A 72,089-nucleotide genomic window follows, 5' to 3' on the forward strand; every position below is an offset into this window, starting at 1 on the left:
AATTACAAACTATTCAAATTGCAACATTTAACCCTGTGTGTTACAATTTAAAGATTATCCTTACTGCATTTTTATTGATAAATATGAAAGGAGGATGAATTTTTAAAAAAATTATAATTTAGGCCTACAGCACAGTAACAGGCCGTTTCGGCCCACGTGTTTGTGCGACGCAGTTAACCTACAACCCCTGGTACATTTCAGACGGTAGGAGGAAACTGGAGCCCCTGGGGAAAACCCACGCAGACACGGGAAGAACATTCAAATTCCTTAGAGACAGCACGGGATTCAAATCCTGACCCCGATCGCTGGCGCTGACTGCTACGCTAACTGTGCCACCACCAAATGATATTTAATTATCATGCATATAAAATTAAAAGATTTTTTTAATCAAATTCATTAAATAGGAACAACATAGTACAGGAAATTTTCCAAAATATTAGTTGTCAGAGCTAATAGGGGTACAGTATTACTTTTAAAAATCAATGCCTAAAAGTATAGGAAAAGGGAAATTGAGGTTGAAATACATTATGGAAGTATTATGTGCTCAGGAGTAGTCTACTTCCCTCCTGCAAGTTGAGTTATATTTGTGTTTGAAATAGAATCATTAGGAACTGAATCACTGAATTTTGAATTTAAACGCTCCACCAAGATTTCCATCTTGTTCAATTGGTCATTCTGAACAGGCCTTTACATCAGGACGAACTTAAGAGGTGAGTGTATTTTGCTCTTCCTTTGGAGAGAGGTACGATTGGAAGATTTAAAAGTAATGAAGGAAATTGACTCTCCTCACTTGAACTGGACATTTTGTTTTCTAAGTAGGTATGTTCATTGGGCAAAAACATTATTTTGGAACCAGGTGAAAATGATCGATGTTGGTGCCCCTATCATGCTCTCTCCTTGTCTAGTACTGCAAATATTAAAACGTATGTTTGGTGTCCTTTTTGAGTGGTAATTATCACTCTATTTGTGGCAGTTAGGTCATTTATGGTTAATGCTCAGTGTGAGCTTGTTCAGATTTGGGATGGGTGAGGTGGGAGGTGGTGGCAGGAAGGGGGAGGGTAATTTTCAGTATTTTGTAACAGTTCTCTGCAGCTGTTACAGACATTGAAGATTAAAGTTGGTTATGGGAAGATGCTCACAGGTTTATAGAACCATATTCGTTTAAAATTCATAATTAAGAAGGTTTTAATGCATCAAGAAGCAAATTATGAATTTCCTGTCATTAACTTTACTGGAATCGATTTTGGAGAGACAGTAGAATGCGCTGTCATACATTTCACACTGCTGATCAGGGCTGACTTTATGGCAGGACATCGGTCTCCATTTGCTAACATTACAGAAAAGGTTAACATCAATCAAAATGTCAACTTTTAAGAAATCAGTGTAATGAATGACTCGTACATTAATGTTCTTAGCAGCTCGCTTATTCTTCTTATTGCTTTCACTAATTTTATAAGGATACAATATTACTATCTGGTTAGGTTTATGTTTCATAATTCTCTCCAAAATGAAATGTCTAAAAGTGAAAGATGAAATGCAGCATTAAAGCAAACTTTTCTGATCCTCCGGTAGTATGCAAGTTAAAGTACTTGAAGTTTGATATTAATTTTAAACAATAAAAAAAGTTTTGTAGTGGTCTCACTGTAACTAAGGGTTGCGGGATATGAACAGACAACTATCAATTCAACTGAGTCACCTTCTTTGGTAACAATTCACCACATGATAGTCTCTTCTCTTTCTCTTTGGCTTGGCTTCGCGGACGAAGATTTATGGAGGGGGTAAATATCCACGTCAGCTGCAGGCCCGTTTGTGGCTGACAAGTCCGATGCGGGACAGGCAGACACGGTTGCAGCGGCTGCAGGGGAAAATTGGTGGGTTGGGGTTGGGTGTTGGGTTTTTCCTCCTTTGCCTTTTGTCAGTGAGGTGGTACATTGTTATTAAATAACTTGTCTTTAAACCAGGCAATATATTTAGTTGGAGTGTCAAATAATCTGAAATTTATAAGTCATCATTGCTCTTTCCTCCTCATAAGGATGGTAGAATTCAATATAAATTTATAATCTATTATTAAAAAGAAAAAAATCCTAATTTAGTCAATTTTTCAGTCAAGAAACAATTTCAGCATTTGAATGAGAATCGGATTTTATTGTCATGAACAAGACACAAAATTAATTTGTGAATGCGTTTGCTTTGTTTATGGATGTTAAGCAAGGAATGGCCAATTATATTACAGGTACTCCTCGACTTATGACCATAATTGACGTAAGTTGAGATTTTGCCCGCGTGCGTGGATTACCGAAGTCTTAAAGCAAACTTTTTAATCAAATGTTGTATTTACACAATATAACAAGGATATAGAAGCCAAAGTGTGCATATTTACCTTATTAGTCCATGCCCCAGGGTCTTTGCTTGGCACACGAGCAAGTCTTTGGTTGGTGTATGAGTGTGGGTTTGCCTATTGGAGTTTGACAATATTGAAGATGCACCCTTAACACTCATGCATGTGCCAACTGAACGCCGATACGTGAATCCATCATGCATGCATCAACTGAAGGCTCGCACATGCGCACAGGAATTAAGATGGACATGCTCGCCTAAGGACCCATGGACGGCAACTAACAAGGTAGGTACACACATTTTAGCTCTTACATGCCCTGTATCTCTGTTATAGTTTGTCAAACACAACATAAACCACGTAAATTTTATATTTTTTCTTACATCTATTTTTTGAAGATTCAGTTGTATGTGCAGATGGACGTAAGTCTCAGAGGTCACAAGTCAGGAGTACCTGTATTTAAATGTTGGAAATAAAACATTTTTGCAACTTATGAAGTGTTTTAGAAAGGAAGTTTAGCTGACCTCCATGATACAGTGGGTGGAGAGAGCATTATTTCTAGAAAAAGGTTCATATTAAATTTTCCGTGTCACCTGCCCGAGTCAAAATTATTTATTTAATTTTGCGTCTCAAATATTTTTGTTTGTGATTTGTGAATTCTGCAAGAGCAACTTTTTGTATGTGTGTTGCATTCCAAACATGCAATTTGTAATAAAGAGGGTTAAAGGGAGTAAAAGGGTTTAAGCAGTTTAAATAAAAAGATTCAGGATATATTTAACATAATCAGCACATATAAGAACGGTATATGAGCTTGCTAGACATACTATAAATACAATTTCTATATTTTTATCTTTATATACGTTAATTTGACATACTTTATGCTTTGCCAACACTTTGCTTTGTTGACAGTACAAACTTTTACACATGCAGTCAAGAAAAATGCAGTTAATTTCTTTGTTGAACTACTGGTGATTTTCATTCTGCAAATGGACCTATTGCTACTTGATCATATTACTCTTGGCACGGAGAGTGATCCTAACAAAAGACCCTATTCATTGTCAGTTTCAGAAATCTCTGCAATTTCATTGCACAACAATTGTTATAATATGGATAAATTATTTGGACCTAAATCTACTGTCGTGGAGAATCCCACATGGTTTGATCATTTTAATCTCACTGCTCAGCTCCAGTTGTTTGCCAGTTTCCAAACACATAGGAATGAAGTTGCAAACTGAACAAGTTAGATGGTGAAATGGTAAAGATGAAAGTTTTTTCTTTAACATGTTACTTGATGATAGGAATAGCTATCCAAGTTCTGCCATGGCAGCTTGAATATCAGCTCCTCCTCTCCGTTCATCCCCAGCAGCAGCACGACAGAGGACTCCGACTCCCAGGGATGCTCAAAGAATCAGACATTCAGAACTGCTGGAAGACCATCAACTTCAGGGAAAGACTGCTCTGCCCGAAACCGGTCGGTCTTTCAGCACATGGAGTTGTCAGTGCAGGAATTCTGCGGACTGCAGGAGCATGTGCTGAGGGCCGCAGTGAAGCTTGGTGCGAGGGTGCTGTGGGGAGGGACCACAGTCTAGAGTCCTTCTGTTACCAGGCATTGAGGAGCTGTGACTGAGGGGAAGTCCCTCAAACAACAGAGGGGGCAGTAACGACAAGATGCCACAGGGGTGGCAACGGCGTAAATCGAAATGAATGTATCAATGTGATGGAAATGTATGGCTAAGAAACAAGGGGTGGGAAGAGACTTTGAATAGTTTTTCTTTTTGTAAATAAAGTCTATTTTTGGTAAAATAAAGCTTGAATATCAGCATTACCATCATCGAAAACATGTAAATCTGGCATTTCTGCTCATGGAACATGCCTAAATAAGACTGCCTCTGACCACCGTGCATTCTCTTTCTAATTAGTGACATTCAAAAATCCGAGAAAATGGATCCTCCACAATGACATTGGACAGTGATCACCTGTTACTTGCAAATCCACATACGATAAGGATTTGATTTTAGAGTAGTGGCACTTGCCAATCTTCGTGTCCAGAAATTAATTCAGCATTGCCTTATTTCTGAACAAATTAATCTAATCAGTTAAAGCACTGGATTATGATCCAAGTCTACATGGGATATGCAGAACCGTTATAAAAAAGGGTGGGGCCAGTACTGCGCGCACTGCACTCCACCTAAAAGCTCCTTTGCGCAGGCCCGAGGACAGGTCCACGTCCTCCCCCTCCACGTCCTCCCCCTCCACGTCCTCCCCCTCCACGTCCTCCCCCTCAAAAGATGCTCACAAACTCAAGCTAGCATGCTGGAACACCAGAACCATGCTAGACAAGACTGACAGCCACCGACCTGAACGTCGGTCTGCCCTCATTGCACATGAACTCCTCAGACTTGACATCGACATAGCCGCTCTCAGTGAAGTCCGCCTGGCAGATGTAGGCAGCCTCCAAGAACGCGGCGCGGGCTACACACTCTACTGGTCTGGCAAGCCTTCGGATGAACGACGCCTATCTGGTGTAGGCTTCATGGTCAAGAGCTTCATTGCCTCCAAACTCGAAAACCTTCCGACAGGCCTCTCGGACCGAATCATGTCCATGCGACTCCCACTTCAAAACAAGCGTCACATCACCCTCATCAGTGTCTATGCTCCAACCCTCCAGGCAGAACCAGCAGAAAAGAACAAGTTCTACACCGACCTGCGCAACCTCATCCAACGTACCCCTACAGCCGACAAGGTTGTCATCCTGGGCGACTTCAACGCTCGTGTCGGCAAAGACTCAGAAACCTGGCCAGGAATCCTGGGCAAGCATGGCGTCGGCAAGTGCAACGACAATGGGCGCCTCCTGTTGGAGCTCTGCGCAGAACAGCGGCTTGTCATTACAAACACCCTTTTTCAGCAGAGGGACAGCCTTAAGACCACCTGGATGCATCCCCGATCCAAACACTGGCACCTCCTGGACTACATCCTGGTGCGAGAAAGTGACAAACAAGATGTGCTCCACACCAGGGTCATGCCTAGCGCGGAATGCCACACTGACCACCGGCTGGTTCGCTGCAAGCTCAACCTTCACTTCAAGCCAAAGCCCAGGAACAATAAAGCCCCCAGAAAGAGGTTCAATGTTGGAAAACTGCAGTCAGACGAAGCGAGAGGAAACTTCCAGGCAAACCTCAAAGCAAAGCTCGACGTTGCAACCCGCCTCACGGACCCGTCCCCTGAAACCCTCTGGGATCAGTTGAAGACTACCATACTGCAATCCACTGAAGAGGTACTGGGCTTCTCCTCCAGGAAAAACAAGGACTGGTTTGACGAAAACAGCCAGGAAATCCAGGAGCTGCTGGCAAAGAAGCGAGCTGCCCACCAGGCTCACCTTACAAAGCCGTCCTGTCCAGAGAAGAAACAAGCCTTCCGTCGCGCATGCAGCCATCTTCAGCGCAAACTCCGGGAGATCCAAAATGAGTGGTGGACTAGCCTCGCCAAACGAACACAGCTCAGCGCGGACATTGGCGACTTCAGGGGTTTCTACGAGGCTCTAAAGGCTGTGTACGGCCCCTCACCCCAAGTCCAAAGCCCGCTGCGCAGCTCAGACGGCAAAGTCCTCCTCAGCGACAAGATCTCCATCCTCAACCGATGGTCAGAACACTTCCAATCTCTTTTCAGTACCAACCGCTCAGTCCAAGATTCCGCCCTGCTCCAGCTCCCTCAACAGCCCCTAAGGCTAGAGCTGGATGAGGTTCCCACCCTGGATGAGACATATAAGGCAATCGAACAACTGAAAAGTGGCAAAGCAGCAGGTATGGATGGAATCCCCCCAGAAGTCTGGAAGGCTGGCGGCAAAACTCTGCATGCCAAACTGCATGAGTTTTTCAAGCTTTGTTGGGACCAAGGTAAACTGCCTCAGGATCTTCGTGATGCCACCATCATCACCCTGTACAAAAACAAAGGCGAGAAATCAGACTGCTCAAACTACAGGGGAATCACGTTGCTCTCCATTGCAGGCAAAATCTTCGCTAGGATTCTACTAAATAGAATAATACCTAGTGTCGCTGAGAATATTCTCCCAGAATCACAGTGCGGCTTTCGCGCAAACAGAGGAACCACTGACATGGTCTTTGCCCTCAGACAGCTCCAAGAAAAGTGCAGAGAACAAAACAAAGGACTCTACATCACCTTTGTTGACCTCACCAAAGCCTTCGACACCGTGAGCAGGAAAGGGCTTTGGCAAATACTAGAGCGCATCGGATGTCCCCCAAAGTTCCTCAACATGATTATCCAACTGCACGAAAACCAACAAGGTCGGGTCAGATACAGCAATGAGCTCTCTGAACCCTTCTCCATTAACAATGGCGTGAAGCAAGGCTGTGTTCTCGCACCAACCCTCTTTTCAATCTTCTTCAGCATGATGCTGAACCAAGCCATGAAAGACCCCAACAATGAAGACGCTGTTTACATCCGGTACCGCACGGATGGCAGTCTCTTCAATCTGAGGCGCCTGCAAGCTCACACCAAGACACAAGAGAAACTTGTCCGTGAACTACTCTTTGCAGATGATGCCGCTTTAGTTGCCCATTCAGAGCCAGCTCTTCAGCGCTTGACGTCCTGCTTTGCGGAAACTGCCAAAATGTTTGGCCTGGAAGTCAGCCTGAAGAAAACTGAGGTCCTCCATCAGCCAGCTCCCCACCATGACTACCAGCCCCCCCACATCTCCATCGGGCACACAAAACTCAAAACGGTCAACCAGTTTACCTATCTCGGCTGCACCATTTCATCAGATGCAAGGATCGACAATGAGATAGACAACAGACTCGCCAAGGCAAATAGCGCCTTTGGAAGACTACACAAAAGAGTCTGGAAAAACAACCAACTGAAAAACCTCACAAAGATAAGCGTATACAGAGCCGTTGTCATACCCACACTCCTGTTCGGCTCGGAATCATGGGTCCTCTACCGGCACCACCTACGGCTCCTAGAACGCTTCCACCAGCGTTGTCTCCGCTCCATCCTCAACATCCATTGGAGCGCTCACACCCCTAACGTCGAGGTACTCGAGATGGCAGAGGTCGACAGCATCGAGTCCACGCTGCTGAAGATCCAGCTGCGCTGGATGGGTCACGTCTCCAGAATGGAGGACCATCGCCTTCCCAAGATCGTATTATATGGCGAGCTCTCCACTGGCCACCGTGACAGAGGTGCACCAAAGAAAAGGTACAAGGACTGCCTAAAGAAATCTCTTGGTGCCTGCCACATTGACCACCGCCAGTGGGCTGATAACGCCTCAAACCGTGCATCTTGGCGCCTCACAGTTTGGCGGGCAGCAGCCTCCTTTGAAGAAGACCGCAGAGCCCACCTCTCTGACAAAAGGCAAAGGAGGAAAAACCCAACACCCAACCCCAACCCACCAATTTTCCCTTGCAACCGCTGCAATCGTGTCTGCCTGTCCCGCATCGGACTGGTCAGCCACAAACGAGCCTGCAGCTGACGTGGACTTTTTACCCCCTCCATAAATCTTCGTCCGCGAAGCCAAGCCAAAGAAAAAAAGAAGATAATTTAATCTGTAACTATATCCACATTTCTATCTCATTTCTATTGGAACAAAGCCTAGTGGAAACATCAATTACATGAGAATGACCAGGGTTGGATAATTATTTAATTGTGGTAATATAATTTATTTTTACAGCACAAATGCAGTGATTTGGTGATGTTCAGCAAGGTCAGTCCAGTCATCACGATCAGCAATTTGTGCCTTTTCTCTTTCTTGTCATTAAATTATGTTTTTACTTCACGCACTTGAAAGTTTGATTTGTCATTACCTTGCCAGCAAATTCAGAGACTTTATTTAATGACGAGTGTTTTACTGATGTGATTTACATGACTCGGTGAGAATAATGATGTAAATTTACAACACTTGAAATTATGGTGCAATCACAAAGCTAAGCTCCTGTTCACATTGCGTCTTTGAATGGCTCTTGTTGTACTGTCACAATGGCAACCTTAGCCCAGATGTTTATAATGGTGTTGTTTGTAGCCAACAGCATTATTGGAGCTAGTCCCTGCAAAACGTGAACAATCATGTTAAAAATGAACCAATTTACATCACATTAAATTGTTTATACTGAAGGATAAATCTGACCATCAATCATTTCTTTTGCATTAGAAGACCAAGTTCTTTGGTGGGCCGATGGTTGGGGGAGGAATGGGGATTGAGGGTGATGTGGTGAGATAAGGGAATGGGTAGCCTGGACGAAGGGAGGTGTGCATTGGCGTGGGCTATAAACAAAGATAGCAATACATTTGGTGGGGGATCTGAGTGGGGCCAGAATCTCCAAAGTCATCACAGATCATCATAGCTTAATTGTTCATTTAAATGAAAACATATAAATATTAAATATTGAAACATTGGCAAGGAAGTGAATGGAATTATTTTGGGGAAAAATGTTTAGCAGTACAGCTTAGCTTATCATTGATCCTGGGTTCCTGCTCATTTAAACATTTTAGTATCATGAAGAATGAACTTATCTCATAAGTGGAAATTACTGTAGGTTACTGCTCCATCTGGAAGAATATAATGGTATAATCCTGTCCCCCTCCCAGGAACCAGACCAGCAGCTCATGAATCTTGCATAATGATGACTCCCTTATCAGTAGGCTTTAACTCAAGCCATCCTTTCAGTGGTCTACCCTAACAGTACCATGGCTTCCCATGCTCAAGTGACTATATCCTTGCCTGGCTGGATAAAGAATGCATGCGGCCTACTGCAATGCTCAAGGCCCAAGTAACTGGAAGAGCTGGAAAATGCATTGATTTAATTTGACTTTCCTTTTCGCATGTTTAACAAGTGACAGTTTTGTTAGCTTTTTTTTGTCATTTAGTTTGATGACACTGGAAGTGTTCTCCTAATTGACCGTGTGGTGTAGATAGTATCCCTTGACAACACGTGTGCAGTGGGACAGGTTGGCACAAAGTGCTTGTTGAAAGGCCAATTTATCACTTTAATGGCACCATAATTGATAAGGAAAGAGACAATCTTTTAAATGTTTGTGCAGTTGAAAGGGGAATGCAATCACTTGTTAAATAGAGCAGGCTCAGAATATTTTTGGCAAAATATTTCATCTTTCGATTTAATTTTTGTGTATTTTTAGCACTAATTTTGAAGTGCAGCCACTGCACAAATTACTCCCACAATATTATTATTTGCATGTCCAGTTTAACTGCCAATCTGAAATCAGGAACTCATTTTATTCCTGCCACTGCAGGAAGAATCTGACTGAGTTGAATCACCTTTGCCTTGTCTGTACTTTATGAAAACAGAATAGAAGCTGGTTTCCAGCTTCCCACCTGCTCTTCCAATCAATTAATTCAGGGTTTATCTATTTTTTAATACCATTTCACTGTTATCCATTTCCCTTCAAATTTCTGAAAATTTTGGTTGGCCCAATTTTTGCATCAGGAGAATTCCACATTTTCCATTTTTAAATTGCGGAGAAGCAAATCTTCCATTGATGCAATTGACATCAATACTTAATCCTCTTACCAAAATAACCTTTGTAGTCCTTGAAAATTTTCGGTCTTAAATTTCGTCCATCTGCAGATAGATATTGAGAAGAATAAGAAACAAATCTGAGGTGATAATGAATAGCATTTTCTCAGTTTTCCTTGTCAAAATAGCTTGTTGCTTTCTTAATTGTTGCTTCAAAAGATCAGGATGGTTTAGAGTTCCTGGCTAGAACAGATATTAATTCAAGAAATAAATGATAACTTGATAAGAATACTGTGTTGGTTTGTATGTTAAATAGTATTTGTTGCCTATTCCAACATTTCCACAGCTAGGATTGCTTTATGTTGAATGATAGAAATTAATGGACAACAATGATACTAAATTGTTGGATCAGCCAAGATAAACCACAAGTGATTCTTCTCATTAACATTCACCATTAAAATGGTGAACAATTATTTTAAAATTTACAAAAATATTTTAAACATGGACATATTGCATGGTAACAGGTCCTTCTGGTCTACGAGCTTTTGCCCAAGGAACCTACAACTCCTGTACGTTCTGGAGGGGGGAGGAAATCGGAGCACTTGGTTGACATGAGGAGAATGTACAAACTCTTCATGGACAGCACTGGATTTGAATCCAGGTCACTGGTCCCATCATAGCGTGGCGCTAACAGCTGCAGTAACCAAGCCGCCCAATAAATTAAGTAAATTTAAAATATTTGCAGACTGGTTTAATGACCAATAATAGGGAAATTAAGGATAAAAATTCATTTGGAAGAACAGTGAAAAGAGCTTTTGTATTTATACTGCAACTTTACTGATTTTATAGCATCACAAGTACAGTTCATGAAAGTTGAATTCAACAAAACTACGCTAAAGTAATAATGAGAAGATCATTTGTTTTAGTGACAGCTTTTAAGGGATAACCATTTCCAAGCGCATACCTGTGATTGTAAACTCACTGACCCAACCATTTAGTACTTCTGAATTGCATAGGAGGCAGGGCATGGTGATGTGTAGCTTTGAATGGAAGATTATTTTTAGAAAACATGCAGAGTGGTGTTCACAGCAGTAAAACACAATCTGCAGGAGGAAGCTGCTTCGCTTTGGGTCCAGCATCTGCAGCCCCCTCTGCATCTGGGCTGTTTCTCAGACAAAGCCTTTGATATTCTCCTGGAGGGACATTTGCAGTGAAGTGCTATAACAGACATAACATAAGAAAAGAAGCTGAATAGGAGAAACTAGCAACTAATAAAAATCGCACTTTTACAGTGTGTATGGAAACAGTGCCAGAAATACAATCAGGTAAATAATATCAGGAGAACACATTATCCATTAATGTACTGTGCGAATCATGTGTTGGACATTCCTTCCAAGTGAAGCAACAGTTCACTTGTGAATCTGCAGGGGTCATTGCCTGCATCTGGTGCTCCTGTTGTGGTCTTCCTTACATCAGAGAGACTGGAGATTGCTTTGTTGAACATCTTGGCTCTGTCTGCCTCAATAATGGGGATTTAGCTCCCTTCTCCATTCCCTTGCTGACATTTCTATCCATGGTCTCATGCACTGCCAGTCTGAACCACCTGCAAATTAGAGGAACAACGCCATCTTTTATCTGGTCACCCTCTAATCAAATGGTATTAACATCGACCTCCAGTTTCCGTTTGCCCTCTCCCCCCCCCCACTCCATCTATCCCTATTTCTCCTTTCCTCTCGCTGTGGCTTTCTTTCCTTTTCCCTCTGTCTCCTTCCCTCCAGCTCTGCATTCCCAGGGCCACCCCTTCCCTTGATCAATTCTCCCCTTTCCTCTCCTGTCCCATCCATGGCCCTTTGTCTGTTGGTCTGTGCTCCTCCCTTCGCTTTCTTTCCTTCTCTCTGGCCTTTTATTCAGACACCTGCCTGCTTTATGCTCAGATCCCAAATGCCAATTATTTATCTTTACCTCCTGTGGCCGCTGCGAGACCTGCTGACTTCCTCCAGCATTTCTGTGTTTTCACTACAATCACAGCATCTGCAGATATTGTTGCAAACCACTCCTGGTTTTTTCAATCTAGTCACTTCCAACTAGGTTTCACTGAGCCAACATGCCTTGCAGCAACTATTGAATACAATATGTCAATAAAATGGCTTATTGCTCAGACTCCCATCATACAGCTAATTAGTTAACTCCACATGATGCCAAGAGATGGTCCAAGATCACAGGATATAGCAAAGGCCAGATGTAACATGTTACAAGATTCTGGTTGTAATACTGATGACTTATATTTCAGTTCAGCCATTTTCAATGGGACTGTTTGGCCTCTCTGAGGATCATAGCATGTTTTGGGTAGTGGGGGGGGGGGGGGGGGGGGGAAACAGACTGAAATCATAAAAATTTTTTAAAGTTTTTTATGTAGGAGAAAAGTACAGAAGAAACCAACTAAATTTGTCTGCTTTACAGGGAAGGGAACCCATAAACTTTGAGCAGAGATCTAATGTGGCCATAGCCAAAAAATGGCTGAGAAATGGGTGTTGCAGTTGGCTGTGCACTGGGGGCGATGGCAACATGAACATTTGCTGGAGAAACTCAGTAGGTCACACAGCATCTCTAGGAAGTAAAAGTCATCCTTTACTTCATATAGATGCTGCGTGGCCTGCTGAGTTTCTCCAGCACATTTGTGTTTTGATTGAGCCTCGAACCAAGCACCCACCTGGCAATGTGAAAAATGTGATTGGACACATTCATACAGGACAAAACCAATTTAGCTGTTTCATCGGCCAATTCTCGATGATCAACAAAATGATGAAATAAGTGCAGTATCAAAAGTATCTCTGTGAGGATCATGGGCCAATCACTCCAATAATTGGAGTCACTTCTAAATCGAGGCCCAAATCTATCCCCTTTCTCTACCCAAAAAGCCCATTGCTTATCACCTTCCAACGTCTTGACCTGACAGATGAAGTCAGTCATCCCATCCTCAGGATATCACTGTGGTGTTCTTCAGAGCGTTGTCCTTATCCTAACCATCTTCTACTGCTTCATTCAGAGCAGAAGTGGAATTTGGAATTTCTTCACCAATGATTTAACAATGTTTAATTTCATTCACAACTCTTCAATAACTCAAATAGCTTGTGGCTGGCTGCAGAATCACCTAGTCAATATTCATGCATGGGTAGAAAACTGGCAAGTAATGTCTATACCAGATAAGTCCCAAAACACAGAATATTTTGAACGAGAGAAAATCTAGACACCAATTCTTGACATTCTATGGCACGAGCACTGCTGAATCCCCACGATTAACATCCTAGGAAAACAGGACTTATCAAAAATGCAATTCCCAGGCGTCTAAGAGAAGGTCAGAGGCTGGATATCCTCTGATAAGTGATTTGCCTCCTGACATCCCAGGTTCTTCCACCATCCCCTATTACTGATAATGCACCTTGACCACTCTGACAACACTTCCTAAACTGATTACCTCTACCACCAAAAAGGACAGGCAGATAGATTTTCCTCCAAGTTAGACATTGTTGTGAAGTGTAACTGAATCACCAGTCCACTGGGTGTAAACTGTGGAACTCCCTCCTCCACAGCAATCTGGGATTACCTTTACCAGGTGGATCACTACAACTTTCTCAAAGGTAATCAAGGATGGAAAATAACAGCCAGCTTTGGCAGCCATAGCAGTTTTCCAAAAAAAGGAAATCAAAAGCTCCACATAACAAAAGCAATGCCTTCTCTGAACTGCACCGATCTTTTTGCATCCAGATTTAGCCATTAGTGGCAAGCCCTTTCACCCTTCTCGGGGGTCACCCCAAGGTTGGGGAGTTCAAGCTCAAATGCCTACTCACTATATTCTTGATATTAGGGCATTTATCTGGTTCCAGTCCCAGAGGTCAGGAGTTGTTTTTTTATAGTGGTACAGAATTTTGGAAGTCCTCTCTCTTCAAATTCACTAATTAATGCAAGAAAATGCAGTGGAGTGTTAGAGATTTTAGTAGTGCGGTTGTGTTCCCATAAAGGAGCCAGGACATTAGGAATGCCACAATTAGGCTGAAGGGTACAATTGAAATGATCCATTATTTTTTATTATTTTCTTCATTGCCAGAATGAATACATCCCAGGTTTGGAACAGAATCTCTTTATACCAGTTAAATATCTACTTTACAAATGTATATTTCCTAATTTGCAAAGTGCAATAGTGACATGGAATGTGCAAAGCATCAACTGACCACTGTTTCCTCTTTGCTTTATGCACTGGCCTCGATTTGGAATTCCTTCAGCTGGATTCCCAGGGTTAATGATGTGACATTCATATCCAGTGGGGCAGTGCAAGGGTTCATCGCCATCCTCAGTGGTGCTGCAGGCTTCAGCTGCAAGAAAGAGAAATAAATTATATGTTGATATAGAAATTAAATAAATGTAACCTTCCTGATAGATCTACTCTTTAAAAAATAAAGTTAGATTAACATTCAAAACGGATAAACGATTCTTTGAATTATCAGCATAATTCGGTTTGACTTAGAAGATTCAAGTTTGACTTCAGGACTTGAAATGGAAACAAGAACATCAGAAACAGGAGCAGGAGTCACCATCTGTCCCGAGGAACCTGCTCTACCTTTTAATAATATCATGGCTGGTCAGGCTGCGGATTTTGCCTTTTCTCCATCCCCCTCTGCTGTTTCCCTGGACAGAGGATCAGTAATCTAAAGTGACATTACAAATTAAATGGATTTTCCATTTTTATTTAAAATTTCAAACATCTGCAGTTTTTTTAATAAAAAGTTTGGAATTCACAGTTTAGATCTACTTACATTGCTGAGCTTATGGGATAATCTTGTTTCGATGGCAATGTCTATTGGTCAGGTTGTACTCCAGCTTCAAGATGCTACTCCCTGCAACAAAAACTGGCCAAACTAGCAGAGTTCACGTTGAGCTGTTCTTTTCAGAAAACCAGCTCACCTCTCCAGAAACAACTGTATTAATAAAATGAGTTTATGGAGCCAAAAAATGCTTTACATAGGTTTCTTTAATCTTCTGCTTTCTGCAATAAGGCTTGATGCTTAAACCCTGACACATATTGATGAATGCAAAGAACCGCTCTTATTGTTTTAGTTAATTAAAATAAGCTCATGCCTGTAGGTTCAGTGATAGTGGCTTATTGATACAATTTCTTGGTAAAATGCCCATCCTGAAAATAAGTAGCAGGCATAGATCCACCCTACAGCAGCAAGGCTCGAGTGCAGAGGAACGATGGCAAGCTGCTTCAGTGGAGGTGTGCACTTTCTCACTGAACCACAGAATACTCATTCTTCCACTAATCATCAGATTTCAAGTACAAGTGGGAATGCTTCAGCCAGAGGCAACAAGAGCTAAATATTAAAGGGTTGACCTGTCTCGACACGTTGAGCATTTTAATTGGCATGCTGGGTATAGATTTGGGAACAACTATTAAATTACATTTTCTCCCTTGGGTTACAGCAGGAGACAGAAAGCTGGAAGGGCCAATCATTATGGAGAGACTGTCACTGTTTGTTCATTTTGTGATGTGGACATTACACAGAGATGGCATTTATTCACTAACCCCAAATACAACTGAGCGTTTACCAGGCCTTTTTGATGGGAAGTTGAGCCATTCATATTGGAATAAGTCTCGAGTCATGCACGGGACTGACCATTTAGAATGGCAGGTTTCTATCACTACAGAACATTGTGCATGTTCTTTTATTTTTGTAATTTTTTTTGTTTTTCACACTGTGAACCATATCAACCTGAATATGTACAAACGTTTCTCATTAAATTTACAGTGGTATTTTCTCCCTTTTTTCCCCCCTTTCCTTCCCTCCCCTCTTCCCACACCCCTTCAAAACCCATAAATATTCAACATATACAATAAAACCATGAAACAATATCTTCACACAAAGGAAAATAAACAAGAAAATTGTGTCATCTATTTGTTACACACTGAATCCAGTCATTTTGTCTTCTTATCATTTTCATTTTAGGGGATGGAGGTCCGAGGCAAGCTCTCTCTGTTATGTTCCATGTACGGTTCCCAAATTTGTTCAAACAATGTGATTTTATTTTTTTAATTATATGTTATTTTTTCCAATGGAATATATTTATTCATTTCACGTACTATTGCTGTATTCTCATGCTCTCTTCTATTTTCCAAGTTGACATTATTCATTTTTTTGCTATCACTAAGGCTATCATAATGAATTTCTTTTTGCACTTTATCCAATTTGAGGCCTAATTCTTTAGAAATATAGAAACATAGAAAATAGGTGTAGGAATAGGCCATTTGGCCCTTCAAGCCAACACTGCCATTCATTTTGATCATGGCTGATCATCCACTCAGTACCCTATTCCAGCTCTCTCTCCATACCCCCTGATCCCTCTAGTCACAAGTACTAAATCTAACTCTCTCTTCAATATAGCTATGGAACCGGCCTCAATCACTTCCTGTGGTCGAGAATTCCATAAATTCACCACCCTCTGAGTGAAAAAATTCTTCCTCATCTCAGTCCTAAAGGACTTCCCCTTTATCCTTAAACTGTGACCCCTGGTTCTAGACTTGCTCAACATTGGGAACAATCTTCCTGCATCTTCCCTGTCAAATCCCTGAAGAATTTTGAACGTTTCTATTACATCTCCTCTTAATCGTCTAAACTCCAGCGAGTACAAGCCCAGTCGTTCTAGCCTTTCTTCATATGCAAGTCCCGCCATGCCTGGTATTAATCTGGTCAACCTTTTCTGCACTCTCTCCATGGCAATGATGTCCTTCCTCAGATAAGGAGACCAAAATTGAACACAATACTCCAGGTGAGGTCTCACCAAGGCCCTGTACAACTGCATCAAATCCTCTCTACTCCTGAACTTGAACCCTCTTGATATGAACGTCAACATACCATTCGCCTTTTTTACTGCTTGCTGCACCTGCCTGCCCACTTTTAATGACTGATGCACAGCGACACCCAGGTCTCTTTGCATCTCCCCTTTTCCTAATTGGATACCATTAAGATGGTACTCAGCCCTCCCATTCCTTCCTCCAAAGTGGATAACCACACACTTATCCACATTATATTGCATCTGCCATGCATTTGCCCACTCACCCAACCTGTCCAAGTCACCCTGCACACTCTTAAAAGCCTCTACACAGCTTACAATCCCACCCAGCTTCGAGTCGTCTGCAAACTTGGAAATGGTGTTTTCTATTTCCTCATCTCTTCTCTTCTTTTCTTCTTTGGCTTGGCTTCGCGGACGAAGATTTATGGAGGGGTAACGTCCACATCAGCTGCAGGCTCGTTTGTGGCTGACAAGTCCGATGTGGGACAGGCAGACACGGTTGCAGCGGTTGCAGGGGAAAATTGGTGGGTTGGGGTTGGGTGTTGGGTTTTTCCTCCTTTGTCTTTTGTCAGTGAGGTGGGCTCTGCGGTCTTCTTCAAAGGAGGTTGCTGCCCGCCGAACTGTGAGGCGCCAAGATGCACGGTTTGAGGCGAGATCAGCCCACTGGCGGTGGTCAATGTGGCAGGCACCAAGAGATTTCTTTAGGCAGTCCTTGTACCTCTTCTTTGGTGCACCTCTGTCATGGTGGCCAGTGGAGAGCTCGCCATATAACACAATCTTGGGAAGGCGATGGTCCTCCATTCTGGAGATGTGACCTACCCAGCGTAGTTGGATCTTCAGCAGCGTGGATTCGATACTATCGGCCTCTGCCATCTCAAGTTCTTCGATGTTAGGGATGAAGTCGCTCCAATGAATGTTGAGGATGGAGCGGAGACAACGCTGGTGGAAGCATTCTAGGAGCCGTAGGTGATGGCGGTAGAGGACCCATGATTCAGAGCCGAACAGGAGTGTGGGTATGACAACGGCTCTGTATACGCTAATCTTTGTGAGGTTTTTCAGTTGGTTGTTTTTCCAGACTCTTTTGTGTAGTATATCGTAAATAACTGGGGTCCTAGCACTGAGCCTTGTGGTACCCCACTAGTAACTGACTGCCATTCCAAAAAGTACCTGTTTATTCCTACTCTTTGCTTCCTATCTGTCAACCAATTCTCTATCCACCTAAATACCATATTCCCTATACCATGTGCCTTAAGTTTGTATAGTAATCTCCTGTGTGGGACCTTATCAAAAGCCTTCTGAAAATCCAGGTAAACCACATCTACTGGTTCTCTCCTACCAACTCTACTAGTTACATCCTCAAAAAATTCAATAAGATTAGTCAGACACGATTTTCCCTTCATAAAACCATGCTGCTCTGACCAATGAATTCACCACTTTCCAGATGAGCCCCAATCACATCTTTAATAACTGACTCTAACATTTTCCCCACTACCGATGTCAAGCTATAATTCCCTGATTTCTCTTTCCCTCACTTTTTAAAAAGTGGAGTTACATTAGCCACCCTCCAGTCCTCAGGAACTACATCAGAATCTAAAGAGTTTTGAAAAATTATCAACAATGCATCCACTATTTCCTTTAGCACTCTGCGATGCAGACCATCGGGCCCTGGGGACTTGTCTGCCTTTAATCCCTTCAATTTATCCAACACAACCTCATAACTTACAGTTATTTTCCCCACCCAGTCCTTCCATCACATTAGCCCTATGGTCCCCTATTATTTCCTGAAGATTATTCCTATTTTCCCTAGTGAAGACCGAACTAAAGTAGTTATTTAATTGGTCTGCCATGTCCTTGTTCCCCATTATCAGTTCACCTGTTTCTGACTGCAAGGGACCCACATTTGTCTTTACTAGTCTCTTTCTCTTTACATATCTATAAAAACTTTTGCAGTCATTTTTTATGTTCCCTGCCAACTTTCTCTCATAATCTCTTTTGCCTTTCCTGATTAATCCCTTTGTCTTCCTCTGTAGAACTCTGAATTTCTCCCAATCCTCTGGTCTGTCTTTCCTGGCTAGTCTATACACTTTCTCTTTACACTTGATACTCTCCCTGATTTCCCTTGTTATCCAAGGATGTACTACCCTCCTTGAGTTATTCTTTTTCCAAACTGGGATGAACAAATGCTGTATTTCATCCAGGTGATCCTTAAATGCTTGCCATTGCCTTTCTACAGTTAAACCTTTAAGTAACATTTGCCAATCTAACTTAATCAATTCGCGTCTCATACCCTCAAACTCACCCTTCTTTAAGTTCGGAATCTGAGTTACAGAATTAACCCTGTCACTTTCCACCCTAATATAAAATTAGGTCACTCTTGCCCAAAGGGCTTCGCACAATAAGATTGTTAACTAACCCTTCCTCATTACTCAGAACCCAGTCTAGAATGGCCTGTTGCATCGTTGGTTCTTCAACATACTGGGTTAGAAAATTATCCCGTATACCTTCTAAGAAATCATCCTCATACTTCTTATGTTACTTAAAAGAAAGATCTGTGGATCTTTTGGAATATTATTTTTTATAATTTTATTTAATATCTGAATTAGATCTTCCCAAAACGTATTCACTGATGTACATGCCCAAATTGTATGTATTGTTGTTCCTATTTCCTTCTTACAGCGAAAACATCTATCTGATAATGTTGGATCCCATTCTTTTAATTTTTGAGGAGTGACATATATCCTGTGTAACCAATTATACTGTATCATGCGTAACCTTGTGTTTATTGTATTCTTCATAGTTCCAGAACATAACTTTTCCCATACTTCATTCTTTATGTTTAAATCCTTTTCCCACTGTGCATGTTCTTTGAGAAGGATTTAAAACTATAACAACATGCTTTTAAGTGAAATGCTACTTCAAACTTATAATTTAGCTCAGGTACCCAAGTGGAAAAATTATTTTCCACATTTTATACAAAAATTTGTACAAAATAACAATTTTCCAACTTGCTCAATTATCCTATGCTGCCTGGTGCATGTTATCTTCAAATTTCTGCCCTTTTAAAATTCTTAATAATAGGATTTAACTGAAATTCAGAAATTTCAGTAATGGTTGTTCCTGGTGATCTGAAAGGTTGATTCAATTATTTTAAGGAAAGAAGAGGAAAAATCAGATACAGTAAAACCCCAATAACCTGATATTCCAGTTGGAAATCATGATGGTTCAGCAGATTTCTCACACTCCTTTAAATCTCAACAGTGCCCCATTCTTGCACTCCTTTTAACCTCACCAGAGATCCTTTCCAAATCTCCTTTTGATGTCACTGGGGCTCTGTTCATACCATCCTTTTAAATGCATCAGGGACCTGTTTTACAAAGCTCCCTTTAAACTAATTGGGGTTATTTCCCAGACTTCCTTTAACTCAGACTGTTCACTGGAATTGTTTCCCATGGTGGGAGAGTTCAGGACAAGAGGGCACAACTTCAGGATTGAAGGACGTCCACTTAGAACAGAGATGTGTAAGGGTGGTAAATCTGTGGAATTTGCTGCCACAGGTGGTTGTGGAGGCCAAGTCATTGGGTTATTAAAGACAGAGATTGATAGGTTCTTTATTAGCCAGGGCATCAAAGGTTCTGGGGAGAAAGCCGGACAGTGGGGCTGAGTCAGGAAAGAGTTCAGCTCATGATTAAATGACGGGACAGATTCAATGGGCAAGATAGCCTATTTCTGCTCCTATGTCTTATGGAATATTTATGATACACCTGTGTTGCAAGGCAGCACAGTTAACGTAGCAGTTAGAGCAACATCACAGTGCCAGTGACCCAGTTTTAAATCCGCCGCTGTCTGTAAGTAATTTGTACATTCTCCCTGTGTCTGCGTGGGTTTCCTGCTGATGCTCCAGTTTCCTCCCATCCTTCAAAATGTACGGGAGTTGTAGGTTAATTGGGGTATTTGAGCGGCATAAGCTCTTGATCAGAAGAGCTCACTTCAGTGATATTGAAATTTAAAATCCAATAATCTATCCTAACCCAGGGGTGTAGCCAGGTTCTGAAGTTAGAGGGAGTGAGCACAAGATTAAGGTGCCTTTCGCTGTCTGGGGTCACTCCCCCTACAAATCCCCTCCCCACTTTAGCTATGCTCCTGTTTCAAATATACCATGAGGTTACTTTAAACAGAATCATTACAGGATTAAAAAGGTGACCCCTCTGTGACAGAAATTGATGATTCTCGGACGCCTGTTACTAATGGAAAGGGATGGCCATGGTTTCATTCCCAATTTTCTGTTAGTGACACCGTCTGTCCAGGATGTGCGGTCATACCTTTCAGAATGACCCAAGTTTGGGCTTGTTTCAAGCAGCATGTCTTCTCAACATGCATCTGAATTCATCGTCCTGAGAATTTCCATCTCAATCATTCGCCATTTCCCCGTATATATCAGCAAATGTCTCCCACCTCCCAGTCAATTTACACATAAACCAACAATATCAACATTCTGGAATCTTTCTGTTTTGTCTCAGTACCAACAATGTATAGTTTTAGTGGGGTTTTTAAGGTCATATTGAGTCTTCCTTGTGTAATATCAGGCAGATCTGGCCTCTGTTAAGAATGCAAGGTTGAGGTCAATATTTTATATCTGAATTTATAAACACATTGTCTCTTCTCATATTAATTTCGACGTGATGACTGAAGGATCCCACATTTCTCAATGGCCTGGGTTCCAACTACTTAGTGTTTGAGAAGTGAATTTGAGCAATTCTCCCCAGGTCCAACACTAGAGAAATATCATCACCCAATAAAACTCTCCCAACCCCATCCCTTCACACACCCACACACACGAATACTTGTTGAAGTGGAGTACCGAAGACTTGGGTGTTACGTGACTGATAGCGGCAGGGATTGAGGATCTGCAGGCAGTTTCATGCTTGGGTGAATTTAAGGAGGTGCCAGAAAACTCCATTAAACTTCATGCCTTCCAGTTATTTTGATTGGAGAACTCGAGATTGTGAGAACTCAAGAACTCCATCATAGAGTTTGGAGTTGGGCATCGGGAGCTCTGGTGTAGGCCAGGGGAGGGTTCGGAGTTGGGAGCTCCAGCGTAGGCAGAAGGGAGGGTTCGGAGTTTGGATTTGGATTTCGGGAGCACTGATGTAGGTCAGGGGAAGGTTCGGAGTTGGGAGCTCCAGCGTAGGCCAAGGGGCGGGTTTGGAGTCAGGACTCGGGTGTTTGGAGTTCCGGTGACTGGAGCTCCTGATGCCTAACTCTGAACCCTTCTCTCGGCCTATCTGAACTGTGGGACACAATTTGCAATTCAGTTTTTAAGTGAAGCAAATACTTTATTCATAGATCTCACCTGTCTGGCTCTCCCTCTCCAATTTACTGTTTGAACATAAATCTCGAATTCTTTTCACGTCTCGTCTTCAGGGCAATTCATGCATGCGTGGCATGTGATCCATGCCAGCTAATAGCCCAATCAGCAGGGAGCACACATCAAGGAGATAGCAGGGTAGATCATCTGCCACAGATGTCGTGGTCTCACAGTTCAAAAATATGCAGTGCGGATGGGCCGTGGGGTCGGGTACTCTGCTGGGCTGAAACACCCCCCCAGCTATGCCCCTGCCCTAACCTTAATGCCAGACCACCAAGGATGCCAGATTATTCGAGATTTATTGTATAAAGCTGCTGAACAACTAAGGAATAAAATGGCCTTCTCATGATTCTGCATCATTGGTTCTGTATAGGAAGGCTGTATCCTTGATGAAACAAGCTATATATTACATAGATATTACATATATTAAAAATCACAAAAAATTGTGGAGTAACAACACCTTGAAGCACTTCTTCTGGTCCATCGAGTAGCCATCCATTGCCCCCAAGCCATCTGGGCTTTGGCTGCACCAACCAATCTAGAACTGAAAGGCAGCATTATTGAACAAATTTTCCAAATTACAAACCAAAATTCTACACTGTCTTCTCAAAGCTGAAATAACTACGGCAATAAAAATGCTTTATAGTTCTTGAGCACAGCCCCTCATCTTCCACATGGGCACTTGGCAGCAATTTCAAGTTTATTATCATCCGATTGTACAAGTTCAACCCAATGAAACAGTGTTCTCTGGTCTTCAGTCAAAAATATTCAAACGCATATACAGATAAACAATATTTGGAGATTTAAAAAAACAACTAAATATTGTTAAACAAATCGTGGAGTCTAGGAGGTTTGTATGAGCAGTTCATCAGCTGTTCTATATTGAATTCTGTTCTTCAGATAACTTGATTTTTCTGTCATTCATCTGTGACATTGGCCCAGCTTGTTGTTTATTTTCTCCTTTTTATCTCTGGGAGTGGAGGACGTGGTTAACCTGACCTGCCAGCCACATCTTCTTACTCTGGATTTTGCAATTGTTATATTCTATTGTCTGTGTTTTCTTTTGTCCATGTTCCCATGGTCTATATGCTCCCATTCACACAATGGCCTTATCAGAGACATTTCCCTTCCATGCAGGTACAACAAGCCTTTTCTTCCCAGTTTTGGTGGAAGGTATTTTATGGCCCTCCGAGGTCTCCAGACCCCCTTCCCTTTGAAGCAGTCAGGTTTTGGCTTCTTCCATACTTCCCTCCTACCGTCGACATTAAAAAAAAGTATTTATGTTATGTGAGGTGAAAAGAAAACAAGGCTTTTACTTAAATGTGCTGTGGCCTCAAGGGGTGGGGGTGGGGTGGGGGGGGGCTGTAGGGCTCCCACTCCCTCTAAATTGTCTGTCTATGGCATCCTTCACCATCATAATGAAGTCCAACGTAAATTTGAAGAAACAGCAACTCATTCTGTCCAGCTATGTTGCACAAAATCGAATAACTGACGTTCCCTATCAGAATTGGCCTGCCCTTCTACAGGCCATCCTTCTATGGTATCGGCTCAGTCTTCCTCTCTCCATCATTATAGTCTAACTTGCTGTGTATCTCCTACACGCTTGTACTTGTCTGTTCACGTTCCATTGTCTGTGTTCCTCTCTCTCGGCTCATCTCTTCACTTTTGTTTCATCATTGTTTCTCTCTAAACACCTCATTTAGCCCCAAATCTCACCTTGATTAAATGTATGCCAGTTTTGATTCAGGCAGGGAAAGCAAATTACCTGATGATGGAGAATCCTATATTGAGCCCAGAATATTTTAGCAGGCCCAGACACAAGATGAGATTCTGTTCCTCAAAATTGTGTTGGGCTTCATTGCAATAGTGTAGAATTACACAGGCAGAAAGATGAGTGGAAGTATGTCGAAGAAGAAAGATTTTTCTCTCTTTAACTCTTCATACTGATTCACTGACTGTACGAGCTCTGCAACTTATCTCCACAGCAACCCTGGCTTCATCTTGTCAGAGATTTACATTTTGTTTTAACCATCTCTCCCGCACCGTCTCTGAAAAATACAATTAACTTAATTTCTCTTTTGCCAAGTTCTGACCCAGAGTCTTCAACCTGAAGCATTTACTATTTCTCTTTCCATGGATGCATCTTACAGCATTTTATGTTTTTATTTTAGGCTTGTATCTTGTTGGCTGATCCATGTATAACTTATGGTAGAGAATGTGCTTGAAGAGTGTTGATACTGTCTTTCTCATAGAGAAGAACATTCACTTGGCAATATGAAGAAATATAACAGCAGCCAGCATCAAATTAAGATTTTATACCATGCTACACTAATAATCCAATAAAGTACATTGGGACTCAGGCAAAGGTGAAGTGTACCTGGTGGAGGTTGCACAGATTCCAAGCAAGCATAAATGCAACCATTGTAGCAGCAGCGTTTGTGCCTTTCACACTCAGAGTCTGACCTGCAGCTGGGAACGTCACAGGCCCTGTCTGGTAAAGCCTGTGGAGGAGGTGGGCAGCGATCATTCTTCTGGTAGTGAGATGAATGTGCAATCAACTGATACTCATAGTCCTGCAGAAATGGATTTTAACATAGATACATAAAGTTAACCAAAGTAACAACAAATTATATTGACCATTATTGCTCAGATCAGGAGATGCACATATGTTGGCTGAAACAGAAATGAGGGTTGAGCAATTGTTGATAATGTTTCTACAAGTGAGGATGGAGAAGAATGGGAAAGGTGAGAGTGGGTGAATGCCCTGTGTAAATTTAATGCATCAGCATAGAATATTACAGTACAGTACACAGGTCCTTCAGCCCACAAAATTGTGCTGACCAATGTAAAGCTACTCCACAAAAATCTAATATTATCCTAACTCTCACCCATTGTTCTTACATCCAAGAGTTATTTGAATGTCCCTATTACACCAGCCTCCTCCACCACCCCCAACAATGCCTTCCAGACACCCACCACCATCCAAGTCTAATGGCTTCTCTAAACTTTCCTCCACACACTTTAAACAGATATACTCTGCAGCAAAATCCAAACTGAGCAAGTGTTTATTTACTTCCATCTCAGCAAAATAACAATGCTTGCAGTTGTAAAATGTCCTGACGTTAACCATTTCTCATTCCACAGTCAGTGGATCTAATTTTATTCCATGCTTCCAGATGTCCAGAATAGGTCCTCTATTTATGTGTCAGAAGGTGCTCCTGGCCATACACAGCGTTGTTAAATGACTTAGTTGTGTGATATCCCTTATTTACAAATTTCACCACATCTCTGAGGTCCAATAATTGCCCAGAGCATATGTACTGAAGCCCTTCCACATTTTCCTATAAACCTGCATGACGACAATCACCAGGTTCAACTGAAATTCAATTGCCTGATGTAGAGTTCATTAAAGAATCTTCAAAGATTCCTTTAATTGTCACGTGAAAATACATTAAAAATCTAATATACATGATATACTTCAATTTTTTGTCTTCCCTAGTTGCCATGATAGGATGGTAAAGAAGGCATATGGCAGGGTCACCATCATGGTTTTGGGCAAGTTGGGCAATTTGTGATGCAGTTTTATTAAACATTGCCCTAACAATAGGAGAAAGAGAAGCAAAAGAGAGCCAAAATATTCTTTCCATATCCCAGATAACCCGACAGCAAAAGGATATGTCAAAATCAAAAGAAAAATAGACGGCAATAGGGCTGAGCTGTTCTGAGCCATCCATTAAAAATCATGCATTCATATGGTGGAGGAATGCGTGATGATGCCACCCTGTGGACAAAAGGAGGAGAGGCTCCTGCTCCAACAATGAAAACTTCCAGATTCAATCCATTGTCATTCTAATAAAACAGGGTCACATTACATGACATTTGCTTTTTGCCTGCTGTAAGACAGACAGATTTGCCACTGGTAGGAAATGCCTGAAGTCCCTCTTACAGTTAGAGAAGGAGAAGCAAAGCCCCCCCCCCCCCCACCGAGTAACCAAGTGTCCGTAGATTTGCCTCCAGCACTTCCACAGCCCCCCACAGCCACACAGGGTCCAGTCCAAACCATATACAACCCAAGCTCCAGATCCAAACCTTCGACGTGGTCAGGAACCCTTCGGCGCCCTCGGCACCTCCTCGCATCCCAGTTCTGATACCTGGTACCCCTCCAGCCAGTTTCAAGCCAGCAATCCGCAGCCCGTCGCATGTCTCCCGACTGCAGCTTCCAGCAGCCCACAGCTTTCATAAGTTCCTCACCTCGAGTCGCCAGCAGCCCACCTGCCACATGCATTGGTCTTTCAGCCGCAGATCCCCCTCACTAGTTCGTCGCCATGGTCATCGTCCCGTGGATCGTCTCTCTGCTTCTCTTTTTCAGACAAGGAATGGTCTCCCTATTTTCTGGTGCCCTTCGCCAGTTGTCTGTTTCCCTGGAGTCTGCAACCACTCGTGGCTGCTGCGATCAGAGGCGCCACCATCTTGGATGCAGACGCCACGGTTGCGGGATTTTAAGTAAAACCACCATCAGGTCCTTTAACAGGCTGGTCAAAGCCTGTGCGGAGCTGATGGCAGTTGGCTGGGCCCCTGTATCTCCGTTCCTCGCTCACCTCGGATGTTCATCGGCAGCAGTGTTGCCGTTACCGCGGCTCCGGCAGTGCCGCCATCTTTCTATATCTTAGAAGGCCAGGCAGTATCCACGTAGCCCAACCAAAATGTCCTGCCCCAAAACGTTGACTGTCCATTTCTCTCCTCGGATGCTGCCTGACCTGCGGGGTCCTCCAAGGATTCAGCAGCTACAATTTCTTCTTTCCTGCTCTTACCAAGAATGGCCACAGAAACAGAGAAAATGGATGAATGGGCTGTTTGCCCCTTGAAGCCTGCTTCACAATTCAAATATGATTATGGCTGATCATTTACTTCAGCGTCCAGTTCCACCCTCATTAATTCTTGGAAAAAGTGCGAGAGACCATAGGCTTAAGAGAAAGGAGATATTTAAGATCTGAGGGGCAAATTTTTCACTCAGCACATGGTCTGTATCTACAGAAACTAGTACAATTACAACATTCAAACAACTTTTGAATAGAAATATGAGCAGGAAAGGTGTAGAAGGATATGGACCTAATGCAGATAAATGGGATTAGCCCAGAAAGCTAAATTGGTCAGCATGGGGCAAGTTGGGTCGAAGGCCTGTTCTTTGCTGTCTGACCCTGTCCATCTAACCTATCTATGCCTCTCATAATTTCATTTACTTTTATCAGGTTGCCTCTCAGTGAAAACTATCCACACTCTCCTTATAGCTAGTACTCTCCAATCCAGGCAACATTCTGGTGAACTTCTTCTGCACTCTCTCCAAAGCCTCCACATATTTCCTGCAGTGCAATGACCAGAATTAGTCACAATCCTCCAAATGTGGCCCAAGCAACTTTGAATAAAACTGCATCATAGAACAAAATGATGAAAAAGGTGAGCCTGTTACATGCCTTCTTTACCATCCGATCCACTCAAGCCACTTTCAGAGAGCTAAGGATTTGCCCACCAAGATCTTTTCCTGGAGAGTAGAAGACTGAGGAGAGATTTGATGGAAGATTTAAAATTATGAGTGGGGTAGACAGAGTAAGTATAGATAGACTTTTACACTGAGTGTAGGTGAGATACAAATCAAAGGACATGGGTTAGGAGTGAAAGGGGAAAAGATTTGGCGGAACATGAGGGGGAACTTCTTCACACAGAGAGTGGTGGGATTGCCATCTGAGGTGGTAAATGCAGGCTCTATTTTAACATTTAAGAAGAATTTGGACAGGCACATGGATGGGAGAGGTATTGAGGGTGATGGACTTGGGTACGTGTCAGTGGGACTCGGCACAAAAAAGGTTCAACACTGACTAGAAGGGCCAAAGGGGCCTGTTCAATGGTTCTAATAGGATGACTTACATTGTTTTCCCCAAGACATTTATATATTAAAGCAATAGAAGTCCCAGTACTGATCCCTAAAGGATAACCACCCCCCCCCCCTCCATCACTACCCTCTGTTTTCTATCATCAACCCAAGTTTGAATCTCATCTGCCAAATTACCATGGATCCCATGTGCCTTAATCTTTTAGATCAGCCTATAATGAGGCACTTTGTCAGATGCTTTACTGAAGTCCACGTAGAGAACATGCCCTGCCCCCATCCTCATCAATCACCTTCTTCACCTCCTGCCTTATATCCTGCTGCACCTGAATGCTTATTTTCAGGTCTCATCTTTTCCATTCCATCACCAATTAGCTAATAAACTGTCATTCTCTTTTATAAACAATGTTGATAGCTTAATGTGTAGCTCTCGATTCTGCATCTGCCTTGCACTTGCTCATACATCTAACTTTCCCCATCTCCAGTACATCTAGTAAGTTACTTTGTGAAGACAGAGTCAAAGTATGTGTTCATTGTTCTACTATTTATTTGATCCTAATTATAATTTACTCAATTTTTGATTGCAAGTGATATTGTCATTTGCCTTCAAATCTTCACATATTTATAAAACCTTTTAAAGTCAGTTTTTATGTATCTGCCATAATGTTATTGCAAACTTGATTGGATCAAACGAGATGTTGATCAAAGTTAACCATGCCCCAGTTTGCACCCTGAATATATTTGCCTTTAATTTACTGTTTAACAGCATTCCCTTTATAACTGTTTTGCTTAGACAAGATCAATTTCAAGTTTATCATCATCTGATGATATATACAACCAGATCATGGAGCACCCAAAAAAACCCACATAATACACAGTACAAAAAGGTGACATAAATAATCAAAATAAATACAGATCAATATTTGGGATGATTGCCACGGTTTCAGGCTACTGTTTATCAGACTCAGAGCCTGTGGGAAGAAGCGATTCCCTAGGGTGACAGTTCTGGTTTCCTGTATCTTCTTTTTGATGGCAGTGGGTTGACGATGCTGTGTGCAACCTTTATTAATGTTTGTCATCCTTTGGCTTTTTCTTAGCTCTACCCATACAAACTTGACATCATGATTTTCTAAGCCATTGCCCATCTTAACCATTGCATTAGCCCTTTCACAATTGCAAGTGGTCCCAGGAATTAACGGCAAATCAACCTAAAAAGGGTCTAGAGTGAAACGGAAATCTTCTCAATGCCGGTGTCAGATGACATAATCTCACACCGGGGATTGATGCCCTCGACCCCTAGTACAATCCCAAGTGTCTGCAGTCACCGGCGTTGCAATCAACCAAATTTGAAATGAGCAGTTGCATTCTGGGATAGAAATGACGCAATTGGGTGAGTGCAGAAACATGAAGGAAGAAAAGATTAAAATAAATGTATGAATTTTGCCGTGAGAAAGTCGCAGCAGAGGAGAGAGAGTGGAAATAAATAGCAATAGCAGGCAATATTTAAACAGGTGAGAAAGTTGGTAGCGCTATAGTGCACAATTTATGAAGACTATGTTGGACCTGATATCCCAGAATTTCATGTGGCAGAGAAACCCCTCCATGAATGCTCCGTGCACACAGCCCTTTCTCTGCCACATTGAATTCTGGGAGGGCAGGCCCGCTATCATTTTCTCCCATGGTATTTATATATTGTTACAAGATCAAACCAGCAACCACAAAGAAGGCCTATCACACAAGGGTAAAGATGAACAATACTTTATTAACAAAAATTCACCTTCAAACTTTAATTCAAAATCCCCCCTTTTATAACAATGCCCACTGGTTACTATGCAAATTTTTATAACAGTGCAAAACTAATAAATACCCAGGCCTAAATATAACATATGTAATTAAAGTCTAAGTTACATTTCCAACCAGCCCACAGAAAAAATTAGACACGAAACAAACAAGACTCACAAAACTTCGATCTCAACCAAAGCAAAGATCATAAACAAAATTCAGTTTGCTTGGTAAACTGAAGCCAAAAGATCTTTGAGAGAGAGAGAGAGAGCACAAAATTCGAAGTTGTCTTCCTGTGTTGCTTGCAGAGAGAGGAACAATGGCTTGGTCCCGATCCTTCTGGCTGCCTTCAGAATGTTCATCCCTTTTAAAATGCCCAACATTCTAAACTGCCTCCCAGACAATGTCTCTGCTTGGGCCTCCTTCCATTTCACGGCCACACCCAGTGGTGGTTTGTCTTCCAAGTCCAGAAATTTCTAGATCATCTTCTGCACATGCCTAGTCCGTCTCCCTCTCTCTCAAGCAGTCCACCTTCACCTTGGCTCTCTAAGGCAAACTGTCACTTTCCAACACAAAACCACACCACACATAGGCCAATACACAACACAGAACTCTGCCGACCAACTTTCCCTCACTGTATAAATTGTGCACGAAAGTGCTACCAACTTTCCCACCCTGTTTAAAAAATTGTCCGCTATTGCTATTTATTGCTAGCACTTTCCTACGGTCCCTTATAAAGGTTTATATAGGTGGGCACAACAACAACAGGGGCTGAAGGGCTCATGCTGTGATGTACATAAAGCTTATTTATGTTATAATTAGGCATGATTAATTTTGTTCAAATATAAGATCATAGCACATTGATCAGGATTTAGGCCAAGTCCATCATTGCTCAATGCGTCATGTGTCACCATTAGAAGGTAGAACAGTCCTAACCCCGGGGATGGCACCTTGCAAGTGTGAACAGCAAAAATGCCAATCCTATCCCGGGACATTGAACGGCTGATTTAGTGGGATGCAAGTGTAAAAGGGGATAATTCACCTCCTGTCTCTCCCTGTTTGTGTTCAATTTGACCAAGGTGAAAAAAATACTATGTGCAGCTTGGCAATATGTTTTACATTTTTGTTCACCTTTGAATCCAAAGAATAAGAGCTAAAAATAAAGGTTAAAAGAACAACTACTCTTTCAAATTATTGAAATGGAGTCTATTACTTTCACAAAACAGCATTCCACTTTCCTGCAGGTGGCATTAGTTAGTAAGCATGTCACATTCAGTACTGGTTTAACTACCATAATTTTACTGATGACAGTCTAACTTTGACAGTGAAAGCACAAAATCAAGGCACTGCATGGGCTGAATTAAAAAAAGAGATAATACCAAAGTACTTAGATGGTCAGGTAGCATCAATGAAGTCAGGGTTAATAATTCCGGTCAGCAGAAAAGCAGGACACCAGTTGGTTTCGGTATCTCGCTTTGAGGTACATACATAACAATATTCCAAAGGCAAGTGGGTTGAAATTCCACAGTTTTCTCCTGCTTAACCCCAATGATTTGTATCTGATTTACTTGGGAAACATTCACAGATGGCACAGCAGTTGCAGATATTCCAAACTGGTTCGAGAACGAATCAGGCATCTCCAACTTTTCAATCAGATGTTGCACATGCAATTCCAGAGATATTTCAAAGAGATTTATGGACATTTGATCTGTACTTTTGACACACACAGTGATAAATTCTCAGATGCAAAGAACACAAGCAACCTATGTATAGTATCTTGATGTCCTATGAGTATTTGACCACATTGGATTAATCTGAGAAGGATCAAACATTGTGTTTGAACATTTGAAATATTTATAAATTCTTTTTAGTTTTAAATATTCAGCAATATCATGCCGTTAGATACAGGGCCCTCCCTGATGATTGGGACAAATGCACATTTTAAAATTTGTAATCAAACAATTTTCATGTGATGAAAGTTCACATTCCAGATTTTATTCAAGGGTATTTGTGTACATTTTGGTTTAACCATGTAGAAATTACAACACTTCTTATACATCATCCTTTCATTTCAGGGCACCATAACATTTGGGATATAACAATGGTGTGTATATTAAAGTTGTCAGGTTCAGTACTTTGTTGCATACCCCTTGCATGCAGTGACTGCTTGAAATCTGTGATTCATAAATTCATAAACATCATCAGATGCTGAAGTGATGCTCTGCCAGGCCTCTACCGCAGTCATCTTCAGCTCCTGCTTGTTTGGTGGTGGGGGGGGGGGGGTGGGGTCCTTATCCCCTTAAATTTTCTCTTCAGTTGTATGCAAGGCGAGCTCATTTGGATTTAGATCTGGACCCTGATTTGGCCATTCAAGAATTTTCCAGTTTTTAACTTTGTAAAACTCCTTTGTTGTTTTAGCAGAATGTTTGCGATCATTGTTTTGCTGTAGGATAAACCATCGTCCAGTGAGTTTGGAGGCATTTGCTCAAACCTGAGTGGATAAGATGCTTCTATACACCTCAGAATTAATTTTGTTTCTGCCGTCAGCAGTGAAGATAAGTGCGCCAGTACCTGCGGCAGCCACACATGCCCAGGCCATAACACCCCAACACCAGGCTTCACAGATGAGGTGGTAGAATTCAGATCTTGGGCAGTTCCTTTGCCCCTCCACACTTTGCTCTTGCCATCACTCTGATACAGGTTAATCTTGATCTCATCTGTCCACAAGACCTTTTTCCAGAATTCTGAAGGCTCTTAAATACTTTTTAACAAATGTCATCTGGCCATCCTTTCTGTGGCTAACTAGTGGTTTGGACCTTGCAGTGTATTTCTGTCATGAAATCTTCTGCGGACAGTCGTCATTGACACATCCACACCTGCCTCCTGGAGAGTGTTTCTGATCTGCTGGACATCAGTTGGTGTTTGGGGATTTTTATTCATTGTGATGAGAATTTTTTGTCATCAATCAGCGGAGGCCTTCCTTGGCCGACCAGTTCCTTTGTGATTACTGAGCACACCAGTATACTCTTTCTTCTTCATGATGTTTCTAACAGTTGATTTTGGTCATCCTATGATTTGGGGGATGTCGCTTATGGTTTTATTCTGGTTTTTGAGCCTCAAAATGGCTTACTTGACTTTCATTGACACAATTCTGGTCCTCATGTTGAAAAATGGTAAAGCCATTTTAATGCTCAAAGGTGGTCAAAAGCTGAGAAGCCCAGCTCTCTCATACCTGCACCAGTGAAGCAATTAAACATAACTGAGTACTCACAAACATGTGTGAAGCCAAATGTCCCAAACATTAGGGTTCTCTGAAATGAGGGGACTATGTATGAAAAGTGCTGTCAATTGTACATGGTCAAACCAAAATGTATACAAATAACCTTGAATAAAATCTGGAATGTGCACTTTAATTACATGTGAATTGTTTGATTACAAATTTTAAATGGTGGAGCACAGGGGCAAAAAAATGTCTTTATCCCAAGCATTAAGGAGAGAGCTGTAAATTATGAAGAAATTTAATTTGTATCTGCTACTTCTCTTGAATGCCAAATGATCACATTCTTTTGCACTTTTCAATGAGATAACTTCGCAAAGGTCACTAGAAGCAGAATCTGAATATTTCTAAGACAGAGATCGATGGATTGTGATAAACTTGATGCCGAAAGGTTACGAGAGGTAGGTATAAATGTGCAGTCAATGCTCTACTGAGATCAGTCATGATCTGATTAATTGTCTGAAGACACAGGTCTACTGCCTGCTCCTTATTCAAACACTCACATCTATGCTTGTATGTATGGCATTGTTGGTCTATACTGCTTACATTTCATGCAGATCGACTTGCTGACAGAAATCTCATGCATATTACGAGAGTTATCTTTAGAACAGAGTTGAGGAGGAATTTCTTTCCCCAGTGGCTGGTGAATCTATGGAATTTGTGGTTCCAGACGGCTGTGGAGACCAAGTCATTGTGTATATTTAAGAGTGAGGTAGCTAAGTTATTGATTAGGAAGGGAATTGAGGGTTATGGGAGAAGACAGGAAAAGAGGTTGGAAAGGATAATAAATCAGATATGATAGAACAGTGGGACTGACTTGATGGGCTGAATGGCCTAACTCCACTCCTATGTCTTATGGTCTTTAGTGCTTATGCGCTCTGTTAAAAGGTTCAGAGAGCCAAGACTTTAAGGATATTGAAATTAAGAGCACTTTAATTAATAGCTTTCAGTCAGTCCCCAATTGAGAACATTCTGTGACTTGAAATTGGGACGGTTATGTTGGTTGGCCCAGACCCAAATGAAGTCACCACCTCCAGAAAACCTGGGGAGAATCTACATCTGTCCGATGCTTCCCAAAATCAGCAGAATACTGTCCCAATGCTCTGCAGGTCTGTGGGATGAATGTTACGCCCTGATGTGTAACATCTCAGCTGATGGAGGCAGATTCACCTCTGTTTGTTGCATCATCATTCAGCATAAACAATGACCCTCAACCCATGGGTCTCGGGGGTCTTTGGTCCTCTTCATTGCCTTTCTCAATTCTGGTGCATTTACCAGAGATATTTACAGTTCATCCTTTGAAAATGACATTGTTGATTCCTTGCAAATCGTAGGGATTAGGTGACTTTTATCAGTCAGTTCACACTGCTGGATCTTCACTCACTCGGCCCTTTCAAATTGCCTTGTAAAATGGGGTTATCCAGACAAGTTACCAGGTTGAAGATCCAGGCTCAGGGCTATTTGAAAGGGCTGAACTGGGAAAGCCCAGTCAAAACCCACCCGGGTACCAGGTCAGGGAACCCAGTAAAACTTACCCAGGTGTTCTCCTCCACCTGTTTGAAAGGGGAAATGGGTGACCTGGTTGTTCTGGAACTTTAAGCAGAAAGGACACAGGGAACAGGGGATTCCCAGTGACTGCGTGATGGGATTCACCATGTCATTGCAGGAGCAGGATCCCCCTTAAATTGCTGGGTTGGCAATTTAACAGGTAGGTTAGGCAGCTATTTGAAAGGTACAGGAGGGACACACGATCCAGTAATGTCACCCAGGTCCCAGTGGAGCTACCTGGGAGCTGCAAATTGAAACGCCCACTGAGCAGAAACATTTGATTTAATCATTGGTCAAATGTAAGCAGTGTGTGACTGGATTTCTCATTTGCACTGATTGTCACCGGAAATCCTTTCACTGACAATTGAACTAAAAGGGGCCTCTAAAGGGTGATGTTTCACAGTTAGAATAGGGAACCGTCCCTGTGGAATCTATCTGTTGGAGCAAATAGGACTGAGAATATTGAGAAGGCGTCCAAATTGAACCAGAAAACATTTCAAATGACCTACAACATGAATCGTTCTTGGTAGATGCTGCCATATAGGCAGGAAAGGCTTCAGTACAAAGAACCCTGTGTGTTTTCTCGGGTGATTAAAAAATAAAGATGTTCATGGCTTTGAGTGCATGAGTCCTCTGGCATCCAAATGAGGAGTTTTGTGGTTTAACCCAAGTTCCTTTGAAAACTTATGAATTAAAAAAGCTACATTTTTAGGAGCCAAGGGAGGTAACACAGGAAGGAGCAGAAGAAACTGGATGCCTGAGTGACGACGATTAGAACATTTCCTTGGCAAATGGATGAATGAGGGCAGCATGTTGCAACACCTCAGGACTTCCTTAACTAGAGTCCCAGAGTATAGCGCAATACTGTAGGGAACATCAGAGTGAAGCTCTTTTTGTCAGTGAGATAAAAACTGCTGTGGTCTATAAAAAGCTCCTCAGTTAAAAGAAGCTGTACAAAATCATGAAGGAATAGATCAGGTGAAAGGACAGAATCTTTTGCCCAGAGTAGGGGAATCCGTCGCTAGAGAACAGAGGCTTAAGGAGATTAAGGGTGGGAATGGGGAAAAGATTTAATAGGAACCTTTATATGGGCAGCTCAGTTGGCGTAGCAGTTAGCGCAACGCCTTAACAGCGCCAGCGATCAGGACCGGGATTCGAATCCTGTGCTGTCTGTAAAGAGTTTGTACGTTCTCCCCGTGTCAGTGTGGGTTTTCCCTTGGGCTCCAGTTTCCTCCCACTGTTTGAAAGTAGGTTAAATGGGTGTAATTGGGTGGCACAGACTCATGGGCTGAAATGGCCTGTTACCATGCAGTATGTGTAAACATTTTAAAAATTATACAGATGGTGGTGGGTGCATGGAATATGATGCCAGAGGCGGTTGTTGAGGCAGGAACTATTGCAACGTTTAAGAAAGATTTGAATAGATCTGTGGATAGGATAGGTTTAGAAGGATGTGGGAAATGCAGGTAGGTGAGATTAATATAGGCAGCATGGCAAGTTGGGCTGAAAGGTCTGCTTCTACACTATATGTCTCTACGACGCTTCCATTATCTACGACACAAGGTTTCCAAAATTACACACCATTCTGACGAGGAAATAATTGATTGCTCCTTCAACCAGGTCTAAAATCCTGGAACTCTCTATCCAACAATGCTGAGAATGTGTATTCACTCGAATTACAGCTGTGGTTCAAGAAGCTTCCAGCTTCTCAAGGGATTGGGAATGGGCAATAAATGTGCCTTGCCAGTCTTTGAAAATAAAAAAAACTGCAGAGGGTGGAAATCTGACACAAAACCAGAAAGGCTGAGCCTTTTTCAGCATGACCGGCTGAACTTTTCAAGCATTTTCATTCCTTGCCACGGCTGCCTGAATCCCACGAATGGATTAAATTCAGGCATTTTCTAAAATCAGGTGCTGTCAAGTGATCTTAATCCAGGCATCTTTAAAAGGAAAAGATTAACACAGATTTGTTATCTAGACCAGCCTTTCTCAAAGAAGGCCATATTCACCCCCACCCTCACCCCACCCTTCTTGGGGCCACAGCACATTTAAGGGGGAAGGGGGTGCAGACTGAAATCATACTTTACAACATTACGTAGTCCATAGAACAAAGTACAAAAAAAAACAACTAAGGTTGACTGCTTCGCAGAGAAAGGGGTCCATTAACTTTGAGCAGATTCCTTTGGGGGCCACACCCAAAAATAAGGTTGAGAATGGCTGATCTAGAACATAAGAAACAGAAGCAGGAGGAGGCTAATCAACCCCTTGTTTCTGCAATCATTTGTAATATCATGGTTGGCACCACTTTGCTGCACTAACCACAGATGCCTTAATTTTCTTGGTGTCTATGTATCCACCCATCTGAATCTTAAATGTACTCAGTGACTGAGACTTCTCAGTCCTCTTGGTGAAAGCATTGCAAAGACCCAGCACTCTCTGTGAAGAAATTCTTCACCTCAGGACTGAGTGCCCAACTGCTGAGATCGTTTCAGAATATGGATTTATTGTCATGAACGAGTCGTGAAATTCGGTGTTTTTGCTTCAGCATCAGAGAGTAAAGATTCACATCGTAACCATCTTACAATATTACTGTAAAAAAATTACAGGGGACGAAAAGTCAGTCAGTGTCCTTGGTTCATTGATTATTTAGGAAACTGAGGCCTAGAGTTTGTAGCTTCATGACCAGCACTGAGGAAATCATGGTTTTAACTGGATACCTCAGTCAAACAGAACATCATCCCTGTAGTGACCCTGTCAAACCCCTTTTCGAGAGTGAAATTTTAATGAGTTCACCTATTTCTTTTGGCAAACTCTCATTAGGACCAAGTAGAATATTATACATTAAATCTCTTAATGGAGAGAAATTGCTTTTATCTATCGTCCCTAGGGTGCTTTATTTTGGAAAGTACTGAGATAAATTGTGTAATTATTAAATGCATCTAATACTTTGGGCATCAATGATTTCCTGAGCTTTGCTCCAACTTGCAGTGAGTAATTTCATTTAATTTAGCTATTCCGCATAATAACAGGCCCTTCCAGCCCATGAGCCTGTGCCCCCCTAATTACACCAATTAACCAACAACCCCATACATTTTTGAAGGGTGGGAAAAAACTGGCACACTCGAGGAAACCTAAGCAGGAGCAGGGAGAACGTACAAACTCCTTCTTGACAGCATTGGATTCAAACCTGTCACTGGTGTTGTAATGGCGTTGTGCTAATTGCTACACATATCACGCCACTCATCTCATTTTTGTCAAATCGCAGGCATAAAAATGTTCATTAATCTATCCTCTACTGAAAAGTCATGACAAGAACACATGTTGTTCTGTGGCTATTAGCAACTTGAGTAGAGCTTAGAATGGAAGGAGTGATACTTCATAATTCATTAGAACCAGAATGGAAACCGAAGCATTGAGCCAAATTGTTAACAGTTCCGTTCCCCCAAGGAGGAAAGCCAGTTAGACAGCAATATTTTGTTGTATTGCCAGCTGTTAGAAAATTACCAACGGAAATAATTAGGGATACAATAAATAGTTTGAAGGTTGTAGGAAGATCAGAGATCAAAATGAGGTTAAACTGGATAAATCATGTATGACTACAGCAGAGAATAGAGACATATGAGAATGCAAAGAAAGGATGATGGAAAGCATTTACAGTAAACGTTATAACATGGACCTCCAGCAAGAAATTGCTTTTCACTGACAGTTAACTGATGAAACATTATCTTTTAGGGGAGGTTGATTGTCAAAACATGTCAGCTTTATCTTGCATGGGGCCCATAAAATATTAGAACAAATCACGTCACTTGATTGATGCAAACTTTTTTTTTCCAGAAAAAAAAAAGATATGAAAGGGAAATATTTAGTGGGCCAGATTTTGTCAAAAACTGCTGTGAACCTTGGAGATGCTGTTAAATGAGAATTTTCCATTAAATTTATTGTTATTAAACTTTGTCTCATATTTTAAATTGGTGGTGGGGGGGGGGGGAGTGGTAACATTCAGTGCATACCAGGCAGAGCAGGGGTTATGTACATCATAAAGTTGTGTTTGCACACCCAGTCCATTTTTCAAAATGATTTTTAGACGCTCTCCTTTTTACGCCTGGAATATGTGGTCATGATGGCTTAGCTTCATTCCTCTTCATTTGGTTATTCACTTTTTGTGTATCTGGGCATTTCTGACATAGACAGAATTTATTGCTAAATCCTATCCATCCTTGAGAAGAGGTCGGTGAGATTTCTTCATCAACTGCAACAAGATTTCTGGTGAAGGTACTTCCACAGTGCGGAGTGGGGTTGGGAAGGGGATTCAGGATTTTATACACAGAGTCCAGTGGGAAGTTTCCACATCATCTTGGCACGTGACTGGAGAAGAGCCTGGATATGGTAGTGATAATGTTCATCACAGCGACATTGGTTACAGGCTAGTCAAGTGCTGTTGGTGTGGCCAAGGTGAGTAGTTACAGTCCATTTTGAAGAAGCTAGTGGTGGATTAAAAAGAAACCCGTTTTGATGTAGTTGACGAAGTGTCAACCAAGTAAGTTACTTGTGCAGAATGAAGTTGAAATCCCTCAGATTTGATGTAACAGAGGCAAATGGAGGGTGTTCCAGTGCACTCCTGATGGGCTTAGTAGATGATGAAAGCCTTTGGGGTGTCGGAGATGAGTCACTCTGAGTATAATACCCAACCTTTGACCTTAAGTCAAGTTAGGTTTATTGTCATCTGATTGTACAAGTACAACCTGACAAAACAGCGTTCTCCGGTCCTCAGTACAAAAACACGCAGCCACACAACCAGACATAACACATATACAGACAAGTAATACATATGTAGGGCAAGTATTTTATCTATTACAAACAAATAAATATTGTTTTGTACAAATGAGAGTCTTGGATGGTCAGTGAGAGCAGTTCCTTTGGTTGTTCAGCGTTCTCACTGCCCGTGGGAAGAAGCTGTTCCTCAGCCTGGTGGGGCTGGCTCTGATCCTTCTGGATCTCTTCCCTAACAGAAGCAGCTGAAAGATGTGTGCAGGGTGGAAGGGGTCTTCGATGATTTTGCACCCCCTCTTCAGATAACAATTCCTAGAGATCACATGGATGGGGGGGGGGGTGGGGGCAGAAAACAGAGATGCCACTGATCCTCTCGGCACTTTTATGGTCCTGTGGATTGACCTCCGATCCATTTCCCTGCAGCAACTGTACCACACTGTGATACAGCCGGCCAAGACACTCTTGATAAAGCTTCTATAGAAGGTTGATATGATGGTGGCTGGTTGCCTTGTCCACTTCAGTTTTCTCATGAAGTGTTGTACCTTCCTGACAAGTAAGGAGATGTTGAGTGTCCACGATAGGTCATTAGTTAAGTGAAGGAACTTGGTGCTCTCCATTCTCTACTACAGAGGTGTTGATTGACCTGCAATCATAGCCGCAGTATTTAAATAGCTGTACTTCCGGTAGTGACCCAGAGCTTGTTGATGAAGGGTGACTCACCAAGGTTAATGTCATTGAATACAAAGGGTAGATGGTTAGATTCTGTCTAGTTGGAGAGAGTCATCAGCTGGCACTTTTGTGATACGTTTGTTATTTGCACATCAGTCTTAAGGCACATGCCTGAATATTGTCCATATCTTGCTGTATCTATATTATGGCTTCTGGTGCCTAGATATGTGGAATTAGCAATTTAAATCACCTGAAATAGTCATTCCTTCTTAAGCCCATCAATTTATCAGACCTTGGCTTCACCCCCATGTTCCTGCTTGCTCCCAGAACCCTGATCTTTTCTATAGATTCAAAATCTCTCTCTTCCTCCATTAATATATTCGGTAATGCAGCCTCAACAGCTCTCTGGGGGAGAGATTTCCAAAAATGCATTACCTGTTGGCAGATGAATTTGCTTCTCAAGATAAACACAGGAAAGTGAAAGTTGCTCACATGATAGCATGCTCCCCTACTGCAATCTTTATACCTGCAGTCTTTGCAGAGTCTGAGGTTTCACCTCCATCACATAACAGAAAGTATGAGGTGACAATGTATTTCTGTGACCTGAATATCACTCCATTATATGCGGCCAATGCATTTCATGCCATATCATAAAAATGCACAAATAGACATACACACATTATCGATACAAGCATAGATAAGGTAGACAGTCAGCATCTTTTTCCCAGTAGCAAACTCCAGAGCACATCTATACAAAGGAAGGAAGTAAAGTTTAGGGGAGACATCAGGGACAAGTTTTATTTTTACACACAGAGTTATGGGTGCCTGGAATGCATTGGCAGGGTTTTAAGAGTCTCTGAGGCACATGATTGAAAAAAAAATGGAGGGTTATGAAATAGGAAGGGTTTAGTTCTTTTTTTTGGAAGGTACAGTATACATGGGTCAGCACAACATCGTGGGCTGAAGGGCCTGAACTGTGCTGTAATGTTCTATGTTCTCCTCCAAAGGAAACATCCTTGATCCATTTCCCATTGCTCCCCTCTAGCTCAATCATAAAATAATAAGAGTGGGGAGAATATTTTGGTAATTGTGCCCCAGAAAGAGCTAAACTTGGTCAATATTCAGCTCTTTATTGAATGTGCTTCATTCCACACGCTGGGTTGTGTCTGCAGCACGTCATTATGTCCGTCTCTTTGGTCTCCTTTCATGCTGATCACAAGGTGTCTGCCTTTTCCTTGCCCTTTTAAAACTAATTACAACTGGCCATTTCACATGCAGGAAGGGAAACCCACAGACTTAAACTAGCCAAGCAAATTGGAACAATAGAGAACTCCAATACAAAGTAAATCTAAGAACATGCCATTTACATTGAAGTATTTGCTCAAGGTTGAGCCGCCTTTGACATTTATGAGGAAATCTGCTTTCACTGCTTGATCCTTCAAATTGAGACCCCCATTTGGGATTTTATGCTTGCTAATTATGGAGCAAAGGGGAAGGTGAATTAAAGTAGCACTTTCAAACTAATACTGAACTGTTTTGTACTTGTGTGTGCAGTGAAATATTTAAGGACAGGTTATTATCTATTTTGTAATAGCAATTTTAAAAACTACAGGTTCAACGTAGATGATGCAGACTAGTCCTTTTTTTGGAAAGGAAATGAACCAGACAAATTACACCTCTGAGAAATGACGCTTTGATCTCTGTTGCTCACTCAGTTAAGAACTCTGGAATTCAACATCTCTCCTTTTTAATGTACATTCAGTTCCATCTCACTGGTTATTTGGTAATTTGCAGCTAATACTAAAAACTATGAATCTTTGAACTTTCACTTTAATTATGGTCATTATCTGTCTACAATTCCATCCCAACATTAACATGGAAGCTGAAGCACAATTTTCTAATCTTTCAAATCGGCTGGAGCTCTAATAAGTTAGTTGCTGCTTCAGAGTTTGACACATAGTTTGTCTTTTTAATAGCCATAAATTTTGGACTTCTGTATTTGTAGAGGTCTAGGACTTACTGAATGACCATTGATACCAGCTCGGTCACAATTCTTTGTGGCAAAGCGCAGTCTTGCTGGGACGTCCCAGCATTTACGTCGGGGAAATCAGTTCTCTGATGCCAAATCCCCCATTTGGGATTTTTGTGGAGCAAAGGGGAAGGTGAATTACTATTTAAAATGATTTCAGTTCTGGTCAATGTTTGAATTACTTCTAACTGTTTGTACTATGTTTCAATTAACTTATTTTTATGAAAATATTTAAAATATCCTTGTTAATTTTAAGAATTGTTAAGTGTAGAGGCATTTATGAGATCATCTACCCTAGACACAGATCCAGCCCCCACTTTGACAGCTGCTGGGGATGGTTAGGAACCTATACATTGCACTTCTTAACTTCAACACTAGATGTCACTGCAATTTTGAACAATTACTAGACCAACGGTCGCAATGTTACTCATTGATGTAAACAGTTCCCTCAGTTAAAAAAAATGTTTACCTCAATTGATTAAACATAGCAGAACCAAGGGAGTGTTGAAAGTTTCACAAATGGTAGGAAAATGCATACTTTTACACAGAAGTCAAGGGGAAGTGTGTTTGTTTGATTTGTAAGGAATCTGTTAACTTTAAAAGCCTATCTACAGATTTACACATGTCTTCATAATCATTAAGGTGGACACTTGGGCCATGAACTGTAGCTGTGGCGGAATGTTGGAGATGGCCTTGTTCCTTTCTTCATCTTTTCCCCCAACTTTTGAATGAGAGTTTTAGAGTTTTATTGTATTCATTTAAATTAAATTTAAGAGCAGCAGATAAAGAAATAGCAACTGTAATATGTGAACCCATCAATAAACTACTGTCATGTCAACAGTTAAACTGTTCAGTAGTGTTGTGTAATTATTTTGGTAGAAAATGAATTTTTGATGACACGTGGGTTTTTTGGTCTAAAAAAATTTTTCTTGCAGTGTAACTTGTTGAAATCTGCCAGGTGTAATGTAGTTTGGCACATACACCTTATAATTTTTTGTATGTGGCCTATAACCAAAAATGTTAGGGCACCCCTGAATTGGGAATATTTGGGCTGTATGGGCTCATGGGCCAGAATGGCCTTTTTCCCCACTTTATCTGTGAATTCAAATTAATTTCTGTTAACAATGGCATTTCTAGAAATTATTTACTAAAGGTGTTATTAGACATTGTACTTAACTGACATGCTGTCAGATAATACAGAATATTTTAAAAATATGATGCAATCCCTGGCTCTAGATTTTTGATCTGGACTCTGTTCCAAATGACTTTTCTCTATTTGTATCCCAAACATAAGCATTGCCAGCTAGTCTGGTATTTATAGCCTGTCCATAGTCACCTATCTTGATGTAACACACGCTTACTCACAAGATATTCAGTTGTGGGATTGCCAAAAAGGGTACTGATCACTTCTCCATTATCTTTCATGAAATGTGCATATTATATGCCTGTGATCTGTTTCTCTAAAAGCAGTTGGATCTAAATTATTACACGTTTCTGCATGCTTGGCTACCACGGAAGACGCTTTTCTGGCCCAACCACATTGCAGAAAACTGACTGCTTGTGAAATACATAAATGAAATTAGCAAAGTCTGCCAGTTTAAATTAATTTGTACTAAAGGTATTGAACTGCAAAAACATTTTATTTTCAGGCAACACTGGTGTGGTATGGGAGCACCTGGTTTGGGGACACCAATATCTCTGTGCAGAAAGCCATGCAAATGATAGTGGATCACAGGCAAAATGATCCCCACCATCGAGAAATTCTGCAGGGAACGCTGCCATCAGAGAGCAGCAGCAGTCATCAAAGACCCTCACCACCCAACACACGCTCTGTTCTCGCTGCTGCCATCAGGAAAAAGGTATCGGTGCCGCAAGACTCATACCACCAGGTCCAGGAACAGCTGCTCCCCCTCCACCATCAGACCCCTCAACAACAAACTCAATCAGGGACTCATTTATGGACTCTGAGTTTGCACTTTATTTATTGTTGAATATTTTCTGTATTGCACGAACAGTTTGCACTTTCTTCTTGTTTACATTTCTCTCTTTTGTATATTTATCTTTTCTTGAGTAGTCTTTTTTGCCCTTCCAATAAGCAGAAATTCTGCCTAGCCTGCAGGAAAAGAATCTCAAGGTTGTATGTAATATCATGGATGCATTCTGACAATAAATCTGAACTTTGAATTGAAATGTAAGCTGCTATAACCTTTCCACTATACTTCCCAGAAATACTTGACACCATGTCACCAGCAAGCACTGGAGGAAGAGAGCAAAAATTGGGTCAAAGCTGCTCAGAGGTAGGTTTTAGAAAACATCTTACACTGGGGGGCATGGAGATCTTTAGATATGGAATTGGGACAGATGAAATAATGCATGAGCTGGGAAGAGGGGTCATTGGCGGTAATACTCTGACTGAATAAACAGGAAATAAAACAGGAAGAGATATGTCTCACTCAGCTGGACAATAGGGCAGACACCTTGAAGGGGGCTTAAACTAAGCACTGCTTCTAGATGTGGGAGGCCTCTCACTGCTGTCTACCAAGTAAAACCTCTCCTTAACTCGTTCTTGGCACCAGCCTTCTCTTCATCCTATTCTGGCCTTGAAGATCCCCAAATCCATTTCTTCTAATGTTTCTAAACATTTCAGTTCACTTTCCAATGAAGTTAAAATTTACAGAAGTTGAAACAGAACAAACAATAAATACAAGCTTCAGATCAGAACACTTAGAAAGGCTGGCTCACATTCAGTGGATCTCTCGTGACTGCCAGTGATCCCAAATGTTTTTATTTTGTCAGGAGCACCGCTGGGAAGTGGTTCGTTGCAGAACATTGGTCAATAAGATAACCTCTATTTAGTCACTCACCTGTGAAATTGGCTCATAAGATGAATTTCAGTGTTTCACCAAACACCTGCTCTGATCATTCAGATTGAAGATGAAATCAGCGGGTAACAATGGACACATTGGAGGGCTGTGACTCTGTGCGGAGCTGTCAGGTTTTATCAGTTAATTACAATGAGGTGCACGATCCTCAGAGGGCTGGACCGAAGGGTGGGAGCAACATATCCCAGTCCTTCAATGCCCCACCTTTTCTGTGCCCAATTCCCACAGATGTGACCCAGCAGCAAACCACTCGCATCTTTGGCCCCGAGAATGCAATTCATTTTGAATTGAGCTGCTACATTGCGCAGAGTTTAAAAGGTCTCGAAACCAACCACCTTTGCCGCTTTTCAATGGGACAAGTTTGTCAGCTACATTTACTTATTGGGCATATACCAGGTCGGTGCTAATCAAAAGTGATCACTGCCTGTGAACGGAACATCACTCTGAACAGGTCTCTGGTACACTGGAAGAACAGGTCATTGCTTTTCCACATGCCCGACCAAGGGTGCAGCCCCGAACCGCTGACTGCCTTTGACTTGCTGTGGATGTTGTGGAACCTGCTGGGCTTCTGCAGCCCTTTTGTGGATTACATTGGCCCCCAGCATCTGCATATGTTCTGGTTCAACGAGCATGCAAGAAGCTGCAGATGAAGGAATATAGAGCAACACACACCCCTCCCCAACCCCCCATATACACACATACACACCCACCCACTCACACATCCTACCCCCACCGCCATATATACACATACTCACACCCCTCACACTCACTCCCACCCACTCACACCCCCAGATACAAACCCACCCACTCACAACCCCCCCGCACACACCCATATACACACATACAGACCCAGTCACACCCCCACATAAACACCCACTCACACCCACACATACACAGCCACCCACTCACACCCCCATATACACACATCCAGACCCACTCACACACCCACCCATTCACCCCCCCCATATACACACATCCAGACCCACTCACACACCCACCCATTCACCCCCCATATACACACATCCAGACCCACTCACACACCCACCCACTCACCCCCCCATATACACACATCCAGACCCACTCACACACCCACCCACTCACCCCCCCATATACACACATCCAGACCCACTCACACACCCACCCATTCACCCCCCCCCCCATATACACACATCCAGACCCACTCACACCCAGCCGGATGAAGAGCAGGTGGGGCAGGTTGTGGGTGAAGAGTTCAGGTCCTCAACGTTGACAGTTCTTGCTCCTCCCGCGGATGCTGCTGGACCCGGGAGTTTGTGCGTGGCTGCCCAGATTGGCCGCGCGTCCCCTCCGCTATACGGATCCTGTCGGAACCCCCTCCTGCTCCGAAGTTTCCCCAAGTGCCGTCCTTGCAATCGGCCGGAGTCCGCCTCACACGACAGCCCCCGGCCCCTGTTCCCGAGACCCCGCTGGAGGCACCGGATTGCGGGATCTGCGCCCGCGGTGAAATCCTGCCTCTGACCTGCGCTCCGATTAAAAGCGGCCCCTTCGCCCCGGATTTCGGAATCTCCTTGGAAGAAAAGTACTCACGTCGTATTTCTCTCCGACCCTCCCTCGGAGACTCTTGGTCGCGACAGGCGGGGGTCGTAGCGCCAGCAGACAGAGCAGGGCCGCCGCCAGCGCCCGCGGCCAACTCGTCCCGCAACTTCTGCCGCGATCCATCGGCAGGTCTGGGGCGGCGGGAGGGGGCCAAGTGGTGCCGGGACAGCACGGAGCAGGTATCCCCGCCTCCCCACGCACCAGCTGTCTGCACCCCAGCCTGAGCCAGAAACACAGGCGTGTTCGCATCTGGCAGCTTGGCCGCCCCGCCGATCTCTATGAGTGCCAGCAGAGCCCTCCACGTCTCCCGCCACTGCCCTGTCCCACTCCCGCCACTGTCCTATCGCTCTGCCGCCACTGCCCTGTCCCTCTCCCGCCACTGCCCTGTCCCTCTGCCGCCACTGCCCTGTCCCTCTGCCGCCACTGCCCTGTCCCTCTGCCGCCACTGCCCTGTCCCTCTGCCGCCACTGCCCTGTCGCTCTCCCGCCACTGCCCTGTCCCTCTCCCGCCACTGCCCTGTCCCTCTCCCGCCACTGCCCTGTCGCTCTGCCGCCACTGCCCTGTCCCTCTCCCGCCACTGCCCTGTCCCTCTCCCGCCACTGCCCTGTCGCTCTGCCGCCACTGCCCTGTCCCTCTCCCGCCACTGCCCTGTCCCTCTCCCGCCACTGCCCTGTCCCTCTCCCGCCACTGCCCTGTCGCTCTGCCGCCACTGCCCTGTCGCTCTGCCGCCACTGCCCTGTCCCTCTCCCGCCACTGCCCTGTCCCTCTCCCGCCACTGCCCTGTCCCTCTCCCGCCACTGCCCTGTCCCTCTCCCGCCACTGCCCTGTCCCTCTCCCGCCACTGCCCTGTCCCTCTCCCGCCACTGCCCTGTCCCTCTCCCGCCACTGCCCTGTCCCTCTCCCGCCACTGCCCTGTCCCTCTCCCGCCACTGCCCTGTCCCTCTCCCGCCACTGCCCTGTCCCTCTCCCGCCACTGCCCTGTCCCTCTCCCGCCACTGCCCTGTCCCTCTCCCGCCACTGCCCTGTCCCTCTCCCGCCACTGCCCTGTCGCTCTGCCGCCACTGCCCTGTCGCTCTCCCGCCACTGCCCTGTCCCTCTCCCGCCACTGCCCTGTCCCTCTCCCGCCACTGCCCTGTCCCTCTCCCGCCACTGCCCTGTCGCTCTGCCGCCACTGCCCTGTCCCTCTCCCGCCACTGCCCTGTCCCTCTCCCGCCACTGCCCTGTCCCTCTCCCGCCACTGCCCTGTCCCTCTCCCGCCACTGCCCTGTCCCTCTCCCGCCACTGCCCTGTCGCTCTGACGCCACTGCCCTGTCCCTCTCCCGCCACTGCCCTGTCCCTCTCCCGCCACTGCCCTGTCCCTCTCCCGCCACTGCCCTGTCCCTCTCCCGCCACTGCCCTGTCCCTCTCCCGCCACTGCCCTGTCCCTCTCCCGCCACTGCCCTGTCCCTCTCCCGCCACTGCCCTGTCGCTCTGCCGCCACTGCCCTGTCCCTCTCCCGCCACTGCCCTGTCCCTCTCCCGCCACTGCCCTGTCCCTCTCCCGCCACTGCCCTGTCCCTCTCCCGCCACTGCCCTGTCCCTCTCCCGCCACTGCCCTGTCCCTCTCCCGCCACTGCCCTGTCCCTCTCCCGCCACTGCCCTGTCCCTCTCCCGCCACTGCCCTGTCCCTCTCCCGCCACTGCCCTGTCCCTCTCCCGCCACTGCCCTGTCCCTCTCCCGCCACTGCCCTGTCCCTCTCCCGCCACTGCCCTGTCCCTCTCCCGCCACTGCCCTGTCCCTCTCCCGCCACTGCCCTGTCCCTCTCCCGCCACTGCCCTGTCCCTCTCCCGCCACTGCCCTGTCCCTCTCCCGCCACTGCCCTGTCCCTCTCCCGCCACTGCCCTGTCTCTCTCCCGCCACTGCCCTGTCCCTCTCCCGCCACTGCCCTGTCCCTCTCCCGCCACTGCCCTGTCCCTCTCCCGCCACTGCCCTGTCCCTCTCCCGCCACTGCCCTGTCCCTCTCCCGCCACTGCCCTGTCCCTCTCCCGCCACTGCCCTGTCCCTCTCCCGCCACTGCCCTGTCCCTCTCCCGCCACTGCCCTGTCCCTCTCCCGCCACTGCCCTTTCGGTCTCCCTCCACAGCGGCTTGAAACTTCTCGCTGCCCAGATTTGGGAGAAACAGCTGGCACACGGGAATAATAAAGGCATTATATGAAAGTGGACGGAAAATATTACCCCCCCCCCCACCCCGACCCCCACCCCTAAAAGATGGAATGTTTACAGCCGGTACACCTTCTTGCGGTGAGGGGATGAACGGGTCGGGGAGCCAAGTATTCAGTGGTTAACGTTTACAAGATCAGAGGCTAAGAACCGCGAGGACTAGGACAACCCTGACCCATTGCCACTACAGCGTCAGTCTGCGGAGGTTTGTGAAAACACACTGTACATTGGGTACAGTAAACACTGAAAAGCCACGTTCTTGCCATATACACAACCCGTCTCTGGAAGGAGGTTGTTTGTTCACACAGAACCAGAGAAAAGCCGGATTGGTGGGTCCTTTTACACAGCAAGCTGGCTTCCCAAAGCAAAAGAGGTGCGACTGTGAATGTGGGATACGAAAGTGAAAGAAGTGCTGGTGAATTGCTGCTTCAGCTGGAAGGACAGTTTGGCTCCTGGATGGCGAGATGAGAAGGTTTTGCATCTTCTGGCACTGTTCCAAGAGCAGGAGAGTGGGTGTAGTGGAGACAGAAGAGTAAACCAGGGAGTCACGATGGAAACGGTCCTGTCAGAATGTTGATGGGATATCTGCTTCTGACACTACCTAAAGTTTGGACCCCCTCCACCTCCACCTTTGACATGGTCACACAAGTAGGCAAAGCATTCAAAAAGCAGATAATACCCGGCTTAAACCCTCTGTAGGGTTTTTATGCACAAAATCTGCATTATCACCTGCTCACATTTAAAAAGCAGATTTACGTTTATGCTGAGGACTGTGTGGTGCGTCTCAAGTTAAATTTGAACTGGACTTGGTGGTAAGATTAAAGCTCAGAAAAAATATGACCGGTTTCTTCCTAATTTGAGATGGCAATTCCTTAAATATATAGATGCAAGTTCTACTTGCTATTTTGGAAGTTTAAAAAGAGAATGCTGGAAATGGTATCTATGGTTCAAGATACATTAATGTTTAAGGTCTATGATCTTTTATCAAAATTGAGAAAAGTTGGTGCAAATGAGGAAAGGGTGTAGTGGACAAAGAAAATGTCTGGGATAGAGTGAAGAGCAGGAGAAAATGAAGTTACACATGGGTTTGATGTGGCTGAGAGAAAGCAGTAAAGGCTTGTTAACCACAGATCCTCTGTCAGGATGAGATAAAAGTAGATGAAAGAAAAGTGTAAAAGCATGAGATGCAGATGATGGAAAACTAAAATAAATCAGAGAATGTTGGAAAATGCTCAACGGTTCAGGAAACACATGTGAAGAGAGAAATCATTACAGGTAGTTGCAAGCCATACTAGTAATGCTGGACATTTGAAATTGTTGAATTCATTGCCAAGTCATTGCCACTAGTCCTCTGGCTAGTCAGAAGATGAGCTTAGCAGTGGAGGTTCACTAGGGAGAAGACAGAGGTAGATAAGGACAATTTCTGCCTTATCAGAGGTAATAAAGCTAGTGGACATAAATTTAGAGTAAGGAGTTAGAGATTTATAGGATCCCAGAGAGTGATGAATACCTAGAATCTACAGGTTGAGCAACACTTAAATGACTACATTTAAGAAGAGTAGATGAGCACTTAAATTCCAAGGTACTGAGGGCTACAGACCAAGTACTTGAAAAATAGGATACATTGGATTGGTTTCCCACTAGTCAGCATGGATGTGGTTTCTATGCTCAAATTAAATTTTGAGGTAACAAAATAAATGGATGATGGTAGGATGATGTCATCTACATGGACTTTAGCAAGGTATTTGACATGGTCCCCTATGAGATACTCAACCAGAAAGTCATGTGTCACAGGATCAGTGGAAAATTAGCTGTATGGATTAAAAAATGGGCTTGTAGGAAGAAAGGAGAGAGTAGTAATGGAAGGAAAGTATTCTGCCTGGAGGTCGGTGACTAGTGGAGTGCTGCAGGGATCTGTTCTGGAACTCCGGCTCTTAGTGATTTTTATAAATGACCTGGATGAAGGGGCAGAAGGATGGGTCAGTAAATTTGCAGATGACACAAAGATTGGAGGAGTTGTGAATGGAGCTGAAGGTTGTTGAAGATTACAAGAGGATATAGATGCAGAGTTGGGCAGGAAAGTGGTAGATGGAGTTCAATCCGGATAAGTGTGAGGTGATGCATTTTCAAAGGACAAACCAGAAGGCTGAGAACAGGGTAAATGATTGGTTACTTAAGAGTGTGGATGAACAGAGGGACCTTGGGGTGCAAATCCATACATCCCTCAAGGTCACTGCACAGGTTGATAGGATAGTTAAGAAGCCCTATTGAATTCAGGAGTAGAGAGATCATGTTGCAACTCTACAAATCTTTGGTGAGAACACACTTGGAGCATTGTGTTCAGTTCTGGTCACCTCATTATAGGAAGGATGTGGAAGCTACGGAGAGGGTACAGAGAAGATTTTCCAGGATGTTGCCTGGTTTGGGAAACCAGTCTTATGAGGCAAGGTTAGTAGAGCTGGGACTTTTCTCTTTGGAACATAGAAAGATGAGAGGAGACTTGCTAGAGTTCTACAAGATTATGAGAGGCATATATAGGGTAGACAGCCAGCACTGTTTCCAGGGCAGTATCAGCAAGAACTTGAGGACATTGTACAAAGTTAAGGGAGGGAAGTTTAGGGGAGGCATCAGAGGTAAATTTTTTAAAGGAAGAGTAGGTGTCTGGAATGCCTTTCCAGGGATGGTGGTGGAGGCTGAAACATTGGGGGCATTTAAGAGACTCTTAGATAAATGGATGAAAGAAAGAGGGTAACAGGTAGGGAGGGTTTAGTACTTGTTTTTAAAGGAAGGAATGTGCATCGGCACATCGAGGATCAAAGGGCCTGTACTGCACTGTATTGTTTTATGTTCTAAAGATGCTTTATGCTGGACTTCACAGGAACATTGTAAGGATATGAAAACAGAACAAAATCTGTTTGGAAATGAGATGAAGAATTAAGGTGGGCAGCAACTAGAACATCAGGATTAGATGTATGGAGTGAACGGATGTTGTCTTCTAAGCAGTTATTATCCTATGGAGAGTTGAGCAGATTGTAAGCTGTGAATGTGGGATAGGAAAGTGAAAGAAGTGCTGGTGAATTGCTGCTTCAGCTGGAAGGACAGTTTGGCTCCTGGATGGCGAGATGGGAAGGTTTTGCATCTCCTGGCACTGTTCCAAGAGCGGGAGAGTGGGTGTAGTGGAGACAGAAGAGTAAACCAGGGAGTTATGATAGAAACAGTCCTGTCAGCATTTTGAAGTGGAGTTTGATGGAATGTCTGTATCATATTGAAAATGGTTAAAATTATGGAAAACAATCTGTTGAATGAGAATGATGGTGCAGGGCAAGGTAATAGAAATTGCATCACTTTCCTTAACTGGGGTCTAAGAGAGGATGTCAGAGCAGAAATGCAGGAAATGGTTCCAAAATCCCAGTTTACTAAAGTGGGCAGGAAGACATGGTTAAAGTATCTTAATGGAAGCAGCATAGAAAAAGTTGGGATCAAGATCACATTCAGAATGGATATTGTTTACTAACCATTCCATAGATAGGGATAGAAAAGTTAAGAAGACAAAGGGAAGGGATAGGGATGGACAACATGGATGTGAGAGCTGAATGGAGTTTGGGAGTAAAGGTTATGAAATTTACTACAAGATCAAGAAACAACATCAACATGGACATAAATGTATCCAAAAATGAGTTGGAGAAGGGAGTCTGATTGGGAGTAAAACAGGATTGTTCTGTACATCTGTCAAAGAGACAGGGACAACTTAGTGGTCCATCCAGGTTCCCATGTCTACATCTTTGATCTGATCCTGCTCTGTTTACTTTCATCTTTCTAATTATATATCCTCCAGACAGACCAGCTTTGATCAATAAGCCTCCACTATCACCACTATGTTCATGTTTAGTCATTCCCTTCGTACACTCTTCTCCTACCCCCTCTCTGCAACTTAAAATGTTTAACATCCAACTTTTCTCAATTCAGAAAAAAAAATTAACTCTGTGTCTCACTGCAACGTTGCTGACCAGACTTGCTGATCATTTTAGATTTCCAAGATCAGAATTGATATTAGAAGGTGTGAATGAAGTTAATATACATATTTAGTTTTATATACATTTTTTTTACTAGATGGTAAAGGAGAACATTTCCTCCCCAAAAACCCAGCAGAGATGTCCATGAGTTGTCTCCATGAACCACAATGGGAATATTTCCCTTAACTCAGTCATTCTCAATGGGGGCCCTTTGATCCCCAGGGGCTACAGCACAATTTAGTAAAAGCCTTGTTTTCTTTTCACTACACATTACATAAAAAATTTTAATTTAAAAAAAATGCAGTCAGTAGGAGAGAAGTATGGAAAAAATCAAAACTTGACTGCTTACAGGGATGGGGGCCCATAAACTATGAGCTGAGTCCCAATTTATTTTGGGGGGGGGGGTCACATCTGTAAAAGGGTTGAGAATGGCTGCTTTAGCTGGCAGCATTTTTAGGATTTGTTTGTGCCATTTTTTATTCAGACGCTACTAATTCACATCAGCTCAGGGACATTAGTTTTGAAAACAACACGTGTCATGGTGATAGAAATGTTTAAAATTTTGAAAAGGTGGGGGATGGTATGCAGAAGCAAATCTGTTCTGACAATTAGTGCCTTCGCTGGAATAGAGGTATTGGGGATGTGAGGCATTTCAGCCACAGATAAATAGGTTTTTTCTCCCCCAAAGAGCAGGAAAGGCTGTGCTTCTCTTACTCTGCAATATTCCTCCTGCCATTCAAACAGCTGGCAATGATGAAGATCATTCTATGGGACAGAGAATCCCACTGGAAGTAGCAGCCAGTATCTGGATGATACTTTATCCAAACTTGGAGGTCAAGTGACAATGTAAACATTACCTTGGTTACTTACAAGTCTTCCTTGCCATTTTTCTATTTCCTTTTTTGCATCAATTTATCTTCTCAGTTACTCTTCTTATGGTATTAACCCTTTGTTGTCCAAATTTCACTTATGGTTAGACATCCTGTTGTGAATTTTCTTGGTAGGCACTTGCATGTGTGAGCTTGGGTGATATGTCAGCTGGCTGTTCCTACTCAGCTGGGATTTAGTTGAGAATTTTCCCAAGTGTTATCCAAGAAAGTCTTCTGAAATTTCAGCCCAGCATTAGGAAGGAGAATGTCATGTAGAGTTGAGATTTCCACCCAAATATTCTTCGGTGACTGAGTGATAATCAGGAGCAAGACAATTTTATCCCCAACATTGTGATGTTGAGGCTTTATAAGGCACTAGAGAGACCTCATTTGGAGTTGTGAGAATTGTTAGAAAGGATGTGGTGACATTAGAGAAGGTTCAGGGGAGGTTCACAAGGATAATCCCAGGAATGAAAGGGTTATAAAGAGCATTGACAACTCTTGGCCTGTACTGAATTTAGGAGGGGGGGGGGGGAGTCTCACTGAAACATTTCAAATGTTGAAAGGTGTGGAGAGAGTACATAGGTTGTTTTCTATGGTAGAAGAGTCTCTGACAAGTGCCTACAACTTCAGGTTGGAAGGGCATCCACTTAGAACAGATATGTGGAGGAATTTCTTGAGCCAGAGGTTGGTAAATCTCTGGAAATGGTGCAGCAGGTAGTTATGGAAGCCAGGTCATTGGGTGTATTTAAGGCAGAGATTGAGAGGTTCTTGATTAGTCATCAAGGGTTATGGGAGAAGACTGAGTGAGAAAATGGAACAGCTCATGATTAATGGTGGGGCAGATTTGATGGGGTGAATAGCCTATCTCTACTCCCATGTCTTATGATATTATGGTCTTATTTTGATCAATAAACCCATGAAAATAAATATGGAACCATTCTGGTCCAAATATCACTGGACAACAATTTTTTTTCCAAAAGTTTGCTTCCTGAAAAAAAAAGGGATTTTGATAGACAACAACCTGAACACAAAGATAATTTCAGATTTGCTGCATCACGCAGGAAGTTGGAGAAACATTGAATTAACTTTTTGCTGCTGATTTCCATTTGTACTCAGCATCTGATGCCTCTCATGTCAGTGTCCAACAATAGTCAGCTAGCATTAACGGATTCCAGTTGCCCTCGTACCACTTTTCCATGGTCACAATGTCCTGGTGAAACCTTTCACCATGTTTGTCACTGACGGAACCCAGATCAGCATGGAAGAAGTCTAAATGCGAATGCAGAAAATGAATTTTCAATGGTATGTTGAAGTTCATGGTTTTGTCTGCTTGAAGTAGACTTCAAATATGACAGGAAATCACAGAAATAAATTGCATCTATGAAAATGGTACACGATAAGAACATTTTAAGGTGATTTTCGTGATCAAAATCCATAAAATGCACCCAAAAGTGTTCATGAAGCAAAATCTTTGCTGTCCAGTGATATTAACAAATTAGTTCACTGGGAATCCATTGTTTGAAAATGCATTTGTGAATTTTAATATCAAATCCAAAGTTAGGTCTGAAGTAGACAGCGTAACTTCGTGTTCTTTAAATATCCTGTACAATTCATTGCAAAGAGTTTTAAACTGGTGCAAGGATTTTAATTCATATCACGATTGATAAGGAAAAGCTGAAATGCTGCCAACATTTGAAACAGAGAATTTGACTGAAATGCCAATAAGTGCATGAAAATGTGGGTCTTACAGTTCTAATCTATTTGATCACAACCTCAAAAGAAAAATCAACAAAGTAAGTGGACTATGCAGGCTCAACAAGTTGGAAATAAAAAAGCCTGTTGAGCTTCGACCCATTTTGAAATTTGAGCTTGGGTATTCTTAATTAGAAAATGCCGATAAATTGAGTTGTCAACATTCTTCTTGCATGGAGCTGCATTCCCGCCACAAATTATTCTCTGCTGGTTCCTGCTCAGAGAGTGAAGATGACTTGAGCAAACTGCAGAAAAAGGAACAATTTGAATGTTTCTTACACTCCACCAAACTGCTAGCACTTTGGGGTTGATTTTATTTCCCTTCCAGCAGAGGAAGTGCTGCTAAAAAGGTTGTTAGATCAGAAGGGTGTTCAAAGTGCTGTAGCGTTATTGTGGCTAAAAACAAAATCACTGAGCAGGGCCAAAGAAGGAAGGCAAACTAAACATGAAATTGTTCACGTGTTTAGAAGGGATGCGTGCATGTTTAGAGTGAATGACCACAGAGTTTCACAAATAGATAAACATTTAAATAAGTATAAGATCTAGTCTATTGGGGCAAACAAAGAAGCTCAGAATATCTCTGATGAAGATCCACACAAATGAGATGGGCAGACAGACTCCACCCATTGTAGAAACATATGGGATTCCATTCCTGGCTGAATTCAAACCCCAACAGGGGTGCTGTTCCACATTTGTTAGCAAACCGAAATGCTGGAGGAACTCAGCTGGCCTTTTTAGCACCTCAAGACAAAGATTAAATCCTTTTGACAAGGATTTAACTGAAAAATAAGTCAATACAATTACCATCATGAGAGAATGGAAAAGTAGTAACCTGGTTTCTCAAAAAATCTCAAACCTGAAAATATCTTTTAAAAAAAAAGGAAATTAGGGAGATTAAATTTATGTGACAAATTTTAATAAAACAAAAGTAATAAAACAATTGTCTACAAACAAATTTAAAAAAATGAAGGGATCCCTTTTCTCTCCATTTATGAAAAGCACGTTCAAGGCAAAATGGAGGGAAAAAGGAATTATTAATAATCGCAGCAGATTGAGAAAATTTTCAGTTCAAAACAGCATCTGAATTGAAACCAAATTCATAACAAATTTTTGATGACCAAACTACCTATTAATTTATTCACCTTTACCAAAGAAAACAGAAGGGATGCACCAAGTAGTGTAGCCAGAGCACATTTGTTTAAAATCTTTCAGTTCCATGGATGTACATTCTATATAATAAATCCAGAATATATTTAATATTAATAGCCCAATAATAATGTTTTAGCAACATATCACACAGTAATATATGGTAACCTATGATTATCTCCTCCTTTGGAATGGCCACCCTACTAATGGGCCCCTTTGGCCCATCTAGCCTGTGCCAAACCTTTTTTCTGCCTATTCTCACTGATCTGCACCCAGTCCATTGCCCTCCATACCTCTCTCATCCATGAACCTATCCAAATAAATCTTATATGTTAAAATCGAGCCCACATTCACCAACTCAGCTGGCATCTCATTCCACACTCCCACCACTCTCTGTGTGAAGTTTCCCCCTCACGTTCCCCCTAAACATTTCCCCTTTTACCCTTAACGCATGTCCTCTGGATTGTACTTCACCTACCTTCAGTGGAAAAAGCCTATCTACATTTACTCTATCTGTCCCCCTCTATCAAACCTTCCTTCATTCTTCTACGCTCCAGAGAATAAAGTCCTAACCTGTTTAACCTTTCCCCGCAACTCAATTCCTGAAGCCCGAGCCACATCCAAGTATGATTTCTATAATTTCTAAGGTTGCGACATGTTCGGCACAACTTTTGTGGCTGAAGGACCTATTTTGTGCTGTAGGTTTTTCTAGGTTTCTAAATCTTCTTTGCACTCTTTCTATCTTATTGATATATTCCCTGTAGTTAGGTGGCCAAAAGTGCAAACACTCCAAATTTGGCCTCACCAATGTCTCATACAGCTTTACCGTAACATCCCAACTACTATACTCAATACTTTGACTTATGAAGGTCAATATGCCAAATGTTTTCTTTACAACCCTGTCTACCTGTGACGCCACTTTCAGAGAATTATCCATCTCTATTCTCAGTTCTCTTTCTTCTATCGCACTCCTCAGGGCCCGACCATTTACTATGTATGTCCTTTCTTGGTTTGATATTCCAAAATACAACACCTCACACTTGTCTGCATTAAATTCCATCTGCCATTTTTCAGCTGGTCCAGATCCCTCTGCAAGCTTCGAAAACCTTCTTCACTGTCCACAACATCCTTAGTGTTATTTGCAAAGTTGCTGATCCAATTTCCCTCAAAAAACTCTAGAAAATTAGTTAAATATGACCTACCACGCACAAAGCGATGGTGACTATCCCTAATCAGTTCTGGCTATGCAAATAATTTGATATCCAATCTCTTAGAACTCCTTTTCTACCACTTTGTGCCTGTTTCCTGAGTGGATACTAATGAAAAAACCCATTAAAGATCTCCCCCATCTCTTTTGGCTCCATTCAAAGCCGACCACTCTGTTCTTCAAGGGGACCAATTTTGTTCCTTACTTTTGCTCTTAATATACCTGTAGAAACTCTTAGTATTTTCCTTTGCAATGTCTGCCAAAGCAACCTCATGTCTTCTTTTAGCCTTCCTGATTTCTTTGAGGTTTTTCTTGACTTTTTATACCCACAAGTACCTCATTTGCTGCATGTTGCAGATACCTGTTATACACTTCTCTCTTCTTCCAAACCAGATCCCCAATATCCCTCAAAAACCAAGGTTCCCGATACCTGCAAATCTTGCCTTTAATCCTGACAGGAACATACAAACTCTGTACTCTCAAAATTTCACCTTTGAAGGGCCTCCACTTTCCTCACACATCTTTACCTGAATCCACACATTTTAGATCCTTTCGCATTTTCTCAAAATTGGCCTTTTTCCAAATTAGAATCTCAATCCGAGGCCCAGACCTATCCTTGTCCATAATTAATTTGAAACTAATGGCATTATAATCCGAACCCCAAATCTTCCCTTGTACATATAGTCACCTGACCTGTTTCATTCCCTAATAGGAGATTCAGTATTGCATTCTCTCTAGTTGGTACCTCTATATATTAATTTAGTAAACTTTCTGAACACATTTGATAAACTCCAAGCCATCCGGCCCTTTGTACAGGATGAGAGTCCCAGTCAATATGTGGAAAATTAAAATCCCCGACTATTACAACTTTGTTTCCTGCAGCCGTCTGTTATCTCTCTACAGATTTGCTCCACCAATTCTCGTTGACTATTGGACAGTCTATAATACAATCTTATGAGTGTGGTCATACGTTTCCCCTTGGTCAGCTCCACCCATATAGCCTCAGTAGATGAGCTGCCTGGACCATCCTGCTGAGCACAGCTATGACATTTTCCCTGACGAGCAATGCCACTCCTTCCCCTTTCATCCTCTCCTCACCCCCCCCCCCCCCCCCCATCAATTCTCTTGTGCCTAAACCATCGGAAGCCTGGAACATTGGACTGCCAGTCCTGCCCCTCCTGCAATCAAGTTTCACTATGGCCACAATGTCATAATTCCACAAGCCAATCCATGCTCTAAGCTCATCCACCTTTCCTACAATACTCCCGAGTTGGGTATCCCTTTCTTAGTTCAACTCATACTATTCCTCGCCTCACCTGTTCTTGCCAAAGCCTTACCACTCTAACTCAGCCCACTCCGACAATGACCGCTCCACTACACAGTCCTTCACTTTTATAGTGAAACTCAGCTTTTTCCTTCAATCAGGCATTTTAAAGTTGCTTCTTGCTTTGGTGAATAGTAAAACCCTTTTTGCTTTCCCACATATTGAAAATAGTTCCTCTGAAAACAATCCTAACAGGATTAATACATAGCAAAATAGTATTTGCTAGTTTCATAATCAAAAAAGCTTTGTAGTATTGCTCACACACACACACACACACACACACACACACACACACACATCAGTAATCAGGGGCCCACACTCAAACTCTCAAGTGAGTCAGGCAATATCATAGCTATAATTTAGGACAAGCATTGAATTATGCACGTGCCAAGATAAGGCTAAGGTTCAAGAGTTCAGATCTGTTCAATTTATGACTTCCTCTTCAGCCAAATTTGAACTTGTGTTGTCCAACAAAAACGATAGTTCATGTTTGTGGACCGTCAGCAGTTGGTCAGCTTTAACACTGAAAATACTCAAAACTCACAGACCCAGATCACAGAGCAAAGCATGGCCTGCATTCAACATGCCAAATTTTTGGAAGTTTCCTTGCACTTGGAATTCAGAGGATTGCTGCAGGAATCAGAACCATTCACCCAAGCATTAGTGCTGAACAGGAGCTCAGGGTGGGGAAGAGAGGGAGGGACGTGCCGGGATCCAGTGGCCCAGAGCTGAGCCAATGCGGCCAGGGGCGAGCAAAGGCATTTGCACCAACCTGCCTCCCCTCTCAGGAAGCTGCTATCCTGTTGCCATCCCCAAGCCTATCACTCACTGGACAGCGCCTCAATCATCCTGATCACCCAGAGTTGGTTTGAACACTTCATGAACGCATAGCCACATTTGAACTGAACTTGTCCGACAGATCAGTGTAAGGTAAAGAGTGCCAAAGATTTGAAAACATTCCAAGTTTTCAAACCAGTGTGCTTGAAAGCTTGGAATTCAGATCCAAAACAGCTGCCTGGGCCGAGGAGCAGAACACACATGCATCCCAGTCTGAGAGGCAATTTCAAACCAGAGATGGTCTATGGCAGTGAAACCGTAGTGAGGGTCTGGGTCATGGCGAGGAATGGAGTTGTCTGGTCCCAATAACAATGAACTGCCACACTTGCACCCAATGCAGAAACATATGAACCCCAGGACACCTCAAAGTCAAAAGCCAGACCGTCCGGCCTAAAACCAGACATCTGGCCACCCTGACACTTCCCCAGAGGCCTGCACCCTAGGCAGCTGCCTAATTCACCTAATGGTAGTGGTCCTGGTAATAACTATTATTATATTCCAAGTGTTTTACTGGATGCGTTTGCATTAGACAATGGAGGGCAAATACAAGCACCAGAGATTTACCCATTTTTTTTTAAACCTTAGTTTTGTTTTGTAAAACTTCCACATGGTTGGATAGTGTCACATCTTTAGTTGATGACCTTTACTTCTTTAATACTTAAGTGAATTCTGCTGCCAGAAACAATTTGGCTGGACACCAGCAAAACCAACAACATTGGATAGCTGGTTAAACAGTATAGTTAGCTTTAGTTAGGTGAAATAATAAGCAGGGAGAAGTCTTTTAGCAGCTCCTAGTACATGAACCCTGTGATTGTGCAACGATCACCTTCATTTACATCACAGGAATTTTTATCAAGCCGCTGGAATATGTAGAAATATCTTCTCTCAAAGGGTGGTAAATCTGGAGAAAGGTTTTCTGTCTTTGCAGGCAGTGCATGAAACGCTGGTTGTATAATCTTTGCGATATAAAGTCCATTGTTTGTCCTGCTAAGTTTCTCCATCATTGAGTTTTTACTTCAGTTATGGTGTCTGCAGTCCTTAGTGTTTTACTCACCAGAAGCAGGGTGGTTCTTCGGATTTGGTAAAGGCTATTTTGTTAAGTCTCTCATTAAGGACTCGGTACTGAAAATTACTGGATTTCCTGTGCTTCACTGACAGGTTTTTCATTCAAAACTTATCATTGTTGCAGTTCCTTTAATTAAAAAGGATCAACATGGTAATGAAACATTGTTTTACATTCATTAAGATTTTTTTGGCAATCTGAAGGTTTGAATAAGATGAAGAAATAGATAAAGTTAGCAATTCTAGTTCATGTGGCGGCGCACTCTCTCATGGCGAATCGGCCCCGCGTTTAACGCCACGTGGCGGGGCAGCCATAGGAAGATGGCACTTTCAGGGTTTCTCCCTGCCTCAAGTCTCCTGCCCAGTGTGCGCCTGGGGCAACGATGAGGACGTCGCTATGCACACGGTGAAGGAGGTGAATTTGAATTAAACAGTCATTAACAACATTCAACGTGGTGGCAGTGTCTTTCTTGGCTGTGACCAGCTCCACATTCTCATAATTAAGGGGGGGGGGGTGTGCATCACCACAATGAATAATTTAGTTAAGATGTTTCTTATGCTGTGAATGTACATGTACACAAGGTAAACACATGGTACCACATTGGATCATGTTCCTCTGCCGGTATCCAGTGTTACAGTTTATCATACCGAATACGAGAGCAAATACTTGGGTGAAGGGATTCTCAAGGATCATTACACATCACAATCAAGCTGCTTCTGCTCACGATGGCCAACACCTCATCTTCAATAGATGGAAAGGCTAGTGTAAGATTACCCCTGTTGGAGCCTTCTCTTTTCTGGAGTGATTCTGCAGGAAAGGGGACACGCAAGTGAAAGCCTTACAAGCTGCTTTGGGAATCAGTCATCAGAGGAGGTGTGTGAAGCCTGGAACACTGAGGAAAGCAGGAACATAGAGGGTGTAATAATGTTCAATATTCCTTTATTGTCCTGTAATAGCACATGTTCTGTACTATTATATCAAATTGCCTTCTTAAAGGCAGACAAAGAGTTACCATTAGTGCCACCCAGTGTCCCTTACAGTACAAGAGAAGCAAAGAGAAAATCCGGTAAGAGTCCGTGTCTGTGGATTCGCCTGTAACCTCTGAATCCACTCAGACACCTGTTCGATTCATAGGCAACCCAAGCTGCACATTCAAACCTCCAGCACAATTGGTGCCCGAGGCCCTGGGGGAGCTCCTCGCCTTCAGCACCCACTTGAATCCCAGCCAGGATATCTGGCTCCCATAAGCTATTCTCCAGCAGTTCGCAGCCTGTGCGGGTCCCTCAGCCACTGCGCCCATTTCTGGTAACGTCCTTGTAACATCAACTCTTCAGTTTTGAATGCCCAGCTTCCTCCATTCTCCCACACTCTACAGTGGCCCACCATTTACTGTGCACCTCCTATCCTGGCTTGTCCTGCCATAGTTAAACACCTCATATTAGTCCACGATAAATCCTATCTGCCATTTTCCAGATTCAGCTGCAAGCTTTGAAACCCTTTCTTGCTGTCCACGAGACCCTAAACTAAATCTTAGTTTGCAGGAAATAAAAGAAAAAAAGCCCAGAAAATTACCTGTTAACATCTAAGGAGAGAGAAAACAAAGGGAAAACTTTTTAGTGTTCAACATGATGAATTACATTTTTCTGGGTCCTTTTCCAAAATCAGATTTTTAAAAATTCTTGTTAGTTTTGTAGAAAATCTGTTTTTTGCCAGGTTTTAAAAATTGGCATCTTATTCAGGATACAGCTGTCGCTTTTATAATCCCAATGAGATTTTTCTGCTCAAGCAGGATTTGTTCCAACCATTCAAAAATGTTTCAGACAAATTATTAATCTGAGGAAGCAATGCACAAGTAACTACAAACAGGAGTCAAAGAACCAAGTTCCCAAAAGTCTGTGCTCACACAGGTCACTGAAGTTTGCAAGAAAGTGGCTTTTGAGGGTCACTTACATGAAGCAAGCAATTACCAGTCATGCCATTTGGCAATTGTGTGGTCATACTGACTCAAAATGCACAAAGAAGAACATGCTTTGCATTTTGGAGGAGGGAATGCTCTTTATCAGGTCGGGATTTTAAATGCTATCTTCTGAGAATGAATGCACTTTGGGTGGCTCAGTGAGTGTATTGGTTAGTGAAACACTTTTACAGCACCAGCGACACAGGTTCGAATCAGGTGCTGTAAGAAAGGAGTTTGTATGTTCTCTGAGTTTCTGTGTGGGTTTCCTCAAAAAGGTTGTACAGGTTAATTGATGTATTTGGGCGGCATGGGCTCGAGGGCCAGAGCACCTGTTTCTAGGCTGTATGTCTAAATTTAAATGTAAAAAATTATGCCAATATACTTGCTACCATTCTACACAATATCCCCTGACAGAAAATGCATGCATTATTTTGGAACCAGGCTTCCTACTTTATACCTCAACAGAGAACAAGTCTTCCATCTTAACACACCACAGGCCTGTTGCAGGGCAGACACATAACACCATGCTAAAATGGAAGAAAAGTTTTATAGCTTGATATACTTCCCCTGGAATTCTACATCTCTGCTTAGAAGTTGCTAAAAGCAGCCATTTACACTGTTTCTCTGCAATGTCACTCAGGAAAACCAAAAAAATATACTTGCAATAATAAATTGTTCATGGGTGATAATTTCTCATTCTGTTAATGTTATAACTGCCTTTTAACATCTTGTGTAACTTTTTTAATTTCCAAAATACTATTACAGTACCGGACTTGCCTTTTGCCATGCAAATATCAAATATTCCTTTTGTACAATAATGTTATGATTGAATTTCAGCTGTTATAATATAGTTGAGCATCCATTTACAATCTCTCCTCAAGTAAAGAGAGATTTTTAAAAGCCTAGGCTTGTAAATTGGTTGCTTCAGGCAAATGTTTAAATTTTCTTGTGGCAATTTTTTAGTTCATTAAAAAAATGTTCTTCTCCCGAAAGATTAAGCACATCTACAATGCATCAACAAATTTGGCCTAACGTGGAGTAAAGGCATCTCATTGAACTGGGCATTTCACAATGAGACATGACACATGTTGAAAAGGGCTTCATCAGCACACGTTCACCAGAAAGTAGAAAAACATCCTAGTTATTTTGTAGTATTTACGATGTTCTCCAGACATGGTTCAGTAATTGTTTGGATATGTACAAAATGCTATAAAGCAAAGAATCATTCTTAAAGTTAAAAATTCTGCATCTTAACAAAAAAAATTAAAAACACCTGAAATTTTTATACTAGTTTTTATTAAATTTTTGAATCTTTCAACTTCCACTTCTAATTGAAATCCGGATAAATGTAGCTGTGGAAAAATTCTGCTCGTTTGACTCTGTATGTCTAATCAGATGGCTCAGGCTTTGCTTGAATCTTGGTGCTGGCGGGCAGGGGTGGAGGGGTGGGGGGTTGGTGATGGAAGTGAGAGAATGCAGAGTTGGATCTCATCAGTTAGTTCTCTTGGTATGGGGCCCTTCATGAGGCTCAATCATACATGACTGCAAAATGAAAATACACAGTGTAGCTCTACACCAAACTCTGATATGAAAAAATATACCAGTGGGTTCACTAATGCAAACCAACAAAATGTAATAGTTTTCTTTTATAATCTGAGTTACATTCCATCCTACATGTTATGATTTGCATTCCTGAAAAAAATTTGTTTGAATAAATAAATTACGTACACAATAGAAGCCAACCAAAATAACAAGAACCAGGTTAGAATCATTGTTGTTTCGAACACCACTTAGCCCATCAATGTTAGCTCCACATTGCTTGTTTTTCACTCTCAACATGCAGGAGAAATCCATGCTAGAGAGCAAGTTGGCCAATTTTGGACCAAAGATCAATGACATCAAATGTACCATCCAGGCTCAGGATGGGGAGATGAAAGAGTTGAAGGAGAAGGTGAACCATGTGGAGCAAGAGGTGTTTGAGCAGTTCTGTGAAATAAAAAAAATGAGAAACAGAGAATTTGAAGATGACAAGGTGAGGAGTCAGGATGAGGTAGTGAAGATGAAGTCTGTTGATTGTATGCTGGTTCAAATGTAAAACACAAATGTCTGCACGGTCGGATGAGAGTGTTTCTCCAGGACCACGGAGCAGATTTACATCGATGCAAGTTAGGAAAGTAGGTTAGATGTCCAACCTATTCTACATTAGGACTATACCTTGGGGAAAAGAAAACCTTGTTTCAGGGAAAGACTGATAATTCATCAATACAACTCCTCAGTTTTACTATAAATGAGTAGAAAGTACAAGTTGGCTGAACTGTTATTGTTTAAAAAACAAACACTTTAAGAGCCACATTCCATTCCTATTTGTATTTAAAAGATTATTACCAACAGTTGCAGATATGGCATCCTGAAAAAGTACAGAAGTTGGTCTCTGTTATCTTGACTGATCACTGAAAAGTTTATCTCAAGTTGTAAGATAATATTTCACTCAAGGCTGGTGACAATGTGCTGCACTTACTAAGAGAAGCCATTCCAAGAACTACAAAAAAGAAAAAGCACGATGAGAGGCAGAGGTAAGTTGGACATCTAATTCATGGTAGGCATGTGTAAAACAAGATGGCCTAAATTTGTAAGAGAGGAGTTTTAAATGGGAGCTGAGAGTGCTGCCGGACAGAGGTGCTGATGGAATCAGATACACCCATTTTGTTTAAGGACCATTTAGAAAAGCACTTGAGTTGACAAAGAATAGAAGAATACAGATTTCATGAGGGCAAATGAAATTGATACACAACAGTTGGCATGGACATGATGAGTTGAAGGACCCGTTTCAGTGCTGTACAACACTATGAATCTACAACTGTATTGACCAGAGTGAACAATAGGTTGAACAAAGAGAAAGGTTTAAGGAAGGCCTGAAGGAGAGGGAAGGGTGGTCTCGAGATTGACTTCTAAATTAGATGTGGTGAATCCTTAATCTGCAACAATTAAATACTCAAGATTTGGATGCAACTGGCAAGGCTGGGATTTACTGCCAGTCATCAACTCTGCAGCAGGAGGAGATGGCTTCTTCAAACATCACAAGAGGAGATGGCTTCTTCAAATATTATATCACAAGGGGTTGAAAATTTATGTTTTTGAGAATTTTACATTTAAATTTAAACATACAGCATGGTAACAGGCTCTTCCAGCCCAAATAAACCAATCAACCTACAAATTCCGTGTATTTTTGAAGGGTGGGAGGAAACTGGAGCACCAGGAAGAAAGTACAAACTTCTTGCAGACAGCGCTGGATTCGAACACGGGTCACTGGTGCTGTAATAGTATTACACTAACCACGACACTAACCGTGCCATCTAATGTGGTGTTTCTGTATATATACTTATTTATAAACCTTTTACAAACACACCTTCTCACATGATATCTCTTACCTTTGATTTTCAGGTGTTATAATCCTGACCATGTACATGGTAGCACAAAATAAAACTGCTGGTCTTGTATTTTCAGGGGATAAATTCACATAAAGGTTGTGGATTTGTGAATCAGCACTGGTTTACTATTAATCAATGCCATTTCCTCTGTGATGGATTATGTTATTTTATATTGTATAAAGATATGTTTTAAAGGAGATAAATTGTGGCAGGTTTTTTAGTGCAGGTCACAAAAACTTCACAACATAGATCTCATTTAAAATGACAGAGCTCTGCTCAAGCCAGATAGTCCAGGCTCCCAGTGCCTTTCAAAGACAATGGAAACTGCTTTGCTGAATGGATTATTATTTTGGAAAGCATCTGTGAGTCCAGTTTGCCATTTTAAGAGGGTCATATAGTTTGTGTGAAAGAGTGAGAGAAAGAGAGAAGAAGCAGCAGCAGCGGCGGTGGCGACTGGAACAGGACAAGCTGGCGAGCTTGTGGAAAAACCCCATTTTGAAGACTGGTTGTGAGTTCTCAGTTCAGCCTGTTCAAAGCCCTTGTGGTCCATACAAGAGGAGATGGCTGGCTGCGTGGTGTTTCACCTGAGATAAGGGAAACAGAAAAAGAACTCTGTGGTGACTTGAAAGAAAGAGGTAATCTGGAAAACCCTGATGGGGAAAGTTTCTTCAAAATCTCTCTCTGAAACCAACAAGAACCTTCCTGAGTGGTAACCATTTACCTTTCAAGCACCAAAGCCTGAAGAAATACATAAATGTTCAATTCTGTGCACAGTCTAAGATTTGCCTGCAACCAGTGAACTTGGAGGAATGAGAAGTGAGATTGGACTGTGAACTAAAGAACTTTTCTGAACATTACATACACATGTGCTTAGAATTAGAAGGTGGTTAAGTTAATAATAATGTTAAAGTTTGATCCGGTTTTCACATTTAAAGATAATTAAAAGTTACTTTAAGTAACCATTTGTCTTGATGTATTTCGATTGCTGCTGGGTTTTGAGGTTCTCTGGGCTCATAACATCTCTTTGTATGGGATCATTGATTTTACATCCCAAATTAATAGTCATTCTCTCCATATATTGTCTAGGAACTGGTTTTCTTCCCCTCTCAACTTTCTCCTATCAACACTTCCGCTACTCTCTCTAAAAATTCAACCAATCATCGAGCCTTCAGTTTATAGGATGAATCATTGCTTCACTTTAATGGAACCAAAGCCTTGCTTCATAAATTGTAATCATTTGAGATGCTTTTAAGAAGCATTTAAAGGCATCTAATGGGTTTTAAAATTTATCAATCCTCTTGCATGAGTTTGAAGAGAGGTATATATATTAGGTATATAATTCTCTTCAATCTGAGGCGCCTGCAAGCTCACACCAAGACACAAGAGAAACTTGTCCGTGAACTACTCTTTGCAGACGATGCCGCTTTAGTTGCCCATTCAGAGCCAGCTCTTCAGCGCTTGACGTCCTGCTTTGCGGAAACTGCCAAAATGTTTGGCCTGGAAGTCAGCCTGAAGAAAACTGAGGTCCTCCATCAGCCAGCTCCCCACCATGATTACCAGCCCCCCCACATCTCCATCGGGCACACAAAACTCAAAACGGTCAACCAGTTTACCTATCTCGGCTGCACCATTTCATCAGATGCAAGGATCGACAATGAGATAGACAACAGACTCGCCAAGGCAAATAGCGCCTTTGGAAGACTACACAAAAGAGTCTGGAAAAACAACCAACTGAAAAACCTCACAAAGATAAGCGTATACAGAGCCGTTGTCATACCCACACTCCTGTTCGGCTCCGAATCATGGGTCCTCTACCGGCACCACCTACGGCTCCTAGAACGCTTCCACCAGCGTTGTCTCCGCTCCATCCTCAACATCCATTGGAGCGCTTACATCCCTAACGTCGAAGTACTCGAGATGGCAGAGGTCGACAGCATCGAGTCCACGCTGCTGAAGATCCAGCTGCGCTGGATGGGTCACGTCTCCAGAATGGAGGACCATCGCCTTCCCAAGATCGTGTTATATGGCGAGCTCTCCACTGGCCACCGTGACAGAGGTGCACCAAAGAAAAGGTACAAGGACTGCCTAAAGAAATCTCTTGGTGCCTGCCACATTGACCACCGCCAGTGGGCTGATATCGCCTCAAACCGTGCATCTTGGCGCCTCACAGTTTGGCGGGCAGCAACCTCCTTTGAAGAAGACCGCAGAGCCTACCTCACTGACAAAAGGCAAAGGAGGAAAAACCCAACACCCATCCCCAACCAACCAATTTTCCCCTGCAACCGCTGCAATCGTGTCTGCCTGTCCCGCATCGGACTTGTCAGCCACAAACGAGTCTGCAGCTGACGTGGGCTTTTTACCCCCTCCATAAATCTTTGTCCGCGAAGCCAAGCCAAAGAAGAAGAAGAATATTTTGTTAAGCATATTGTGTAAAATTGCAGTCTTTACTATGGAAAGGTTATGGAAACTAAGGAATGGAAACAAATGAGTGGAGATGTCCTGGGCTATACACAAAGAACCAGGGAGGAGGTGTTGGCAGCCATGCAACTCATTAAGGTGGATAAATTCCCTGGTCCAGGACAAGTGCATCCTCAGATATTGCAGGTGAAGTGTCAGAAAACTGAAGGTTGGCTTACATTGTCCCATTATTTTCAAAAGGTAGAAGGACGAGCCAGGCCAGTGAGCCTGAAATCAGTCAAGGGAAAGTTGCTGGATTATCGAGCATGGCTTAGAGGATTGATGAGTGAAAGATGGTGGACATTATGTACATGGACTTAAGCAAGGCCTTTGACAAGGATCCACATGGCATGTTAGTCTGGAAGGTTAGATCATAGTCTCTTCTCCAGAGTAGATGATTTTAGAGCTAAAGGAGAATGTGTTAAGAGGAGAGTGGACTTATTTACAGGGGACACAAGGGGCAAACCTTTTCACTGAATAGATAGTCTGCACCTGGAACAAGGAGTCAGAGGAAACTGTAGGAGTAGGTACAATTATGACATTCATTAGTCATTTAGACAGTTATAGGAGGGCTTAGGACCAAATGTAAGCAAATAGGACAAGCCCAGAATGGCATTTTGGGCCAAAGAGCCAGTTTGCACTGAAGGACTACGAGCTTTCAAAGCCTAAATACCATCAAGTATTTATAAATATTCATCATGTACTGAAAGTTAAAAATTCTGCATGGTCATTAAAATAGTTTTAAAATACTAATAACTAGAATGCAGAGTTTAAGGTTTATTTTAATGAGGAGTACTTAGATGACAGTATAATTATGTGATTTGTAGCTGAAAGCTAAACACTAAGACACGATTCCAAGGAAGCGAAGACCTCTCCGTTTAAAGAGGCCCCCATTTTTCCCCTTGTTACATTCGTTGATATCCCGTGGTGTGCCCCCTCATTATAACTTTGAAGTGTTCAGCTTGTGTGTGATTCTCCCAAAAAGCTAACAGAACTCCGACTAGCTGATTCCAGACTTTGTTAATGTAATTTTATTTATATTTTAAAAAATAAAGATTAGCAGCCCTTCATGCTGCCAGAATCCCTCCAGAAATACAACTGTACCCTTCATCTCTATTTTAGCTTGGATTGTATTCGATGCTTAAATGTTGTCATTGAAAATGTTAAACTCTTGCAAAATATAACAGTTGTTACGGTGATAAAATGTGTCAAGGGGCTGCTAAACTCAAAACCTAAAATATTATACAAAACAAAAACATGCGAGAAACATTAAATAAGTTGTTTCCCCACATTTGTATGAAATTGACAAAATATTTTCCCCCAAAAGTTTTACAATTTAAAGTGTGCTCATTTTAACCCAAAATGGCTGATTGGCTGTTCACAATTAATTATGCATAGAATTTTTTAAAAATGTGTTAGAAATTTTTTTCTTCAAAATACCAGAAAATTTCAATGAAAAACAAAAGTCTAGAATTCACAATTTAATGTGCTAAATAAACTCAATCATGGATATTATGTTGTAGCACAATATGGTTAAATCTGCCTTTGCTTGCAACTAAAATGATTCCATGTACTGTGACACATTCAATTGTGAAACCATATAACAGTTTACAGCACAGAAACAGGCCATGTCGGCCCTTCGAGTCTACTCGAACAACTCCACTAGCTCTCCTCTCCCGCTCTCTGCCCATAACTCTCCAACCCTCTCACATCCATGTACACATTGAACCTTCTCTTAAATGACAGAAGGGACCCTGCCACAACCATCTTTTCTGGAAGATCATTCCATTCTGCCACCTCTCTGAGTGAAAAAGCATCCTCTAATATTTCTCCTAAAGTTTTGCCCCTTTACCCTTAACTTATGCCCTCCTGTTCCAGCCTCCCCTACCCTCAGGGGAAATATCTATTTCTGTCTAGTCTATCTATTCCCTTCATAATTTTAAATACCTCTATCAAATCCCCTCTCAGCCATCTACGTTCGAATGAATAAAGTCCCAGTCTACTTAATCTTTCTCTGTACTCTAGATGCTGTAAGCCAGGCAACATCCTTATAAATCTTCTCTGCACACTCTCCACTTTAACTATACCTTTCTATAATTTGGAGACCAGAAATGAACACAAAACTCCAAACCTGCCCTCACTAATGCCTTAAACATCCACAGCATCACTTCCCAGCTCCGAAACTCTATACTATGATTTATGAAGGCCAACATACTATCGACCTTCTTAACCACCCTGTCTACATGGGAATCCACCTTCAATGAACTCTGTACCATAACCCCCCTCTGCATACCTTAATGCCCTCCCCTTAACTGCAAATGTCCTATTTTGGTTATTTTTTTCTGAAATGTAGCACCTCACACTGTATTCCATCTGCCATCTTTCAGCCCACTCTTCCAAACAAACCAAATTCTCTGTAATCCAAGAAAACCTTCCTCACTATCCACCACTCCCCCTATTTTTGTATCATCTGCATATTTGCTTACCCAGTTAACCATACCCTACTCCAATCATTAATATAAATGATAAACAACAAGGGACCCAGCACCGATCCCTGAGGCACCCCGCTTGTCACAGGTTTCCAACCTGACAAACAGTTGTCCACCATGACTCTCTGCTGTCTATCTTCCAGCCATCTCTGAACTCATGTCACCATCTCTCTATTAATCCCTAGTGACTGTGAACCATCCTTATTAACCTTGCATGCAGAACCTTATCAAAAGCCTTACTAAAATCCAAATAGATCACATCAACCACCTTACCCTCATCCACTTTTTTTGTCACTTCCTCAAAAAACAAGGTTCGTCAAACATGACTTTCCCTTTACAAACCCATGCTGGGTGCCCCTGATCAATCCCTGCCTATCCAGATATTTGAACATACCATCTCCAAGAATATCCTCCATAACTTTCCCCACAACCGAAGTCAAACTTACTGACCGATAATTATTTTGCCTGCACCTTATACCTTTTTTAAGCAACGGAACTACATTTGCAACCCTCCAATCCCACGGTACCACACCTTCCTCCAGTGATCTTTGGAAAATCACTGTCAGAGCCCCCGCTATTTGCTCCCTGACCTCCCTTAATGTCTTGGGAAAAATTCCATCAGGACCAGGAGACTTATCCACCTTTATTGACCCTAGAAGCTCCAAAACCCTGCTATCCTCTCCATAACTAAGCTAGTTGCCTCACTTATCTCATATAGCCCAATGTGCCTTTCCCTCGAGAAAAAAAGCTGCCTTGTTAATCCATTCTGAAGCCAGCTGTATTACAAATGTCTAATCACAAGTAGAAAGAGTTAAACACGAAAATCTGCAAACACAAAGATTGAAGTAAAATCTCAATGCTGGAGAAACTCAGCAGGTCAAACCAGTGGACTTAATGTCA

At 42.6% G+C, this 72,089-nt stretch overlaps 1 protein-coding gene across 1 annotated transcript; it reads right to left on the bottom strand.

Moving 5' to 3' along the window:
• Positions 1-7,970: 7,970 nt before the first annotated feature.
• On the bottom strand, positions 7,971-46,569 carry wfdc1 (WAP four-disulfide core domain 1). Its single transcript, XM_069899454.1, has 6 exons — positions 46,438-46,569; positions 24,408-24,603; positions 22,491-22,574; positions 14,049-14,189; positions 9,874-9,924; positions 7,971-8,391 (listed from the first exon to the last, which is right to left on the bottom strand). The coding sequence occupies exons 1-6, from the start codon at positions 46,567-46,569 to the stop codon at positions 8,333-8,335; spliced, it is 663 nt and encodes a 220-aa protein (XP_069755555.1). The 3' UTR covers positions 7,971-8,332.
• Positions 46,570-72,089: the final 25,520 nt, after the last annotated feature.

This window comes from Narcine bancroftii, chromosome 10, assembly GCF_036971445.1.
Source record: "Narcine bancroftii isolate sNarBan1 chromosome 10, sNarBan1.hap1, whole genome shotgun sequence".
Taxonomy (NCBI): Eukaryota; Metazoa; Chordata; class Chondrichthyes; order Torpediniformes; family Narcinidae; genus Narcine; species Narcine bancroftii.

What these genes read in the sequence shown, in the direction of transcription:
- wfdc1 (XM_069899454.1), bottom strand. Translation starts at nt 46,569, where the DNA reads ATGGATCGCGGCAGAAGTTGCGGGACGAGTTGGCCGCGGGCGCTGGCG. An exon ending in ATCTGTGCAACCTCCACCAG is followed by an intron (nt 22,575 to 24,407) that starts GTACACTTCACC and finishes GCTGCCTTTCAG; the next exon opens with TTCTAGATTGGTTGGTGCAG. An exon ending in ACCAGAAGAAGTGCTTCAAG is followed by an intron (nt 14,190 to 22,490) that starts GTGTTGTTACTC and finishes TCTTTCTTGCAG; the next exon opens with CTGAAGCCTGCAGCACCACT.